This window comes from Durio zibethinus, chromosome 28 (genome assembly GCF_047325235.1).
Source record: "Durio zibethinus cultivar Kanyao isolate XHJ-2024 chromosome 28, ASM4732523v1, whole genome shotgun sequence".
Classification (NCBI taxonomy): Eukaryota; Viridiplantae; Streptophyta; class Magnoliopsida; order Malvales; family Malvaceae; genus Durio; species Durio zibethinus.
The window spans coordinates 14,520,882-14,590,306 of record NC_143189.1 but is presented as its reverse complement, the minus strand read 5'-3'; the positions used below and the strand labels follow the sequence as shown (position 1 = coordinate 14,590,306).

Sequence of the window (69,425 nt, the reverse complement as noted above, 5' to 3'; positions counted from 1 at the left end):
TTTATAAAATCATCACATAATAATAAAATCAAAATCTTGTCATCAAATTTATCTCTAAATTTATTTGGTCAAAATTTTTTTGTGATATTTTTTATTTTGTTACGTTGTAATTTTGTCGACAATTTAAAATTTTATATGTGACAAAATTTTTCTAATAAATTTTAGATGACGTTATTAATTTTTATCACAAATTGAACACTTTAGTTAATTATTAATAACATTGCAATTTTGTCATGTTAATATATGGTGTTATATGACAATAATATAAATTTCTCAAATTTTTACTGCTAAATTTATTTGGTGAACATTTTTTTTAATTTTTTTTATTTTAGGTGATGTTATAATTTTGTCACTAATTTAAAATTTTATTTGTAACAAATTTTTTCTAATAGATTTTGGGTAATGCTATTAATTTTTGTTATAAATTGAATATTTTAGTTAACTATTAATGTTATTACAATTTCGTCACATCAATGTATAGTATTATATGATAATAACATAAATGTTATAAACTTCTATCACCAAATTTATTTGACGAAAAATTTTTTGTGACATTTTTATTTTAGGGGATATTATAATTTTGTCACCAATTTAAAATTTTATCTATGACAAATTTTTTTAATAGATTTTAGGTGATGTTATTAATTTTTATCACAAATTGAACATTTTAGTTAACTATTAATGACGTGGCAATTTTTTCACGTTAATAAATGGTATTATATAACGATAACATAAATGTCATGAATTTTTACCATCAAATTTATTTGGTGAAAAAAATTTTTGTAATGATTTTTTTTAAAATAATATTATAATTTTGTAACCAATTTAAAATGTTATCTGTGACATATGTTTTCTAATAGATTTTAAGTGATGTTATGAATTTTTATCACAAATTAAATACTTTAGTTAACTATTAATGATATTGTAATTTCGTCATGTCAATGCATAATATTATATAACAATAATATAAATTTCACAAACTTTTAAATGATATTATGATGTTATTTATCTGTTACTAATAAGTTCAAATTAATATATAATTTATATGTAATGATTTTACTTACATTATATATATATATATATCTAAATAGAAAAAATTTTAACTACACTTGACTATACTAGTAACTTTTGAGTAAAAAATGAATTTTAAATAGTTATTAATATCTATAAAAAAAATAATTTTAATTGAAGTTTTCCTAAACTACACCCTAAGAAAAAATGATACAAATTGATACATATGCAAAATTATTTGCTCTTTAAAAGCCTAAAATTGCCCTTGTCATTTCGGCACTTTCTCATCTCGTTACCAAGCTCTTAAGAGTACCAGGATGACGTTGATTGCAACTAAAAAATAACTTATAATCTTGCTTCATTATGTAATAACTAATAGAGTACTACTACAAGTAGTAACTATTTTGGTGTATTGGCATTGTCTTACTAGTTTATTCTTTAAATTTGATTAATATTCAAATCCTTAATTCAAAATTTTATAATTTTATTTTTATAATTAAAATAAAAATTTTAATAATTTGTTAACATGGTTAACTAAAAAATTGTAATTTTCATATATGACCCTTAAATATTATTTATTTTAATATAATTTATTGTTAGAAACTATTGAAAACGAAATAAGAAAAATATTGGGTTTGAGTTAACCTAAGTATGTATTCATATTTGTACAAAGGTTCAATTGATTTAAAATAAAAAGTATCAAGACTTGATTAATTGTAATAAAATATTAAGAGTTTCATTATTATTAAATTTTTATTTGAAGGTTTTTTTTTATTTTTATGTCAATTTTTTCAAATAAAAAAAAAAGTTTTGAAGCTCATTAATAGGCCCAAATCCAATAAATTGTGATTCCATTCAATGACTTCTCTAGTTATGAGCCTAAACAAATAAATTGGGCAGGCCGATTCTAATTAGGGTAGAGATATCAAGTGGGTCCCAATTTAAGCCATTTTTTTGCCTCTACGAAAAAAGAAACCTTCAAAATGCACATTTTTTTGGGTGTAGGAAAAATTTTAAAATCTCTAGAACTTTAAACATCAATGGCGAGAAAATGCCTAAGACTGACATGTTCCTCTGATGAAGAGGAAGAAGAACTCGAAAACAACCTCAACAGGGAAACTTAGTGTCATTCACCAAACTATAACCTTATCTCCTCTTAACCTAGCCCTGTAAAACCATTTTTAATCTCTTACGACAATTTTGTCGATGCCTCTAAAAGCTTCATTCCTTCATCTCCTCTTTAAGTAGAGGAAACAACGGCTCTAGTTACATCAATGGAGAGCTATTGTTTTCAAAGTGGAGACTTTCTTTTAAGAATGGGTCATGAATTGAGGAGAGAGTGGCTGGATTCTTGCATTCAGGGCCTGGACAACTGTCATAATATATAGATCCAAAAATCTATAATTAGACTTAACAAATGGAGTCGTCACCAATTTTTTTTTTTTAGGTGTGATTAGCCACCTAAGGAATCTATCTTCTTAAGGAGCTTCTAACCTTGACTAAGGGTCCTTAAAAGAATAAGTTTAGGTCTACTAACTAGAATAGAGTTCAGGAGTTCAGTTACATGTAGGGAATGTTATAGCACCCCTATATGCCCATCCAAAGGATAATACCATATTATTTTAAATTTTGTCCTTAGGTCTTGAGACTAATGGTTTCAAATTTTTATGTTAAATATTGGAAATAATTTTTAAGATTCTTAATCAATCTGGTAGAACTCTTAAAAAATATTTTCTCATTCAAGAGTATACAAGAATCCCATTTGATATCTTGAAGAGGTTCCATCATCGAAAAAAGGTTTATTTATTATTTTTTTGTTGAAAATATATCTAATTATTTCAAAATTTGAGCCAAATTAGAAATATTCTCTTTTGAATTTCTAAATTTTTCATCATTTGGGCCTATTTAGAAATTTTTTTCTTTTTTTTTTTTGGAAAGAAAAGAATATGACAATTATTTTTATTGAAATTTCGTTTAAATTATTCCACCATTTGGGACAAATTTAAAGAAATTTCTCTCCTAGAGATTTCTTAAAAAATTTACAATTTGAAATTTATATGATTCTCATCCTTGGATAATTATCAAATATTTTCAACCAAAATTTTTTATTTTTTATTTTTTTTTGTTCGAAAATAAATATTAATTATTGTTATTAAAACTTTATCTAAATTATTCCACAATTTGAGATAAATTTAGATAAATTTCACTTAAGAATTTTATAAAAATTTACCTTTTGAAATTTTCATAAATTTCATCATTGGATAATTAATATTTATTCCCAAAATTTATTATTTTATTATTTTTTCTAAATTTTATCATATAAAAATACTCCTATAAATAAATAAACACAAAATAAATAAATAAATAAACCAAAAAAATGAAATGGCTCGGCTCGACTCGGGGGAAATCGACTCAACTCGGCTCAACAGTAGGATCTGCAAAGTGAGTTGAAACAGGTCAGCGCCATGGGTCGGGTCGCTTGAATGGAAATGTGTGGATCCTGATAGGTCTCTTAATGCCAAAATGACATCGTTTTGCAATGGTATATAATCCCAAATCTCAGTTTTCATTTCCTCTTCCCTTTCTCTCTCTTTCTCTTTTCTTTCTCTTTCTCTCTCTTTAATCGGATGAACTTCGATTGAATATCAACCAGATTCTGAAAAATACCGTCGAAATTTAGGTTGGTTCATCATACGATCGTCGAAAAATTTAAATATTTTCGAAATCTTCATCGGATTCTGGAAAACTTTGTCAAAAAATTCAACTGGTGCTAGAAAACTCACAAAAAAATTCAATCGACGCAAAAAATTTTGCTAATATCTGGAATTTCCAAAAAAATTCCTAGAAAAATCCTTTTTTCAACCTATTTTTTTTTTTTTTGCTTTCTGCTTTTCTCTTTTTTTTTTGTTTTTATGTTTCTTATGTTTCTGTCATTTCTTCGTGTGTTTTTTTTTTTTTTTTGCTAAACTAAAAAGGATTTTTAGTTGTTTCTAAGTTTTAATTCCAACTTTTAATCCTACCTAAACTCCTAATTTCAATCCCATTTAAACTCCTTCTATTTTTTTGTTTTTTCTAACCTTTTTATTTTTTATTTTTTTATATTAGTAAAAATTAAATGTAGACCCCTGGACAGCTACCCCTCTTTGCACTTTTTCTGTGAAATAGAAATTGTGTAAAAACGTAAACAACCCAATCAACTCGACATAGACTCTTTGGATAACATAAAAACTCTTCTAAACAGAGGCTCAACGATTTTTTTTTAAATAAAGCTCCTCTAAACAGAAGCTTAACAACTTTAGAAAATTATGCTCCTATAAACAGAGGCTTAATAACTCTGAAAAATAAAAGGCTCTTTTAATTAAAGGCTCAACAACTTTGAAAAATAAAAGGCTCATTGACAATCACGTCTAGAGGAGTCATAAATTAGGTATGATTAAATGGAAACTCAAAGATTCACAATTTGAATTCAAAATTCAAAAGTTCAGATTCATAAGAACCTTTCAGCTTTGCAAGAGTTCATTAAAAATTGATTATCAGAATTTTAGTTCCACAAGAATTTGATTCACAAAATTACAGATTGCAAGATTTCATATTTGTAAGATTTTAAGATTCGTATTTGCAAATTGTAAGAATTGCATCTAACATTTAAAGATTCTCATTCGAATTTTGGAGATTCTCATCTAAAAGTTTAAAGCTTCTCATTCGAGTTCAAAAGTTCACCTAAATTTGGGATTCACATCAAAAAAGTTTTAAAGCTTTTCATTTGAATTTTGGAGATTTACATCCAAAAGTTCAAAACTTTTCATTCTAGTCCGAAGATTCACATTTGATGAACTTTAGGATTTCACATCTCAAAGATTCTCATTTGAAACTCAAAGATTCTTATTTGAAACTAAAAAAATTCTCATTTGAAGATTCAAATATTCTTATTTGAAAACTCAAATATTCTCATTTGAAGATTTATTAAAGATTCTCGTTTAAGACTTAAAGATTCTTGTTTGAAACTTAAAGATTTTTATTTGAAGACTCAAAGATTCTCATTTGAAACTCAAAGATTCACATTTGATAATTTCTTAAAGATTCTCATTTAAGATTCAAAGATTCTCATTTAAGGATTTCTTAAAGATTCTCATTTAAGACTCAAAGATTCTCATTTAAAAATTTCTTAAAGATTCTCATTTAAGTCTCAAAGATTTTCATTTGAGGATTTTTTTAAATATTCTTATTTAAGACTCAAAGATTCTCATTTAAGGATTCATAATTTTATCCTAAAATACTTCATTTAAAGATTCAAAAAAAAAATTTTCAGATGACTTTCAAACTTTTACCAAAGTCAAAATTTTGTATGTAATGAATGTCATGATCAATGATGCAAATGCTTTCTTAATGACGCAAATGCAATAATCTAGATTCTCACAATGCCATATTCTTAACCATGATTCAAATGTTTACTGTATAATGCAAATGCATAGCCAAACCAAAGTTTCAAATATTCTTTAAACAACAATGCAAACATAAAGCATGTAATGCCAATGTCCATATCATGAAATCTTAATTAATTGTGGTAATATGGTTTTCATGACTCCACTATCTCTCATCTTTCTTTTTCAACTTCTCAGCACTAATCATTTAGAACAAGTTTCGTCGATTGATACTTAATCATAATTCACAGGCCTTTAGCACTAACAATTTCAAAACAAATTTCATCTATTGGCCCATATTATTTAATCATAACTCATAGGTTTCTCAGCACTAACTATTTCAGAATAAATTCTATCTTCTAATCCATATTATTTTAATCATTCGATCACCATTCACAGGTTTCTCAGCAATAACCATTCTAGAACTAATTTTGTCCTCTAATCCATATTATGTTCATCACTTGATCACTATTGACAGACTTTTCAGCACTAGCCATTCCAAAATAAATCTTGTCCACTGATCCTCATCATTTAATCACAATTCATAAGCTTCTCAGCTCTAGCAATTTTACCATAGATTTCATCCATCAATCCATACTATTTTTATCATTTGACTACAACTCACAAGTTATGTCGATTGATTCATCACTGAATTTATTTCTTGATCATTTTTTTTTTAGATTTTTTGCTTTCTCTTCATTTATTGACTAATCTATCCCCATATTCATCATTTGATCACACGATGTATCTTTTTAAATCATCTTCTCAAGTTTTCGCACTCTTCATTTTTTGCTCTCTATCATCCTAGATTTCTTTTTAAAAGAATGCAAGAAACTTTTAAGCATATATTCATTCATTCATCATAATTTCAAATCATGATAAATATAATGCATTCACATGTTTTCTCGATTCATTCTAGGGATGTAATAATAAGATAGCACAACGTGAATTGGGGAGAATGGTAATCAATGAAGAACAAGTTTGGTACAAAATAAATGGAAAAAGAAACAAGTTGGATGCGTGTCATTGGGATGAATGGTATATCCAAACAATGAATATTCAAACAATTCTGAATATTAGTCTAAGATTCTTTTTTAAAAACTTATTTCATTGATTATCGAAATCATTTTAAACTTATTGAACTTTGCCTCAACTTTGAACGATCTTCAGATGTCTTTGACTTTCATCAATATGAGCTATTTATCCAACTCTCAATTCAGAGATTTTTTTTTTACCCAAATCACTTTTTTGAGTTTTCAATTTGAGTCTTTCTTTTTTTTCCTTTCCATTTTCATCTTTTTTTATTTTTTATTTTTTCCTTCTCATTTTTCATCCATTAGTGATATCTCCCACCCATCAATTTCTAGAACAATATAGCATGATTCTATTGTTTCATACAAGCATGCCTTAGCCTAACATATGATTATTCAATTCGAGCATTTACACTTAATTCAAATAGACTTTTAAAGGTTGTAACGTAAGCCATGGTGAGGGGTCATGAAAAAAATGGATAAAATAGGTTCAAAATATGTGTTTGAAGGGTTTAAAACCAAAAGATCATTTCTCAACATTTAATGGATTTTGGTATTTTGCCCCATTATTTCACTATTTTTTCATTTTTATCTATCTTATTCCTCACAAAAAGATTTTTCTTACTTTGCCCCAAATCATGTGTGGTATTTATTTTTATATATTTTTTTTTTATCTTTGAGATTTTTTGTGATCTTTTGTCTCTTTTCTTTTTCAAAACATTGCTCCCCAATGTGAAGGGTGATCTTTGGTCAAGGCTCTTTAAAAAAAGAAATCATAATAGGCTCAAATGGATAGCAATAAATGGTTTTTCAAATGGTAAAAGAAAGATGATCATTTTCATCTCAAATACAAATGCTTTCTTTAAAGATCATCTATTGAACAAAAATAAGCTTGTGGATCTTTGCACATCTTTGAGATATATCAATTTCACATCTGCCAGCAACTTACTTCTTTTGCTCAAATAATCTTCTTAAATCAATGTGAATGAGTTCTCAAAATTAAATCCCATAATTATTGTTATCATTGTCTAAATATTCACCATCTGAAATTTGAGAATGAAAATAAAAAGTTATGAAAAGTAACAAAGCATAGAACAATGGTTAAATGAAAAAGAGAATGTAATGAAATGCATCAACTTATCTTTTATTAAAATGATAACAATAAAATCCTATTACAAAAAAGAAATCCTAACATTCTCTAAAAAAAATCCTAAAATGACAAGCAACTCTCAACCAGCCTTAACATTCTATTCAAAATTATGCCCCTGTGTAACCAGATGAAAGATTTTATTGACTTCTTATCTCCCTGATTCATCAAAGCTCAATAAGCCTTTCTAGATCAAACTTTGCACTTTGTATTTGAAAGTAAGGTAGGTTTCAATAGAATGACCCACGTTTCTACTATGATAATAACATATTACATTAGCATCGTACCACTTTGGATAAGGTGGCTTCAATGGTTCTAAAATAACTTGAGATACCAAGTTATTCTTGATCAGTTTTGAGAATAACTCAGTGTAAGTCATGAAGATAGGGTCCATATGTGCCATTTCTTTGTCATCCCAAAATCTCTTTAAACTACTTACTTAGTTGTTAGACTTTGAAGCTGACGTAGTGATATGGATAGAATCATATATAGGTACTTGAAGGGTTGATTAGCAAGTTAGTGAGTAAACTGGTTGTGGCTATGGTTGGTAAGGGTAAAGTGAGATATTTCTCATAGTAGGATAATATGGAGAGTAAGCTTATGGTGGATAGGGTTGATATCCCCTAAACTATCTATCAAAGTTCACAGCTTGAGCTTCAGTCTCTTTCTTCTCTGGCACTTTCTTAGTTTTTCCTCTTTTTAACTTGTCATTTTTAATGACATTCTCAATGATTTCACTTGAGATCACCATATTAGCAAAATTTTTTGTTACATTCCCTATCATATTTTCATAATAGAGAGATTTCAAAGTGTTAACAAACAACACTATAGTTTTCGTTTCAGTCAAAGAGGGTTGCACTTGAAAAGCTATATCCCTCAACCTTTGGGCAAATTCTTTGAATGATTCAGTCACTTTCTTTTCCATATTTACAAAGAAAAGCGATCAGGGGCTAAATTTATAATATGTCAGTACTAATTAATGAAGGCATGAGCCATATTGCTTCAAGAATGAATGCAAATCCTGTCCAATTGAATATACACTTAGCAGCAGAGCCCATGAGGTTATCTTGAAAAATATGCATCAATAGCTTCTCATTATTAGCATGGGTTGCCATCTTCCGATGGTACATGGTAGTGTAGATCTTCAGACACTTTGTACCATCATATTTCTCAAAGTCTAACACTTTAAATTTTTTAGGAATAATCATATCTGAGATTAAATAGAGCTCAGCTGCATCTACTGAACCATAAAAACTAACTCTTTCCACTACTCGTAATCTTTCCTCTAATAAGTTTATCTTTTATTCAACTTTTGAAGCTTCTAAAATCTCTTTTTCTTTGGGCCTTAACTTCTTTTTCTCTTATGAATCATCCAAATTAGGGACTGGTATTAGTTTTGCTATCTTATTAGTAAAGATAGGATTTACATAACTTGATACTCCCATAGATTTGACGTTGATAGTATTTCAGGGTATGTGTACCTTATAAGATAGGTAAACTACTATGGTAGTGGATCTTGTGTGGACTGGACTTGCTGTGACCAAAAACCATGAGGGTATAAAGGGTCGATCACCTTTTATGATGGATGGTCTTAGTGGCTAGTACTTTTTTCTATACCTTTTCCCTTGTTCAACTTATTCAAAGCCTCTAGAATCATGTTCAATTCTCCTTGAAGCTTTTTTTGGGTTTTCTCTATCCTCTTGAGATTATTGATATTTTCTTATTCCATCTGTTTAGCTCGAGCTCTTATATTGTATTGGAGAGTTAGGTTCTTACTTGGTGGAGCTATCCTTAAACCTTAAGTGCCACAATTATGTTATTAGAAATGTTATGCTTTATGCATGATATGTTGATGCATGAAATGTACATTCTCATGGATGAAATAAAAATGATGCTACATATGACAATGAAAATGATGTATGATATGGTAATGCAAATGCATAAAGTCAAACAAACAAAATAGTTAGATCACAAACTATTTCTTCTTATGTCTTAACTTTGGGTTACATCTATCAATGGGTAGGAAGGGCTTTATCTTAAGGGTGACTTCTAAAAATAAATAAACACATAATAAATAAATAAATAAAACCAAAAAAATGAATAAATAAATAAAAATAAATACTTTTAAAAATAAATAAACACATAATAAATAAATAAAACCAAAAAAATGAAAAAAAAAAAAAGAACGGCTCAGCTTGACGGTTGCAGAACGGCTTAGCTTAAGGCACAGACAATGACTAGAAACGTGGCTCGAGGGAAATCGGCTAGGCTTAGTAGCAGGGTCTGCAGAGGGGGTTGAAGCGGGTTAGTGTCACAAGTCGGGTCACTCAAATAAAAACATGCGGATTCTAATGGGTCTCTTAATGCCAAAACAATGTCATTTTGCAATGGTATATAAGCTCAAATCTCAGTCTTCACTTAAAAATTCATTTTTCCTATCTCTCTCTTCCCCTTTCTTTTCTCTCTCTCTCTCTCTCTAACCGGATGAACTCTGGTTGAATATTAATCGAATTTTGAAAAATGTAGCCAAAATCTAGGTAGGTTCATCGGACGATCGTAAAAAAATTCAAACGTCGTTGAAATCTTCACTGGATTTTGGAAACCTTGCAGAAAAATTCAACCGATGTTGAAAAATTTTGTCGAAATCTAAAATTTCTAGAAACAATTCTAGAAAAATCCTTTTTTTAACCCAAAAAAACTCTCAAAATTTTTTTTTTGCTTTATGCTTTTCTTTCTATTTTTTTGTTTCTGTGTTTCTTATGTTTCTGTCTTTTTTCTTTTTGTTTTCTTCTACTCAATCTATCTGTGCATTTATAGAATGTAATTCGAGAACCCTAAACTAAAAAGGATTTTTAGTCATTTCTAAGTTTTACTTCCAACTTTTAATCCCACTTAAACTCCTAATTTGAATCTCACTTAAACTCTTCCTATTTTTTTCATTTTTTCCAGCATTTTTATTTTTTATTTTTTTTACATTAACAAAAATAAATGTAGACCTTTAGACAGATTGGAGTGTCTACAACAGCTAGGTCCCAAAGTTTTTTATGCTCGATGTTTTTGAAAAAAATGAAGCTTTGCTTTAAGTAATTCTTGTTCTCTGATATGAATTATTCTGGCAGTGATGTTTTTCCCGAGAATGTCTATTTCATACATCTTATTAATCTTAAAGAACCTTTCATCTTACAAGTTTGCTTTATTTATTTATTTATTTATTTATACATTTGTTGCTTATTTGAATATGTTCTCTACTGAAACTTGTAATTTTAGTTGCATAAATCATGATTTGGTTTGATATTGAACATGCCCTCCCTTGATTCACTTGTCCATTTAATATTGACAAAAACTACAAAAATCATCACCACCCTTTAATTGAATGTCCAAATCTATGATGCTGATGTCTATAATTTATTGGAGAAAAAGTATGATTTATTGGGGGCATTGTAGACAAAGATTGGGATGATTTTATAGGAAATTGTCTTGGTCAACTTGAAAGATTATTATTAGATTTCTTTTTCTTATTTTGATGCATCTACCGGATATGCGAGACATAAAAAATTGTTATGATAACTTATTTTTTATAGTTATAGCAACGGCAAACAACACATTTGGTAAAAATGCTATATGCTATATTATCATATTGATTTTTATGTATTATCGAGTTTTGTCACCTTGGTATTTCTAAATTATTGGCTATGCCAAATACATGTTGTATGGTGCTTTTCAAGCCAAAAGCAACTAGTAGTTTTCAAAGAAACAACTGGTTTATGAAATAAACAATTAGGTTTTTGTCGAAAATGTTTCAATGTCAGTTGTGCATTTGTGACTCCTATTGTGTTTGGGTTTGCTAATGTGGAACCTATATGGGTTTAGAGGTGCATAACATCTCACAAAAGAATTCCTTGTTTATAAATTGGAGCACAATCTAAGGGTCACTTTACTTAAGGTGTTAGACCACAGCAAAATCAAAGAAACTTAAACTTTGTGAAATATTATGTTAAATAAATCTACCTTTGATGAAAATTTTATTTTTAGAATTCTCAAAAGTCATTGCAAAAAATGGGCTCCTGTCTGTAGGAAAAAATAGTGTTACCTATGTTAGAGATCAGTACAGCTCTGATGCCACTTATTAAGAAATCAACACACACACGCAACACTTACGTACAAAATAACAAGCTCAAATCAAGAATAAAAACACATAAATATATTTGTTTTGGCCTAACTCAAAATGGCCTATTCTAAAACCCAATCCATTAACAAATAAATCTTTACAACTGTGAGACTTTTAGAATGAGAAAAACCTCCAAAAACTCCTTAATCAAAACTTAACCCAAAACCCAATTACACCATTTTAATAGCCTACTCACCTAGCTATTCTCTTGGTGTCTAACTATCTGAGACTATTAAAATAAACCAAAACATCTTATTTATAAGGGTGAAACCCCTTATACTTTTACTAAATTCTCGATATGGGATATAAGACAAACTCAAAACTCTTATAACTTTTGATATGGGATTATGAGATTCAAGCCAAATCCCAACAACCTGCTGATGAAGAAAGCCATGGTAGAGTCTTTTACTTAATTAAGTTGCTTGCATTGTTAGATCATTAATAAGCATATATATTGTGTACAATCTAGCCTAGAATTTTAAGAAAAAGTTAACCAAATTATTGAATTAATCATTTCATTTGAAATATTCCTATTTTGTTTAATAAAGCTTCATTTTTCATGTAGCAATTAACTCCTAATTGGTTCAAGTAACATCTTAGACAACTTAAGCAATGTCATTGTCCTATGTTAGTCTCACCTTAACACATTATATTCATGGATATCCCTATTGAACTTGCATGTGCATATATACACTCCTAAGAGAACTTCTACTTGAATAACAACTTTTACCGGGTAATGCATATAATGATATGCCTTATTCCATGTCTTAGGAAGCCTTTAGTTAAAATCATCTCTTACCTTTTTTTTTTAATGTTTGATTTTGCTTGCATAAATACTTATCTTATATTGGCATAATGAAGTTATCAAGTAACTATGTGCATGTTTTAGTATCAATTGTTACCTTTCTTCTTTTCTATTGTGGCTATGATGTTGCAAGTATTATATATTTAGACTTTGTTTGATACTTAATTCAAAAATAAGAATTGGTATTCTTTTTGTCACTTGGTTTTTAAAAATCAATCAATTTTTATTTATTTACTGAGTCTTTATATAGTTTACTTGTCAATTTTTTGACAAGGCTTATTCTTTAATATAGGATAGGTCCTCATTTAAAAATTTGATATGCATAAAATAGATTAGTTTATTTTTTATATTTGTTTTGATTTTATTATGCGTATTATGGTTTGTTCTTATATTTGCTATTACTTATTTATTGCAGCTTCAAATGACACAAATTTAACATCAACACAATCACCATCTACACAAGATTTGGATTGAGAGCTTGAAGATAAAATTTCAATGACTACCTGTTTCATAGCTCTGATACTCTTTGCTTTTTAAATAATATTATTTTTATATGATTTTAGGGTAAATTTTAAAGAATGTACTACATTTAAAAACCAATTCAAATATTTTATCGATTTGTAAGAACATTATATTGGATTATTCTACAAAAATGATTGTGACGATTTTATTTTATATATAGGATTTAACGACATTAATTATGTCATCAAAATTATAACAATTTACCTTTCGTCACTAATATATCATATTTTATCATTTACTTTGTGACGATTTTATATTTCAATGATGTTTTTCTTCATAAAAAGTTTTCGAAAACTAATGTCACAAAAAAAAAGTATAAGGTGACCAAGGATGGCAACGGGTTAGGTCGGGAAGGATTTTTGTTCGCCTCGAACCCGACCTGACCTGAGGAATTTTTTTTTTCACACCCAAATTCAATGACCTGATATTGTATAAACCATATTCGATTCGACCCAACTTAAAATTAATAAAATATTATTTTTTAATATAAATATAAAATTAAATAAATATATAAATATATATAAATAAAAAAATAAAAAATAATTTATATATATCGGGTCGGGTCAGGTTAGGTTTGCCTAAAATTTGACCTCGACCTGACCTCGATTTTTTTCTATAATTACTCGACCTGACTCAAAACCCGATTAAAAAAAAATCGACCTTATGAGATTGACTCTTGTCGAAACTCGCCTGAGGCCGGTTGGGCTGCCAACCCCAAAGGTGATGCTTAATTTTATTGTCATGTTTAACATTATTTTATAATTATTGGTGATGATAACTGTGTCATCAATATTGTGACAATTTATTTTTTATCACTAATATATCAGATTTTATCATTTATTTTATGACGATTATAGCCTTTAATGATATTGTTTTCATAAATAACTGATAAAAACTAACGTCACACAAAATAAAGCATAAGATAATGTTTGATTTTATTATCATGGTAGATATTATCTTACAATCATTAGTGACGATAATTGTGTCACCAATACTATGATAATTTAATTTTTGTCACTAATATATCAAATTTTATCATTTAATTTGTGACGATTATAACATTTAATGACATTTTTTTATACATAGCTGACAAAAGATAACATCACAAAAAAAAATAAAATATAAGGTAACATTTGATTTTATTGTCACTGTAAATTCATAATAAATGATGATATTTTGTTATTGTGACATTAGACTTTTAGTGACAGTGTAAACGTGACGAACATCGTAATATTTAATTTTTTGTCACGAATTATATATGATGATAAAAAAATAAATATTTAATGATATTATTTTACATGTCATTAATGACCAAATTTGTTATAGCAACCCTACTGCAAGAAGTATTATTATAAGGCTAGTTTACCGCAGTCAGTCCTTATATTAGCAAAATAGATAGAAGGAATATACCAACTAATAATTCGGTGTATTTCACTTATAAATTTTTTATTATAATTTTATAATTATTTAATTATAATAAAAATTATATAATATAAGTTTCATCTAAAGCGAAACCAGCTATAGGGAAAAAGAGAAGCCAAATAATAATTTCAATGCGCAAAGGTGGCCAAGCATTGTAATAGGTCGGGCCAGGCACTCTTGTATAAGATTGTTAAAATTTTTGAGGGACCGAGACATCTACCTGCCCTGGCTATACCTCTAAGCTTCATATAAAATTTTGATGAATCTTATATAATTTTGAATTATGATCAGTTAATTTTAGTGTAACAACTGTAAGTGAGATCCTCTCCAACCAAGTGTTGAGAAACAGTTCATCAAATATATATGCGACTCTAAAACCATTGGTGCCCTGAACCAGTGATTCATGTTTCATGGTAAAGAAGCCATCAGGGGACAGCACACTGGAAGTCTGGGACATGTATTTTATTTCGTAATATTTGTCCATGTCCATGAAACACATACACTAACAGGGGAGGTGCTAATTGAGAAGGTGAATGTACAAGACTTCAGTGCAGTACCATACCTTTGATGGAAATATTTACAATAGGGCTCTAACTTCTTTTTTTACAGCTGAAGCACCAGCTCCACCAGAAACAGATCTCCATCAAACCTAAGCCCGGCTCCTTCTGCAGGCTGAGGTAATCCATCCACCATTCCACCATACACATATAAATAACGCCCTGAGTTATCCACGCAAGCTTGGTGAAATGATCTGGACTTGGATTTATAGCCCTTAGCTTTAAGTCTCCTCCACATGTTTGCCAACAATCTCTTTGAGCTCAATCTAGCTGGCTGCACTCTTTCTAACGATATGGCACTAATATCTAATATCCAAAAGTCATCCTTCCGGTGCCTCTGTGAATCTTCTCCTCCATGAATTAGCAGTCGTCCTCCTAAGATGAATGTAGCTGAATGGCCAACTCGTGGGAGGGAAACTCCTGCTGGTATGCTTTGCAATTCATAAAATATTTGTGCCCATTTCGAATAACCTTCAGACATATCCAAGAGCCAGACATCATTCAGCACCTCATAACCCAATCCTCTCCCACCGAATAGAATTGTTTGTGTTTCCGCTATGCGTGTCAATGAATGTCCTGAACGAGCAGGAGGTGAGGGATGAGTCACAATCTCATGCCATGTTCCAAAACGAAGATTTTCTGAGAGTTCTACAACCCATGTATCACCCAACCTGACGCCATCTGGACCAATTCCTCCTTGAATGACCATCTTCCTGTTGCTTATGCAACATGCGGCATGAGCTCCACGAGGAGTTGGTGCTATTGACCCCACATCTAGCAGCCTCCATGACAATGAGATACCAAGGCTCTCGTGGAATGCTACTTGCCCCACCCATGTATCACTGTGACGATCCCCCCGGTCATTGATTCCTCCAAACAGAACAAGATAATTTTCAATGACAACACATGTATGCCCAAATCTCCCACTTGGGATACCTGAATGAATCTTCTGCCACTTCAACATCCTCCGAGAATTATTACCAATGTATGCAGCCCAAGTGTCATCAAGATGGCGTCCTAATATGATGAAAAGAACACTCCAAAAAGTTATGATATCAATGAGATAACTATACAAAGAAGATTTCTAAATTTTAACTAGTTACTAAATACGAAACCAGTTGGATGATAATTGTGTAAATCTTTACTTAATTATTTGCCAAATCACTGGCCATAACTGCGCTTCACTAAAGATTACATTTCCAACATATGAAAGGTTTCTATCTTCCCAAAACAAAGTAAAACAGCGGATTGTTCAAAATGTTTTGTTCACTGAGGGCTCCTCATATTTGTTAACTTTAGCAATCTTATACCATGAATCTTGTATCATTCAAACTTAAGAGTGATGATATTCTTCCAACAACTCCTATGTTGCTCGAATTAGTGTATGCTCCTTGCCATCCATAGATAGAAGCAAGGAAATTGGCAGAAACGATGCCATCTTTGGGAAGTTCACATGCCACCTTACAATTTCATAATAATCAAGAAGACCCTAATTGGTCCATCTAGGAATTTTTAAATTGTCAAAATGACTTCGGGTCTGTCACTCAAATGCCTAGATCTAAAAACAGTGGTTGCTTCTACAACATGAACTCATGCTACTGCACTTGTCAGTCTAAGATTTTTACCATTACAGCAGAAAGTAGCCATCTATAACAGGCCTAAGCAAAGTGGCCATAAGATTTTTACGGTTACAGTAGTTTGTGTTCTCATCATGTATAAAACATCATGTGAAACCACCTCCTATCCAATAAATGAATTAATGCAATTTACACACATACAACACAAAAGAATGTAATTGGTCAATCTCCTCTGGTTTCCTGGGCAAACATTGAATTTGCTTATCATGTAAATAAATGTATCATAGTGATCTTTCTTGCAGTTAGTTTGCTTTGAATTCAGATTCTTACCATATAATACTGGCTACACATTGGTCCATGTTTGTCACCTCAACTACAAAATGTGTGACTGGTGTAAAAATGGATTAGGTATTTTTCTTGACTGTTACCATAAATTTTGGTACAATAATGGGGAATGGCTAGGCTTGCCTAGAACTTATATATATATATATATATATATATATATTTAGTTTTCAACATTAGCTACGCTCTGCTCGTGAAAATTCGTGTTAGTCCTTCAGGATGATATCTTGCCTGTTACACTCGAGCACACATAAACCATTCAGAAAAGAATAGAATCAATTAAAAGTACATTATGGTGAAGTTACATTCATGAGCTGTGGCTAATTTTTAATTCCTGACTAGTGAAGTTTTTGCTCCTGGAAAGCTATTTAAATCACCCAAAACTGCAGGAAAAATTTATCACTAGAAAGTTGGTAGTATATGGTACAATCTTTTGCAAGTACCAGAACCAACTGCAGTGCTCCTGCAGTAATGATGTCCATGTTTTATGAAAAGAAAAATGCTAAGTTACTGTTTGGATAACTTAGTGCATGACTTTACGTAGAATGATATCATATGCAACAATTAGTGTTTCATTTCAGCAATTTATTCATTTCAAACCAATTATAATTTGCACTCTAACATTTGCTTTTACTTTATAGTAACTTTAAGAAAGAAAAAAAATGTGTAACAGAAAGCAAGTAATAACAACTACAGAGCCAGACTTGATGCAGGCATCAATGCTTGGAAGATTCCAATAGAACTGTCCTTTTAGTATTAGTAAGCTTCCTGTTTAGCCTAGTGCCAACAAAATGATAAAAGAGAATGCCTACGAAAGTTAAGACAGATTCTAATCACGGTGTTCGACTTTCTAACTACATAGATCTTTGAATTCAATAATATACTACCAAACTGAAAATTTAACCTGATTACGTAACGGATCCAGTTACTGGTGCTTACAGATTGTCTTTCTCTAAATTCAAAAAGAAATAATACATTAATTACAAATTTCTTTGCTTAAATATCATCTTAATCACTTTCACTAGCCGTTACCTAATATTTCCCTTGCCGATCCATATCTATAGATAGGGTGTCCATGGACAACCCCAAAGATTGGAAATTTAAAACAAGAAAAATTTTCCCTGGACACTCCAAAATTTTTACTTGTACACCATTTCTATTGATAAATTTGATAAATCATGGACAGTTTATATATATATATATATATATTATAAGTGAACATTTAAAAAAAAACAAAAATCATTGATCTGGCACTGCCTGTTTGACATAGATGTACTTAACTATTATCAAATAAGAACTTCATAAGAACCTTAGGCCAGTTGATATTAAAGCACCACATACACATTTTACAACAGAAACCCGTCAAAGAAAACAAGAGATATGTCATAGTAGGAAACATGCACCAAAGCTAAAGCAAAAGCAAAGATAGAGCTATATATTATCTGTACAAGTGACTGACCTCCTTCACAGCCGCCACCAAACAAAACCAGGCAACCAGACACAAAATTGAGAGAGTGAGAGGCTCTGGGACTTGGCAACATCAAATCAGGATCTGGGTCAGAGAGCTTGTAGCAACAAACCAAGTCAAGCTGAGAGACCTGCTTGTATAGCCTAATCCATGGAAGCAGCTGATGATCCTCATCACCATGACAAGAAGACTTGAGGGCATCTACAGCAGTAGTTCCCCAATCTCTCCTGCATATGGACTCCCACAGAGAATTAGAACTTGCCAGAAACCTGAATTTCTTACAAGTCATGGCAAAAGATAGAATTGACTCTATAGGAAGTAAAAGCAAGATTGCAAAAAGATCGTCTGGAGCCAAGTTATCAATAAGTGATCCATTAGTGAAGTTGCTGGTACCGGCAGTGGTGCTGCTTTCTGCCATGGAAAAAAGTGGTGTGATTGCTTGGATTATATGGCTATGGTTAATGGGAGGTGAGTGCGCGTGTGGAGGGCGGAGGCTAAAATGCTCTAAAATTGGTCTGGCTCTTATTGTTATGGTTCATGTGACCGGAAAATGGCAAAATGCGGTGGGATTATAATTTGTTACCAAATGTAAATAAAAACACGCTGCAGTGATCCGCATGAGTGATACTTTATCTAACGGTTTGGGTAGAAGCGAATTTTTACTCGTAGAATTCGATTCGATTTTATAACTATAAAATTTATATTCGTTTTCGATTCAAAGGTTTTTTTAAGTTTTTATATTCGAATTCGACCTAAATTCGTTATTATATAAATCATACTCAATCCAAAATTAATAAAATATTATTTTTTAAAATATAAAATATTATTTTTTAAATATAAATATATATAATTAAAAAATTAAAAAATAATTACTTATATAATATCGAGTCGAATTTATTTAAAATTCGAATTCTATCTGATCTCGATTTTTTCTTAATAATACTCGATCTGATCTGATTCGAAATTCGATTTAAAAAAAAAAATCAATTTTATGAGGTTGAATCATACTGAAATCTGTCGATTTCGAATTAAGCTGTCAACCCTAGTGATATAATACAAAATATACAATATATATATATGATATAATTTAATTAAATAAAAATTATATATAAATTTTATAAAATTAAAAAATTATATTTTATATTTTTATATCAGTTATAATGTATAATTTTTATATTAACAAAAATTATGATTTATAATTTTTATATTAAATATAATATAAATATAAAAATAATTTATACATAAATTATTAATATTTTATTTTATGGAAATACATGAATGAACGGCAAGACAGGGTTGGATTATATTCTCATTTTGTCGGGATCGTTATTGATGTTACAGGACAATGGCAAAATTGATAGGTTTTCTTGACATTTGAACAAGGAAAAACAAAAATTTTGCGCGTTTTTATGGTAAATTCAGAAGCATGGAAAGAGACGGGTGGGGGCCAACGAGGCCTTGGCCATTTGCGTTGTCCTGTTTGTGAAATAATGAGCTACAATCGGACGTGTGGGGTCTTGACATGGCCTTGAGGTATTTGATTTTATTCGATTTTTTTTATTTCATTCGAATTTAATTTAAATATTAAATATATATTAAATTGAGATTAAATTTTAAATTAAAAAATTAAAAAATTAAATTGAATTAAATTATATAATTTTATTACTTTTTATATATTTAAATTTTATAAAATAAAATAATTATTTTGTATCTAAATTTATTTAAAAATATTAAAAATTATATTAAAATAATACATAAAAAATTTTTAAAAACAATAAATTGAATCAATATTCAATTTGAATAGATTTTTTAAATAATTAATTTAAATTAAAATTAAAATTTATAAATTTATAATATTACATATTATTTAATAAATTAAATAAAATTTAATTTAATTTAAATCGTTACCATTCTTACTTAAAAATAAATGAGTCAAGTTATATATTGTTTGAAAAATTAAATCAAATCCAATTTAATTTTGAACTGTTGTGATGCATAATTAAATTTTCATTTAGATTTCATTATATTTTTCATGTAATGTGATTAAGCTCATCTCACTATCAATTAAATTCAAATATTAACTTTAATGATGTTAAACCAACATAAATTTATTATTAATTTTTTTTAATCATAGCTACAATATATTTTTTATCAATTACAATTATAATAATAATAATTATTTTTTTTAATTTTACCACAACTCACCTCACCATTCATCTAAATAAAATCTAATCAACCACCATTTCTAAACTGACTTCATCAATTAAGCTTGACCGATTCTAAATACATTTTATGTTGGAAACTATGATTGAAATAAAAAAAATTGATAATTGCTTATTTGATTGAAGATAATTTTGAGTAATTTAAGTTTTTTTAGTAAATAAATATGCTTGATAAAGAAAAATATTTGTTAAATAAAAATTTTAAGAAAAAATTTTGATGAATAAGTTAGCCTTTATACTATTAGTACTTTTGCTTTTTATTTTTTGTTTTTTTATTTTCAATTCATTTTCATTCTTTTGCTTTTCATTTTTTATTAGACAACAAAAAATAAAATTAGTTTTAATGAGCTTATAAATGAAGAAAATCTCAATAAGGTAAGGTACCAAAACACAAATGGAGTTATATGAAATAAGAGGGAATGGATGTGTAAACATCTTATGAGGCCAAAGTGAAATAATCACAAGGGTAATATATTCTACTTTTAACCACGTGGTGAATTTTGTATTCTACGAATAAAACTAAGATTATTAGGCGTCTTTTTTATTTGATTAAAAAATTAGTAATTAGCAAATATTATGTGTAAATTTCAAATCATATATTATGTGTAAAAATATTGAAGAAAATCATGTGTTATACTAAAACCAAGATAACTTCTTTTTAAAGAATGCTTTTGTTATGTCTAAAATCAAAAGGTATACATATAAAAAAAAAAGTCAAAGATAATTATTCATAGTAGAAAACATGTGGAATATTTACCATGACATTATTCAAAATTTTTTGTGGTATTAGTGATTACAAAAAGTTAAGTCCATAACCATTAAAATTAAAATTACTTTTTCTTTATCAATTATTCATAATTAAAAATATTATTTAACTATTATTTTGCTTTTTCTTTATCGATTTAGTACAAGTGACAATTGAGCCAGTCAAGTTAGACCTAGATTGAATTACTTTGAATCAGATTATTCAAGTCATTTCATGTTTAAGTCATTTTCAATTTTAATAATTTTTCATTCCGATTTTTCAATTTTGACATTCGGGTGGATTTAAGTAATTTTAGGTTCTTGTTTTCAAGTTCAATCAAGGTAGAAAGATCCAAAATTAAAATTAAGTCAAATATATTGGATCAAAGTCCATTACAATTTGCATAAGTAATTAGGGTTTAAAATCCTAAGGCCCAAATTTATTGGGTTTAAAAGCCCAAGATCCAATTTTCATATTTATGGCCTAAAGCTATTTCTCTATAATTAATTAAATTTTAATAACTAAAGAAATGAAAAAATTTGAAAAAATTAAAGAAAAGTCAAAAAAACAAAAAATTAAAAACAAGAAGAGTTTGTGAAACTGACAATAGTTGTCGTTCAAGGCACTACTTACAAGCTGAACAATCGTCGACCAACCACCCTATTGACACCCTTTGTCAGCTCCTTAGAAAAATTAAAAAAAATGAAAAAAGTTTATTTGCATTTGTTTGAAAACAAAGCTCCATATAAGCATTTTTTTAAATGATAAAGAAAAATTAAGATAAAAAAAAAAAAGCAAAGTAATTTTCTTTTTGAAAAAATAGGCTTTTTCAAAAAGAGAAGAGCAATTCATGTTTATGTACAAAAAGCAATAAGGGTCTTAAAGGAATAGGTGATTACTATTAGAAATGAACTGATCTAATACATTCACCTTTTTCAACTCTCATGTCCTAAACCACTCAAATAATTTGACTCATCAACCATAACCCTTTAAGGGGCATGAATTTAAATTTTTGAACCTTATCTTTATTTGATCATATTGTGATATAAAAAGGTGATAATCTTTTATTAAGAAATGAACAATGAGAAAATGAATTTAAAAAAAAAAAAAAGATTTCTTTGGGATTCTAAAAGAGCGGACAAGTATGAAATTTTTTTAAAGAATCTAAATATTGGTAATTTGATGTGTCAAGACTATGCTATAACCTTAAATTTATCAAGACATGAAGGCCCCAATCTTACCCTATCTTGTTCCATATTGAGGCACATGGACCTAAAAAGCAAAGTTAACTCATTGCCCTTACTTGATTAATTTATGCCATAACCCTTCCTTTTGATCCAATGACATAAAAAATTTAAGCCCCCAAGGATGTTCATCAAAGTGATTATCATTATCATATGGGTTTTCATTTGAAATCGCATGTTAAATTGGGACATCTCTTATAAGTTGTTTATGAGTTATGAGAGACATGTGAAAATAAAAAAAAATGGAAAAAAAAAATAAAAGATGGTTTTGATATCATGCATTTAAGAAATTCTAATAAATTTAAACAAAGGCTTGAAAAATCAAAATAAAAATAAAAAGAAGAAAGGAAGCTAAAAATTTTGTGAAAGAAACCAAGAAGCTTAAAATGAAAAAACTAAAAGTGAAAGTTGAGAAAACCTAAAAATCAAAAAAAAAAAAAAAAACTTTCTTTAAATTCATTTTCTTAAAAGAAACTACTCTTCAAATTAAGCGACCGTGCTTGATATGACAAATGGTCATCTTTCATTATCCTTTCGCAAACATTAAAAATTATTCACTTGCTACCCCTTTGGGTTTGATGGATTCTTTCTAAATGAACTTTGCCCAATGATCACTTTCCACATTAGAGGGGCAAAATGGGGCATATTCAAGAATCATGTATGCTGAAGTCCCAAGTCTAAAAAAAAACCCTATATGTTGAGGGACAAGTATCCAAGAAAATGAGTTTCCAAAAAGTTTTGAACTCACATCATTAGAAGTGGAAATGTGCAAATAAAAGTAGAAAAGAAGAAAAAAAGGCAAGGAAAAAAAGCAAAAAAATAAATAAGCAAACAATAAGAAAAAAGAAAGAAATGAATAATATGATGGAATGGCAATAATTAAGAAGAGAATGACAAATGTCCACTAAAAAAAACCCTCTACAAGAAATGGTTTTTGGTTTTATCAACCTTAAAACACATGCTTTAGGCTTATCTATCCTTTGTTTTTTTCAAAACCTCGAATCTGGGCCTATGTTGCAAGCTATGAAAAGTTTATTTTGATCAAACATAGATACTTAAACTGAAGAGTATTTTCCTTGAAAAGTTATCATAACCTACGAAGCTTTTTCCTATCTCTTTATGAAAATTATCCTTTTTGAGTCATTAATCCAATTTGGATGAATTTTGAATAAGTGAATGATGGAACAAGCGAGAAGAAAGAAAAAATAAAAAAATAATGAAGAGTGAATCTCATAGGTGAAAACCCAAAAAGGGGCAGTTCAAAGCAAATTTGAAACTCTGAAGCCAATTTTGATGCCTAATGAAAAAGCCAAAGCTTTTGAAAGATCCAAGAATGTCAACGTCATGAAAGTTTAAAATCCATTTTCAAAATTTGAGCCTTTTTCTTCCATTCCTCAATAACCTTCTAAAATTTTGAGCCTACTATAACTCGCCTTGACATTTACCAAAATGCCAAACTTAGAAACTAAAAGAATGTTAAAGTTTGATTACACCTCAGAATGATTCAAAATTTTTTATTTTTGAGGAATTCATAGATTTAAAAAATTAGTGTTTCATTCATAAGCCTAGATGAAAGATCATTCATTTTTCTTATCAAAGTTGTGAGGCATTCCTTTGTGAACAAAAATTTTGATGTGATAAATCATTCAATTTGTTTGAAAAAGGAAAATATTTGCCTCTTTCATCCATAATAGTAAACACCAGTTGTCGAAAAAAAGCTGATTTAAGGAAAAAGAAACAATCAAACAATTTAAAATTAAAAAGAAAATAATTTTGTGACAAAAAAAGAATGATTTTTTTAAGCATTTGTATCCAAGGTAAGGAATTTTGTACTTGCATTCGCAAAAGGGTACTTGCATCATAAAAAAAAAAACATTTTCGTCATTGGTAAGGATATTTGTGTTTGTATAATTAGGAATGCATCTGCATCATTTTGATTCATGTATTTGTATCATTTTGTAAGCTTTTGCAAACCCCAATATGAATCTCAAAACCCTCAAATGAGAATATTTGATTTCTAGATTAGAATATTTGATTTTTATGTGTGAATCTATAATTTTTCAAATGAAAATATTTGATTTTTAAATGTGAATCTTTGAAGTTTTCAAATATGAATATTTGATTTTTAGATGTGAAATTTTTAAATAAGAATCTTTCATTTTTAGATATGAAAATTTCAAATGAGAATCTTAGATTTTTAAATATGAATCTTTGAATTTTTCAGACACGAATATTTGATTTTTAGATGTGAATCTTTGAATTCTTCAAATGAAAATATTTATTTTTTAGATGTGAATCTCTGAGTTTTTTCAAATTATATATGAATCTCTGAATTTTTTCAAATGAGAATCTTTGATTTTTTATATATGAATATTTGAATTTTTTAAGTGAGAATCTTTTATTTTTATATGTGAATCTTTAAAATTTTCAAATAAGAATATTTGATTTTTGGATGTGAATTTTTTCAAATGAGAATATTTGATTTTAGATAAAAATCTTTAAGTTTTTTTTTTCATCTGTAAATTTTTAAGAAAAGAATTGTTTTCAAAGGAAAATTTAGCATTCACGTGCATCTACATTGCATTTTTGCTTTTATATCTTTGTAAAAGGCATTTGCATAGTTATTTGCATAGGGCATTTGTATCATGGGAAAAACACTTGCATTTGCATTGTTAGTAACCATTTTTGTTGAAGAACTATTACATTTGCACCATTATTTTTAGAAAAAACATTCGCATTATAATGGCATTCCAGGACATGTTGGATATGCAAAATGTTGTGGTGGGACCTCTTGGGTAGACTGGGCCTGAAGTGGGCCAAAACCTGGAGGGTACAAAGGGTCAGCCACTTTTTGCTGGCTTGTACTTCCTTCAACTCCTTTTCTTTTATTCATGTTATTAAGGGCATCCAGAATCTTGCTTAGTTCACTTTCAATCTTCTCCTGAGCTTTTTTTAGCTTTTCAAATCTATGAGAACTTTCTTCTTCCATTTGCCTTGCTCTGGATCTTGTGTTGTATGGATGAGCAGGGTTTTCGCTAGATGGAGCTATCCTCGGACCTTGAGTACCATACTTATGATTAGAAATGTTATGCTGTGCCTTATGTATGATGCTTTGATACACAGATGAAATGTACATTTTTCTGAATAAAATCTAATATGAAATGGATGTAAATGATTGTGTTAAAACATGATCATGAAAGTAATGTAGATGCATACAATCAGACAAACAATACAGTTAGTTTCATGGATGAAATGACAATGATGCTGATGCGTAATGTTACATATGATAATGAAAATGATGCACAAAGTCAGACAATCAAAATGATTAGATAAACACCCTCTTGTGCCCTAATTTCAGGATATATCTATCATTGGGTAGAAAGGGCTCTATCTTAGATTTAGGCACTTCTAAGGTTCACTATATGTGGTTCAAGGTTAAAATCTAAAGGTTTTCAAATTGTTCCTTACATCATTGTCCATCACAGACTAGTAAGGCACCCTAATCCTCACCCATTATAGGCTACAAGCGAAAAAGGTTCAATTTGAGTGAGAGTATTTCGCTAGCCACTGCGGAGGCATTAGACCTCACGAAAGCAATAGGTACTTTACTCCCTCCTAGAAGGACAGAGCTCGGGTATAGAGCTCATGTTATGCACATGCACATGAATGACATAATTAACAAAGTGAATAAACATGAATGAATAATAACACATATATACAAAATGGTTCTATTTTATTTGGCTTTTGGATAACACAAATTATTTGCTGGCCTGACTCTCGAACGTCCCCAGTGGAGTCACCAAACTGTCATAACGTCTAGATCCGGGGATCTATCGTTAGACATTGACTTTTAGGAGTCGCCACCAATCTTTTTTATCTAGGTGCGATTGGCCACCTAAATAATCTGTCCTTTCAGGGAACACCTAAGTTTAAGGGTCCCTAAAAGAATAGGTTCAGGTCTACAAACCAGAACAGGGTTCGGGAGTTCGGTTACGTGTGAGGAAGGTTATAGCACCCTCACAACGCCAATCAAAAGATGGTACCAGCTTAAATTTGTGTTATCCAAAAGCCTTAAAATTTTACCAAGTAATTAATTATTGGAAATTTTTCTCAATTGACTCTAATACTTTTAGCAAAAAATTGAGAAAATTTTCTCACCTCAAAAGTATGCAAGAAAAACTACTGTTTCACTTGCAGAGGCTCCGTCGTCGGATTAATTAAAGAAAAATCAAAATCAAAATAGAAAGGAAGGAGAGGATGATTGTTCTTGTGTAGGGAAAATTGATACTTTCAACTTTTCTCCAAAAATATTTTTTTGAAAATTTACTTTTAAGGAAAATTGATACTTTCAACTTTTCCCTAAAAATATTTTTTTTGGAAATTTTGATTTTCAAGGAAAATTGATACTTTCAACTTTTCTCCAAAAATCTTTTTTTTTTGAAATTTTATTTTTTAGGAAAATTGATACTTTTAACTTTTCCCTAAAAATATTTTTTTGGAAATTTTGATTTTCAAGAAAAATTGATACTTTCAACTTTTCCTCAAAAATCCTTTTTTTTTTGAAACTTTGTTTTTAAGGAAAATTGATACTTTCAACTTTTCCTCAAAAATCTTTTTTTTTTTTGAAAATTTATTTTTAAGGAAAATTGATACTTTCAACTTTTCCCTAAAAATATTTTTTTGGAAATTTTGATTTTTCTTTAAAAAAAATAGATAATAAAAAAAAGTGAAAATAAATAAAAATAAAAAAATTAAAGAAAAGTAAAACAAAAATAAAAATAAGATAAAGAAAAAATATTAAATAAATCTAATCTAATAAATAAAAATAAATAAAGATAAAACAAATAAATAAAAAATTAAAAAAAAAAAAAACCTGAAGCGGCTCGGATCGCGGCTCGGCTCGGCTCAGCTCAAGGAAGAGAAACGACTCGGGGGAGTGGCTTGGGAAGCTCGACTCGGCTCGGCTTGGCTCGGAGGGAGGCAGGCATGCGCGGGTCAGAAGCGGGTATACGCTCAGGTCGGGTTTCGGCAAAACGCGCGGATCCTCTGGTTACTTAAGACCAAAATGACCTCGTTTTAAGCGGGTATAAAAGGTATTTTCCTCTGTTTTTCGGCAGAACCCTTCTCCTCTCTCTCTCTCTTCTTCTTTTTTCCTCTCCCTTCTCTCTAAAAACTGAAGAACATCGGTGGAATTTTCGTCAGATTTTGGAAAAAGTCACCGAAATCTGGAAATTCACCGAAAGTTGGTCGAAAGATCACCGGTTTCTGAGATTCTTCGCCGAAAACTGGGTTGGTCGCCGGAAACTTCAAGGTTGGCTGAAATTTTGGCCAAAAAATTCAAACTTCGCCGGAATTTTCATTGGAATCTGGAAATTTCTCAAAAATTTCCAAAAAAATTTTTCGCCAAAAATTTCTAAAAAATTATTTCCAATCCCTACAGCTATCCTAACTCTTCTTAACCTTCTTTAGCCTTCGAAAACTCTTCTATACACCTCTTTTCTCTCAAATTCAGTAGCTTTACTCACTGTTTTCTTTTGTCTTTTCCATCTATTCTAGGAGGGTGCCTTTTATAGGGGTTGATGAGGAGTTCCTGATCAATCCTAATTCCTTCTTGGACGGGGATTCAATCTTTGAATCCAATTGGACTCTTTTGATTGAATCCCCACTCCTAGTAGGATTCTTCAACATTTAATCTTAGCCATCAAAAAAGAAAAAAAAGAAAAAAAAATAATAATACTATCAGATAATCAAACAAAATCAGATGGATGAATAAAATAAAATTAACAGATAATTAAAATATAAAATAAGATAAATCCAAAAATATTTACCAAAAAAAATGATAATGATAATAATAATATAATAATAATGATAACATAATAATAACAAATATAACTATATAAATAAAATACATATAAATATTAACAGAAAAAATAAATAAATATATATATATATATATTAATACACAATAATAATAATAATAAATAATAAAATACATAAAATACAAAAGAAAGAAAAAAAATAATAAAAATAATACCATATAGAAATTGAATTGGGCTTACCCTTTTGGGCCAGGCCCAATTGATCTGGGCTTGGACCCAATTGGGTGTCTACATTAGAAAAGGAAAAATGTTGAAAATCTTTTGAGAATTTCAAGATGACAATTCAAGCCCATGGCACCAACTAAGAATTCAAGACCATGGCATCAATTAGAATTGTTAAGACCAATCTAGCTGGCACAAAGTTTTAAACCTAGTTAAGTCGGCATAAAATGAGATTTTTAAAATTTTAATGTCTCTAATTAGATTAGATTTTTTCCCATGAGATTTTTACAATGTTATTGCCTCTAATTATATGAGCTTTTTTCATATAAGATTTTTAAAGTTTCAATGCCTCTAATTAGAGGAATATTTTCTAAATGAGATTTTTAAAGTTTCTTGGCCTATGTTTAAAGGAGCATTTATTAGTATTGAGACTTGTAAGACCTCCAAGCATAGTCTCTAGGTTTCCAAGCAAGATTCGTAAATCTTTCGAGCTGAATCTATTCAAGTGTTATGATTTATAAAACTTTGGAGCATAATCTTCATGTAATTTCAATTTAATTTTTGTAAGTGGTTGAGCTTCTAATAAGAAAAGCCTTTCAGTTTGATTTTTAAAGTAATCGAGTCTTTAATGAAAGGAGCATTTTATTTTGATTTTTAAAGTTATCATGCATATAATGAAAAGAGCCTTTTAATTTAATTCTTAAAGTTATCGAACCTCTAATGAAGGGAACCTTTCAATTTGATTTTTAAAGTTATCAAACCTTTACTGAGAAAAGCCTTTTAGTTCAATGTTTAAATTTGTCGAGCCTCTAATGAGAGAAGCACAAAAAAAAAAAAAAAAACAAAACAAAACAAAATAGAACAAAGATAAAACAATGAAAAAAATTTAAAAAAAAAATGTTTGGATCAATGGGCCCAGATAAAATTATTGCCTATATCTTTGTCTTATTCTTAATTCTTAACAATTTGCAAAGAAGGGTAACTGTAAACACTAATTTTGTCTAGGTTAATAATTTCATGTTCCAAATTAATTTTACTTTCGAACTTATATTACAATTTTCACTAGGTCGATTTAACATTGATTTTTGAGTTATGAATTATTGATAAAGACTTCAAGATTGACTTCGAAATGCAATCAAGTTAAAAAGGTCTGAAATTAAAATTAAGCCCAAGATATTGGGCCAAAGCCCATCATAATTTGCATAAGTAATAGGGGCTTAAAATCCTAAGGCCTAAATCAGTTAGGTTTAAAAGTTGAAGGTCTATTTTTCATATTTAAAGCCCAAAGTTGTTTCTTTATAATTAATTAAATTTTAAAAATTAACGAAATAAAAAATATGAAAAATTAAAGAAAAAAATCAAAAAATAAATAAAAGAAAGGTCTATGAAACTAGCAATAGGTGACACGCAAGGCACCTCTTACAAGCTACACAACCATCAGCCAGCCACCCTACCAATTATCCTCTATCAACCCCTAGCCTCCTTTATCCATTTATCCAACCACCCTACTACTGCCCAACCTCTTCTAGTTATGGTAATCAATCCTTTCCTATCAAGCAATTTTGCCAAAACCTAAAATGGGTATGCTAAAACTTCAGAAAATCGATAATAGGACTGGAATTGTTTTAAAAACCTAATGACAACAACCAAATCCTATAAAGTCATCCCTTATAGCAGAAAATTTGACAAACTTTCCTGCCACTTGTGATACCTTGAAACCTCCACAAGCCCTGAAAATCTAGGATTTGAAATCCCAATTGGTTATAATGGTTAAAACCAAAAACAGAGCTGAGGGGGCTAATTTTAACAAGTAGAACCTTTGGCTGCTTCCAACCAAACAATCGACTTTACCCACAAAAACTCATCAATGCCTTTAATCCCATTGCCAAAAAAAAAAAAAAACCCAAAACCCCTATTAAACTACATTCCTTTAGACTCTAAAACATAGTCCCTCAATCAAGTGGATCACCCCTCTAAAGCCCCATCGTAGGTCGAACCATAACACCAAACACCAAACAGACCTTTAAACCGTCGACCTTCACTATCTAAAACTAATTCAAATCGAGATCTATCCTACATCCGTAGAAACCCAAAAAAAATATATAAAACATAAACTAGCTGGACCAACAACCCTCCAAGAGGCCAAAAATAGCAAAACATAAAAATATCATTACATATCATCTGGTAGGAAACATCAGCACAAAAAAAAAAAAAAGTATCAAAGCACAAAAGGGGAAGTTTCGGCTTAAAGGAGTTGTGGGTGGTTTTAAGGGTAATTTTTGTTGAGGAATAAGGTATTGGGTAATAGAAAGACATACTAGGAGGAAGATTGGCTTGGAGTGATGGTGGCCAATCTTTTAAGACTTGACAGCCACGACTTACAACTTATATCTAGAAGAATTCAGAAAGTTTCTGAAAATCCAAGTTACAAAAAGGAAAGATGATGAAAAAAAAAAAGAGCTGGTGGATGCATTTTGAAAGTATTCTAGCATTGTCACTGGCAGCGAACGACGACCAACGTTGTGGCTAGTGATCAAAATCTGGATTCAAAAGCAACAGTTGGATTGTATTTTTTAAGTGTAGAGAGAAAGTTTGGATTTTTTTCATGAGAAATTGAAATGAACTTGAAAAAAAAAATTGTTGGTTTTATAAGAAAATTAAGTTAGATCCGAACCAGTAAATTGAACTAGATCTGATCCACACGACTGACTTGATTGAAACCAGCTAGGCTCTTACTCGAGTCAAACCCACTTGGACTAGTCCGAGCCAGTTCGAACTACCCAAACTATCATTAAACTGGCAAAGAATTGCTCAAGACTACAGAAAACAATCTTGAACCGTGCTGAATTGGCCAAACCGACTGAATCGCTCCTTGGACTATTGACCGATATTGACCAATCTTTTTGGTTTTTTTTTTTATTTTTTTTATATATATTTTTTGTGTTAAGTCATTTATTTGCTTATCTATACATATTTAATTTTAAAAATTTTTAAATATAGATATACGTTTTAAAAGAAAAAGCATGTTGATTTTTTTTAAAGAAAAGAAAATTCTTTTTAAATGGGAATTTTTTCAATAATGAGATTTTAAGGATATCTATGTAGTGATTCCTTTGAAATCTTTAAATGAGAATATTTTTTTTAAATACTACTAGTATATTAGAATATTTATAAAAAAATCTGTTTTCTTTCATTAAAAAATGCATAAAATGTGGGAAAAAATTAAAAAAATTTAAGAAAAAGGGAAAAATTAATAAACACATTTTTTTAAAAAATGAACAAATAGTTTTTTTAAGTAAATAAAATGAAACAAAACAAAATAAAATAAAATAAAATAAAGAGTACATATGTATGCATAAATATTATCTGATGCAAATCTTTGATGAGATTTTAAGAAAATCTACGTAATAATTCTTACAAAATCTCTAAATGAGAAAAAAATTTTCAATGTTACCAGTGTACTGAAATATTTTAAGATGTTTTTCAATAATAAGGTTTTAATTTATTTTTTAAATAAAATGGAATAATCATAATTTAAAAGAATAAAAAAAAGAGAGAAAATTTTGTAAAAAAATGAAATAATAAAAAGTCATAATAAAAACAAAAAAAAAGCCAAAATTTTGATAATAAAAAGAGATTTAGGGAAATTAATTTTAAATATCAAAATTAAGATATTTTTTACAAGATTAAATAATAACTCATAATTAATTGATATCTTTTTAAAACGGATGTTGCGGGGTTTCTAATCACATTCTTCACACTTAATCATACTCTTAAACCTAAATTATTTTTATAAATTCAAAAATTATTTTTTTAATAAATTTTGATTCATTGTGTTTTTAAAATTCGACTATAGATTCACAAAACTATTATAACATAAATTATTGAGTTTTAAAATCTAATCAATTTAATTGTAAATCATTTTGGATTAATCTCTCATGTTGACCATTTGATGATTCGGATTAATTTGAATTTAAGTTAAACAAATTTAAATAATTAATTTTTTCAATCAAATTAAATTAGATTGAGTTTAAATTAAAAATAACTTATATTAAAAAATATCAAATTCGAATCGATTATATTTTTTTTCAAATTCGGGTTGACTTTATCATCTATCCATTTAGCAAAATTCACTGATAGCAACCTACATTTCCTAATGCTTGATAAAGTAATATTTAAACGAAATGTGTAACCGCGGCAAAATGTCAGCGTGATAGCATGCAATTTTGTAGTGTTCCATAAGAGAAAAGGATTTGAAACTTGCCGATGTACAGAAAAAGATTGCACAGAAATAATTTCTCCAGTGACTCATATCAGCTTTATCTGGACCTGACAACAATTCACGTAATATACAGATACTTTTATCAGTTTTGCATTAAATATATATAAAATATTAAAATTATCATATTATAATTTATATTTACATACCAAATATAAAACATATTTTCTTTTATTTTTATTAAATTAATATAAAATTTTTATCAAAAATTTAAATAGTATCAATTTTATATATTTTTTATATTATTTTTATATTAATTTTATAATGTATCTAAAATTATTATATCTAACTTTATCCTTTACTTCACCCATCTTATTTTCTTTGTTTACCTTTGAAATCAAGTATCTCATATTGAGAGTTATTCTATTTCCCATCTTATAAATCCTACTTAAGAGAATAATTAAAGCTTTCGATGAATTATTTATAAATATATTTGGTTTTGTTCATTTTCATTTATTAAACTTAATAAATAATTTTGAATGATATATTAATATTTACTTAATAAATGAATTGAACACAAACAAAAATATGTTTCATTTATTTATGTTTATAAATAAATTCATTTGACGTTTGTGAATAGATTTAATAAATACTTATTTATATTTTATTTTTATTTTTTGTAATATGATTATTTTATAATTAAATATCTTTTAATAAAATTTTAATCATATTTTAATATTAATATATTGAAAAATACACATAACACATTAAAAATCTTTCATAATATTTTTAAAATATTATTAAAAATATAATTTTCGATGGCTTAAAATGGACGATAAACAAGTTATAGAAAATACTTTGTTTATAATTTTTCTATCCTACATAGCCTCAAAAATCAATACGGAGAAAGAAATTCTTTATAAGTAAACATGTCCCTTTCACTCCTTATAGCTTAAGTTATTAGTTTGCAAGATCAATTTTTTAGTTATTAATTTATATTTATTTATGTATTTTTAAATATATTTATTTACTATTTATGAATAAGTTCATTAAATTTAAATGATTCGATTCTAAACCGAATTTAAACATTTTAATATCTAAATAAATCAAACATGAATATAATATAAAATTTTTTTATTAAACACGAACAACTTTAAAAATCAACGATCATAGTATTCATATGCAATTAGTTTATAGTTTACACCCCTACATAATTCCTCCCTCTCCCTTCTTGGGAACCCCGGAACTTTCACTTTGGAACCTCTAATTTTAAATGACTCAATCACAAGCATTGACCATAACAGTACCGCCAGGAAATCCTCCCAAAATTTCTGGAAAACCAGCATGGAAGAAATGTGGCTTTGCATTAAGTTCCAAGTCATACTCTTACTTTTATTCTAACAAAAACATATGCTGGAACAAAAATGTGGGGAACAATCCTTTTAGAAATTACAACCAAAAGGAATTACAAACTTTATGTATAATAACAACGTCCTCTATAATATCACATTCAGTGATGGCCGAGATGTCCTTCGTTTCGCATTATGCTCCTATATAAAGGCCAAAAATGTGACTTCTATCGCTTCAGATTGTGCACTTGGCCTCTCTTTATTACTTTCCGCAGAGCAGCTTTGGCTTCCTCTAATTTTTCAACAGCCTGCCCTTCTTCGAACGATAACCTCTGTATGTTAAACTGTAAAGATTTGAACATAATTATATAAAACTAGCATAAACCACGACACCTTGGGGTGAGAAAAAAACCAAAAAAACTAACAACTGATTTGAAACTGTAATATTTGGATCGATTTTTCTCTTATTCTGTTTGATTTCAGTTTGGCTATTTTATGTTTTAATTTGGCTCGATACAATTCAATTTTTTAAGGAAATAGGTTCGGATTCAAATCGAATTTTGAAAATTCATTATATTATACATTAACCAAAATAACCAAACCTTTATCACCCCTACCCACACCTTCCACATGTCAATTGTCATCATACGGAATAAATGATACCTGTGCACCTTGACGGACCCTAATGTCAATTCCCTTGCTGTCTATTGATATGATGGCCGCATCATCAACCTCAGCTTCTGCTGATAACAGCTCTTTGAGGGGCTTTGAAAAGGTTGCATTGAGTTCCTATAGTAAAAGCAAATTAAAATCCAAATTATCCCAAAAATGGGCATATTTACAAATTGCATTGGAGCACATGTATAAGAAATGGATTAGTAGATTGAGAACTTCGATGGGAAAGAACAAAGAACCACTTTTGGTGGCAGCAGCAGCCACACTGGCACAGTTAAGAGAAAAGAAACACAAAAAAATATAGCATAGAATACCATGCAACAGGAAAACTGAGATTTTGAGAATTTAGAAGGTTCACCTTCAGATTTTGTTCACCTCCATCAACTGCAATCTTATCGGGTTTAAGTGCCTCATATTCCTTGACATCAACCCACGCAACAGTGCCAAATCCTCCAATGAAATATACGTCACTGAAAATAAATTTTGATAAATAAACATGTCCATTGTGTGCATCGCGTGACATATTATATAAGTACAAAATATTAGAAAATATTAATATAATTACTAGTAGGAAAGAAATGAGAAAAAATGGGAAATAGTTTATTAACTGGTTATTTTTTATCCCACCGCTAATCAGACTTCTAAATCTGAAACCATCACATTATTTTACATGGTTATATATGTTATATAGAAACCCAGAGTCCTAAGGTAGATAATACAAGACAAGGAAAATAACAATCAAAACACACACCACAACAGGATTTTCTTTGTTTCTCCATGTCCAGCCAATTTATGTTATCAAAGAGGGAATAAAGAAAAATAGAATAGAATAGAACTATATCCTTGAACAAAACACTGATTTGACATCCCTAGAACAAGAAAATTTAGATGGCTGCATGGCAAACAGGACCAAACTGGATCATGATGCCACAAGCATACCTCACACAAAGAATTCCTTGAAAGCCAAGACTAGGCGTTATGAACAATGTTTTTAAAACTGGACTGCTCAAAGAACCGGTAAGGTGACCAATTCAGGTTGAACCAAGCAGTTCAAACACCATTTTTTTTTTTTTATTTCTTTTTTTTCAGGTGTTTTCTTCTTTCATTTTTTTAGTTTTGTAAGGCTTTTGAAATTTTTTATTTTCTTTGGTAATCTAGTCAGGGGTAACTGCAAGCTTTGCTTAGGAATAATCTCCTCCTCAGGCAATCTTAAGGGTGCACTCCCCACAATCGCATCATTACTTCTTTCAGTATCTTGCATTATTTCTAAGTCCATTAACTTTCAAAAGCTTTACAAAACTAAAAAATGAAAGAAGAAAACACTTAAAACAAAAGGAATAAATTAATGAAGAAGCATTTAAACCACCTGTTTCAACTAGAAATTGTCACCTTACCAGTTCTTTAACAGGTCCAGTTTTTAAAATGTTGATATTTTCGCTAATAGGACAACCAGAAAGATTTTTTAAGTTTTAGATGTATGGATGAGAGGTACACTTGACATTATAGATTTGTGCAAGAGTTTTCTTAGGATTTGACGGATGAAGTGGAAACAAGAATCAACTTTCCATATGGAGAAGAAAAAGAGAATCTTACCAACCCGCATGAGTGATTTAAACAGAAAACAGTCTTTTAAGGCAAACAAGGAAGAAAAAAACTAGTTGCAACTCTCTCAAGTGTCATCTCTAGTTAAACCAAAGCTTGTGGTAGTAAAACACAAACTAAATATACAAGCATGACAAGCATTGATTCTAAAAATTCAGTGAAACAACATCAAAAGCTGTTTTCTACTTACAGTAAAATATTATTAAGGGAAAAAATGCAGTTATATATGAAAAACCTCTATCTCAGTTCACACGTAAACCAACTTATTCAGCTTGACCAGGGCAAGGTAAAATCACTAGTAGCTTGGAAACTATCGTCACATTTTGTAAGCAAGGACACCAACAATAAGGCAGCAGAGGACAGCCAAACTATGGACACCACCTTCCCTCCCCCCCCCCCCCAAAAAAAAAAAAAAAAAACACATGAATTTCTAATTGGTGCTTTTGAGACATTAACCTCTACTAAATATTATAAGATGTGCATGAATCCAAAACAGATATTAAAATTTTCCAGTCAAAACTATCACCAAGAAAAAAAGGTCATAGATAGATGCAATGCCTAAAGAATTAGCCCACAGTCTCTCTAAGCAGGAAATATTAGCTGGCATCAGAAATGAGAAAAACTATAGACCAAAGCAAACCTTATGTTCTGCATCCTGTAGTAGTAGAAATTCCCCCACTGCTGTGATTGCCCTTGTTGATGTTTTGCTATGTACTGTTTATGAGCCCATTCCTAGCATAATAACCAGCTTGTTGAGGCATAATTTAGGCAGAAATTATATAGATATGCATAATACAAATCATGGCAGACATTTAGTGGAGCCTAGAGATAAAGGATAACCTCTAAACATGCAATCAAAGAGAAGAAGGGGAAAAACAAGTGGAAAAATTATCCAAATTATGTATTCTTTAAAAGGTCAGGAAATGGATTTTCCTCCGAATAGAAATCTTCTGAAAGCTAATCGACAAGGAGATTCCAAGGCAACAGAACTACAGCCATTTGTAAAGCCATAAAGCCATGATCCCATCAAGGAAAAAGAAGAAGTCTCAACCTTTTTTTAGTAAGCATCCCAACCCTATATTTACTTATCCCTCTTCCCACCCCTCCCCCTCCCACCACCAAAAAGAAAGACCTAGGTGACCACCTGTTCATGTTCGGGAAGTGGGTAGACATCGCCAAATATCGTTACCCTTGCATTTGATAAGCCACTCCATCCAGGTATCTGTAAACCAAACTGTCAATAAATTCCATAAATGGAGCATAACTAAGCCAGATATTCCATCAGAGTTAAAGGATCACAAGAATTAACCTGCACGACAAGGGTGCACTTGGGGTCTGCTAATAGATTCCTTGTGTGGATGGCTAGAGGCGAAAATGAAAATATTGGATCTGCAATTGGAAAAAAAAAAAAAAAAAGAGATGCACAAAATCAGCTTCTGTTTACACAGCTGTCCAATTTTTAGGCAAAGAAAGTATGCTGCTTTTTTAAAGGATAAGCACACAGTTACAAAGGCTCTCTCGCTTCAAAATAAAACGTTAACAGAAGAAAAAAAAAAGTTTAAATAAATGTTCATGTAAAACATTTACGTTGGAACCAAAAGTAACCAAATAACAGAACTTCAGAAGTCAACTACTTACGACCCATTGAATCTGGCGCAAAATCTACCAAGGAGCCAAAAGGATACCCTTCTCGTCGGTGGTGCATCCGAGACATTACAGTGCATAAATGAGCAAATCTGGCCTTAAATTACAGAGGTCAATAAATTCAGGACTATTAAATTAAAATAAAACTGCAAAGGAAACACAGGGAAAGAGAATAGATAGAATCTTCTATTTCTTTTTTCCACTTTTCAAGATATGACAGTATTTAGAACTCAAATAATAGCCTTTACTTGTTCCATCAGATTACGGACTGCTAAGGCCGGTGGAGGTAACCCGTGCGCTGAAGTTGCACTCTGCACTCCACCAGATATTGGGGTTCTGAAAAGCCCAGCTCTTGTACCCCCACTTGCTCCACTTCCAGGTTGGACAGTACCAGGGGTTTCAACCTTTATAAATTTTTCTACATCCTTTTCGCCACTTTTATTGTGATTTGAATCACCCTTTAAAACATGAGAGATACTATTAATACTGAGTCAAAGTAGACACTTGATATAACCAACAAGTGCTATTGTCAACCAGGAGAGAAGAAAAAAAGAAGGGTTCCAAAGATCATGCTAGAGCTACGAACTCATAAAACATAGTCTCATCCACACCCCACACCCTTATCAAACCATTTAAAGAAAAATTTAGGCACTTTAGATTTGAAAATTTTTTAACCTCTTAAGTTTCATCTGGTTTTCCTTTGGCTATTTGCTTTTGCTTTCTCAAGAGTCGCTAAAAAAGCAAATTCATTTTTCATTAAAGGTGAGGAAACAGTTCAAATCTAACATACATTCAAACATAAAATGAAAATTAAAACCAAGCATTCTGCTATCCACAAAAAATGAATTTTTAATCATTCATACACAGTTGCATTAACCGAAAGTTAATGAGGATTCTCATGTAATCTTTTTCTTAATGTTCTCAGACAAGAATAGACAAAAAAAAAAGCAAATATTACATAAATATAAGATAAGTAAATAAAAGAGAAACAGAATTAATTTAAAGTACCTTAGATACAGAGCGACTATCTTGAGAAACTAAGCCAAACCCATTATTGAGGAAAAGAGGCGGCGGCTGGTCTTCGCCTTCACCGGGAACCTCACGAGACAGAGCTCGGAGACGAAACCCATGGAAATAAGAGATTTCAGAGTTGAATTTCAGAGACCCGAGCCGTTTATTTGGCGATTTGATCAAACAAGAAGAAGGTAAGTGGGTGTTGAGAAATGGGTATGTCTCAGGTAGATTAGAGATGAACACTGAATTTGAAAGAGATTCCATAGGATAAACACAGAATTAGGATTGACAAAGAAAGGATCTTCAGTGTTTTTGTTTATAAAAAGAAAAAAAAAAACCGTTAATAGTTTATGCGGGGGAGGGTTGGCTGGGTTTTGCGCTGAAAAAGAAAACGTGAAAGAGATGTTGATTTGAGTCAGCACACAGAATCTTAGAAAGAGATTGTGTTAATTATTTTTTGAAAAATTCTATTTACACTAAAAGACAAACTCTTTACATTTTAGTACTAAATACGTCTTATATTTACAATATAATTTTTTTTTTAAAGTTCTTAATTTATTCGTAAACCTCTACTATCTAATTATATACTTAATTAAAAAAATATTATGTATTTAAATTTTTTTAAATTTATAAATTTTAAATATCAACTCTAATAATATATTAATTTATTTAATAAATAATTAATTAAAATAAAATATAATTTTTTATTTCTTCTAAATGCACTCTATCCTAATAATATCACATTTCTCTTCTTAATCTTTTCACTATCTTCTTTGTTCTTTCACTCTTACTCTAAATTCAATCTAAATTTAATCCAAACTTAACCCTAAAATCATCAAATTAATTCCTAAATCATAAGTTCTTTTAATAAAATTTCAAGATTTTTTTTATTAATTTGATTGAAATGTACGCAAATTATGGTTTTTACAAAAGTTCTTTCTTTGTGCTTCTTATAAATAAATTTTCTAGAGCCTTAAACATTGAATGAATTGTGAATAGGTGTAAAAATTTTTTTGTCAAAATCATACTTCTCAAAAATAAATTTTCAAAAACCTTAAAGATAAATATAAATAAAGTAAAATTATAATTTATTTGAAAAATAAAATTGATATTTTATATATGGATATTTTTAAAAGAAATAAGTTGGAGTGTGCAGAAATTGAGTGGCATATTTAGAGCCACTCATTCTTTTCTAGTGTACTTTTTTTTATGATTATTTTGGTCAAAAAATATTTTTTTTTTATGTTTAGTATACATTTTTAAAGTAAATAAAAAATTAAAAACAATACTTGTACTATACTTGTACGTAATTTTTGTCATAAAATATTATAAAAATATATTATGAAAAAAAAATATATTTTATTTTTTTATAATTTAAACAAAAATCACATTTTTTTCTTAAAAATATGATTTTTATTAAAAATATAACATAGATCACATTTTTATCTTAATTTAAAATATATTAAGAGAAAATTTTATTTTTTAAACTCTATAGTTTCAACAAAAACATCTTTTAAAAATTAAAAACATGATTTTTATTGAAAATATAATATGAAAAAATTTAGATTAAAAATTTATTTGCCCTTAACAAATAAAAACAATACTTTTTGAGAAAAAAATTATGTTTTATTGCAAAAACAATCGTCTTTTTTAATACTTACTATGTTTTCTTATTTCAAAATGTCAATTAGAAAAATAGCCATCTTCTTAACTTTTATGATTATTGTCTGACATCAATGTTAATTTATTTAATTGTAAACACCTTATTTTATACAAAATTTTATAAAAATTATTTTCAAGATCCGAAAGACTTACAAAAATTATTTTCAAGCTCTAAATGACTTATTTATGGTTCGTTGGCAGAATGTAAGGCTTTAATTGAGTTCCAGGTGAGTCCAGCTGGGTTTATATTGTTATTTGGTGTCAAGTTATTTTATTTTAAGTCTAAAAGAAGGGTATAGTCTTGAATAAAAAACTCATATCTCCCTAAGATTTTTCAAAATTTTTAATGGAATGTAAAATTTGTCCTATTTTCTACCTTAATGATAACTTTTACATCTATTTTACTATTAAAAATCAATATAATTGCATGATAAATCGAAATCCATTATGACACATAAAATTGTATTCTTAACCACACAATTTATCAAAATTATATTTCTAGTCATACGATTGGACACCTGGTAATGATCATGTGCATTTGAATTTTTATAAATTTAAATATTTGTTTTTAATTGATAAAGTTTAAAAAATACAAACATTTTTTAAATTATAAACATAGTTGAAGGATGTATAAAAATTTAATAAATCAAAAATTTTTATGTACACGATATTATTATGTCAAAAATATAGTCATATGTTATAATATATTATGAAAAAATAAATTATAATAAAAGTAATGTTTTTAAAAGAAAATTTTAATAGATTGTTTTAAAATTAGGATTCTGAAATTTTTTTATAGTTTCAGAAGCACTATGTTTTTAACATATGAAACATAGCTATAGCTAATCGTAGAAAATAATAATAAAATAAATTTTATATTTTCAATATCAACAACGTTTCTTAATATAGAAACGTAGTAATTAATAAAACATAATGTTTTTTTATATAAAAATGTAGCTATTGGTAGAGTCAATATAATATAATATTTATTTTGTTTTTAACTAGGTTTTGTATATTAAAAATGCAGTAATTGATAAAACTAAATTTTGGTTTATATTTCTCTATATCAATGACTATGTTTCTTGTTATAGAAACGTAGTTATTGGTTAACCATAATAATCGATTGTTTAGAATTGATAATGTTTTTCACATATAAAATGTAGTTAAAACCAAAGTAAATAATATATTTCTTTATATCAATAACATTTTTTGTTATAAAAACGTAATTATTAGTAAAACGTAATAATTGTTTAGTTATCACTAGTAATGATCATTTTTTTACATATAAAATGTAGTTGATAATAAAAAATAAAAAATAATAAAATAAATAAATATTTATGTGATATCAACAACGTTTTTTTATTTTAGAAACGTAGCAATTGACATATTTATTTTTGTTCTCCTATTTTAATGTTGCATAGCTATTCAGTTTTGACAAACCTAAAGCTCTATTCAAACCCTAAATCGTAGCCTTTTTTTTTTTTTCACACAACATCATCTTTCAGCTTTGTAATTTCAACTTCATTCGTTTCAATTTCACTTATCTTTATCATTATTTGGCCAATCTACTCTCGATTTGTATGATCGATTTATGTTTTTGAGTTTTGTATTATTTGTTTGCGTCAGATATCTTCTTACTATATTGCTAGATCTAGGTTAGATTTTGACTTAAAAGTTATTGATTTATCATATGTATTCTTACTATTTGTTATTTGTTCGATTTGGCTTAGATTTTGATCTACTCAAATGTTTTTTTGCTAGTTGTTATTTGTTAGATGTGACTTAGATCTTGATCTACCAAACGCACATTAATAAAAATCTTTTTTGTAAGTAGTTATAGATCATTTATTAATAAAAAAAGAAAATGCAATTGGTAATAGTGCTTCTTTTGTGAATAAATCAAATGAAGAGTATGTTTCAACCGTTGTTTATTATTACTGTGACATTAGTTGCTATGAAACTTAGAAAAAGACGTAGGATCTCTTATGTTGATGAAACTCTTGAAGCTATAGATTAAATCATTAAACTTAAACAAAAATGGTCTTTGAAAGTGATATACAAAGTGTGGATAATTGTAAAATGGATAAGAGAGCTTTTGCAAAATTATATTAGTTGCTTTAAACATAAGAAAGATTAAAGATATATAAAAATATGTCAATAGAAGAAATAGTTATTAATTTTTTTTACGTCATTGCCCATCATACAAAAAAAAGGTTATATAGTGTCAAGTATTTAGATCTGAAAAGATAATTAGTAAATAATTTCATGCTGTGTGAAAATCCTTTTTGAGATTGTATTTCCTATTGTTTAAGAAACTAAAACTAATAGCGAAAAATTCAATAGATAATAGATGAAAATGGCTCAAGGTAATGCATTAATCATTATTGGCTCTAAATAAATATTAATAAATCTCAATTTTGTATAATATATGAATATATTAATAAGAGTTTTTAGGTTTAAGATTATTTAGATACCTTAGATAAAACTTACATAAGGGTGAATGTAGATTCAATTAACAGACTTAGCTACAAGTCTATGAAAAATGAAATTGTTACAAGCATTCTTAGTCTTTGCACACCAAACATGCAATTCATTTGTTCTATCGGGATAGAAAGATTCTGCAATAGATAATAGAGTGTTAAGGGATGTCGTTAAATGTAAAAATTATTTGAGAATGGCACAAGGAATTAGCTTTTATATTTTGATTTTATTTATGCCATGGAATGCATTTTAAATGTATATTAATACATTGTTACATTGGATTAGATTTTTACTATTTGAGTGATGTTGGATACATAAATAGGAAAGATTTTTTGATACCTTATAAATGTGAGAGATATCATTTGAATGATTAGAGGCCAGGATAGCAATTTACCACACCTTAGGAATATTTCAATATAAAACACTCTTAAGAAAAAATTATATTGAAAAATGTTTTCATATATTGAAAGTTAGATAAAGCGATTTTAAAGGAGAAATCATTTTGTCGAATTAAAACTTAGTATAGAATTATTTCTATTTATTACCTTTTCTAAAATTTTGTTAGGTTTGGGATGTTAATTGACCTAATTGAAGGTAATGTTGATGAAATAAATAGTAACCAAGCTGAAGGTGATAATCATTAAGATTTGATTAGACACATTAAGCCAAATAATGCTTGGATTAAGTTTAGAGATAAGTTGATAGAGAAGATGTTCACGAATTAGTTACAATCCAATGGTTAAGGATAATTTGTTTAATTTTTTTCTATTGGATTGCTAATATTTTTTGAGTGTACGATATGTTGAGTGTACTACTTGCTTTCTATATTTGTTTTATATTTGTTTTCCTATTTGTTTTATTATTGAGTATACAATGTAGTTGACTATTGTTTACAATAATATTTATTTAGTTATCATGTCTATTAGTTTTCTTCCATCTTTATATTGGTTTATCTTCATTGATTTTTGATGTGATGTGCATTTGTTAAATGATGTATAACTAAATTATCAGGATATTAATATGTTGTCATCCATTATGAATGTAAAAAGTAGAAATAAAAAAAGAAAATAAACTTTTGTCGGTAATCACACATGGACAAAGGTTGAGGATACCACATTTATCTAATGCTTACATATACTAGCAAAAGATTCTAGATAGAAAGCTGATAATGAAATATTCATAGTTAGGTATCTAGAACAATTTGAAATGATGTTAAAGGCTAAAATTTTTGAATCACAATTAAAGGCAAATCCACATATTGAGTCAAGGGTTAAATTATTAAAAAAATAATATAATGCTATTTGTGATATGATAGCCACCACAAGTAAATTTTAACAAATGTATTTTGATTTTATTTATGCTAAATAGTTAACATGTAAATAAAATTTATTTTAACTGTTTATTTCTTGTCAAAATATTTTATACATATAATTAAATCTCTTTAATTTAACTTTGTTTAGATTCACCCCTATGACAATGGTTTGAAGAACAAATATTTTTTTTACTTTAATGATTTTACAAAGATATTTAATCAATATAGAACAACTGGAGCTAGAACTTAAACCGTAGCTAATGTTGTTGATTCACTTTATGGTGATGATGATATTGATTTTCAATATAACGAGAATAAGCTTGACACTAATTGTAATGATGAGAGAATTGAGATAATAAAGTTGAAGGTTTAGCATGTGCCATAATCCCTGCCTCAAGTAAAATGTTGTTAAACAATATATGTTCTAAGAGCTTCGATGGCTTAATTGAATTAGTGAAGCAAATAGGCAATATTGGACTACATATTGTAAAGCAATACAAGAAATTAAAGGTATTTTATCTTTCTTCTAGAAAGAAGCTAAGGGAAGTTATAGATGAATATCGCACTTTAATGAAATTATGTAGTTAGCAAAATTCTTCCGAGATGAAATACCATTTGCTGAAGACTATATCTTGAGGGATACACACAGTTAATATTTTCTTTGCTTTATCAAATGAATTTAGAAAGTATTACATATGGAAGCAATTGAATAAATATAATATTTATGGATCATCATTTGACTTTTCTCTTTCAAGATATATGTAGTTATTTTAAATTATGGATATCGTATTTTATTTGTAATGTTGAAATGTTATAATTATTTTTTTTAATTATGGACATTGTATTTTATTTGTAATGTTAAATGTTTCAATTTATAGTCATATGTAACTGAAAAACTAAATTGGAATGATATAATTACTTCTTTAAATTTATATAATTATTTTTTTTCAATTTAAAAAATATTAAACAAATATTGGTTTATTAAGACAAAAAAAAAAAAAAAACATTGTGGTTAACATAATTAACCTTTTTAAATTTGAAAAAGTTTTTACAAACATTGTGTTTTTTTTTTTAACATAAAAAATGTTGTATTTATCAAATTAACATAAAATTTGATAAAATTCAATTTTAAATTTGATAAAATGATAAAGACTATTTTTTTAACATCAAAATGTCAACTTTGTTAAGTAAAGACGACATTTTTTAACATAAAAATGTAATTTTTATCAAGTTAATATAAATTTTGACAATTACAATTTTAAATTTGATAAACAAACAAAAATTACGTTTTATTAACATCAAAATGTTATCTTTGTGAAGCAAACACTGCGTTCTTTAATATAAAAACGTCATATTTATTAAGTTAACATAAAATTTGACAAATACAATTTTAAATATAATAAACTAATAAAGACTGTATTTTTTAACATCAAATCATTATCTTTGTCAAGCAAAGATTGTGTTTTTTAACATAAAAACATCAACTTTATCAAGTTATCATAAAATTTGACAATTTTAAAATTTTAAATCTGATAAAATGTCAAAAATTGTGTTTTAAATATAAAAATGTCACCTTTGTCAAGCAAAAATCATGTTTTTAACATCAAAACGTCATCTTTATCAAGTTATATTTCATAGCTTATACGTAATAGATGTTTCATTACATTTAACGATTTACACAATTTAGACAAAAACACATGATCCACATAAAAGTAACGAAAAATATTTAGACTTGTTTAAACATCAATATATGGTAAATTTACACATGATCCGCAGAAAAGCAAGAGAAAATATTTGGACTTGTATAATATTTATATGTTGAATTTGGACTTAGATAAAAATTATATGTTTAATTTACATCAATATAGAAAAGAGATTGTATAACATAATGCAAATTCCTTATCCTTACTATATAATCTGGATATATAGTTACACTATTCATGCTGCACCTTATTAATTTTCTTTTTGTGAAATGTTTCTTTTTAACCCACTAAAAGTAACTAAGTGAGAAAATGAAATCACTATGCAACTCATAATTATCTATATACTAACAATATTTTTGTAATTAAAAATAATAATTAATCTTATTTGATGTACTCAAAATATCGTTATTTATTATTTTTTTCATAAAATGGAAGACATAATACCCACATTCTTAGTTTCTAGTAGATAAAAAACTTATAAATAATTATTGGGTTGTCAAGTATTTTTCACATTGGTGTTAAAAATTGATAAAATAAAATAAATAAACATACCAAAAGTGTAACTCACATTATTTTTTTCTTTTTATTACGGATAGTAAATCCTTTATAACAACAACATAATAACTGCATATTATACTCAAATAAACTGTAAATATAACAACTTTAATTTCTCATAATAAAAGATAAGAATTTCTTTATTATTTCTTTGAATTCTTGTGATGGTTTAAAGTTACATTTTCCCGAGTCAAAAAAGTAAACTATATAATTTACATATTTAATTACAACCAACTGTCTATAACCCCTAAATAAATAGTATGGATTACAATGTTAAATTTTAAAGCTTTTAACTATTTTCAAATTCATATAAAAATAATATAAAATAATTAATGGTTAAAGTCTATCATGAAAACACACAGATTATAAACTGCGATAAAGTGTTAGGACTCTTTCCATTGCAAATGCCAACATAACTAAATGATCATATATAGAGTCTCATCCACTGGATATACAACTTGGGTCAATGAAATTATAGGCACTCGTCATCTATCTCTCGTTCACACGTTTACACTATATATAATAAATATATATTATCTATATTTTAATGAATATATAAGCTAACCTCATTTACACTAAGATTTTTGTAACTAATATTTTCATCATTAAACAAAGTTTTATTATTTCCTTTTGCTCAATCCATAAAACTGTTGGATAATAAAATAATACATCTTTAGTTAACATGTCTATTAGTCTTCTATCTACTAATTGATATTTTGTATAATGAAAAACCACATGCATGCTATTAAGAGGTGAAACTTGGTTAATTTAGTATCTAAACCTGTTACATACAAAATTCATGTGTATTTATATAAAATCAAATCGAAATTACTTTAAAACCCAATTAATTAAGTCAAAACGTGTATTATCAGATGAGATGATTGATTAAAAGATTTATCATTAAATACATTTCCTACATTTTCAATACCTGATCGACCAATTGTGTTAGTTTTCATAACTACTAATTATGTTTTCAATTCAGCAATACGTTAATTTTATTGAAATGCTATAAAAGTCAATTCAGCAGTCTTAGATGTAGGAAGCTTAACTTTTATTTTTAAATAAGTTGTTGGACAAACAAAGCTCCCAACACCCTTAATACGGTCAGGTTTTTCTTTATTATCAAAAGTCAAGGTTAGCACATCAATGTCGTCACCAGTTTTAATTTTATCGAATATGCATCTCAAAGCTAAGTTATCTCAAAATATAAAATGCTTACAAAAGTTAATATAATATATAAACATAGATAACTTACCATTCTTTTAGCCATTTTCTTTAGTTGCTTCATAAAAAAATCAAAACACGTTCTAGTTTTTAATGATTATGCTTTTTTTAAACATCTCATCTTAACATTTCATTACTTGATCTAGATGTTTCTTGCAACCATATTAAAATATAAGTTCACTTTGTAATATAAATAAATTTCAAATAAATTAAACCAAGTGTATACTACATAATAAGAAAAAACTTACAAGTTCATACTTTAAATTTGCATAGCTTTTTCTTGATAATTTATGGTAATACTTTTTTTTGGGCCTTATTTTCTCATGGCTTTTTATTTATTTTTTATAATAAAAAGGACAAGAATTACTACATATTAAAAATCTACGAAACAAACAATTTCAATAACCATTGCTCTCCAATAGTTTTTTATAAAAAAGATTGCATGCATATACTGAATTCATTTGATGACTGAGTTAAAACAAAATTTTTTCATTCTACATTACTAATTATTTCTAAATATATGGCTAGGAGATGAGCCAAAAGTTTGAAGTTATCAACATTAGGTAATATATTTTTGAGTTAATATGCCTTTAAAGTCTTTGAATTTCAGGCTAGTAGATTGCAATACAACCTTTTCATGCATACCAAATACATTCAAACATTCTTATAAAGAATGAAATAATACATTAGAACAAGATAGTGTAATTGCATTCCATAAGTAATAGACATAAAAGAAGTAATAACTTAAATTTAATTAATATAACTTACCACAATTGATTATCAAATTTGGTCTTTTTTCTCTACTAAAATGTTCCTCCAACTGTTGTAGTTAATGCATATCGTCTCTCAGACGAGACATCCAATATGACTAACCATTTTCGACTAGCACTTAAGGCAGGCTAGTTATCAGCATTAAACTAAACATTTTTTTTCTTTCTAGTTGCTTCAAGTAACTTAGATCATTTCCTGGCTTTTCTTTTTCTTTTTTCGAAGATGATGTGTCAACCAAATGGGTTAATTACATATGTCCTTCTTATGTTTAGTTAGGAAAGTCATGTTTTTCAGAATCCATTATGTTTCTAAGAAATTTAAATCTTTAGAAATAAATAAGGAATGGAAATAAAAAAACATAAACTTTGAAAACCCTATTTTTTTTTCTTTATTTCATATTGTAAACCAACGAGAAATGGTTTATTACCTAAAATAATAATTCATATGGGCGATAATGCGATTCAACGATGACAACATAGGGGGTGTTTAGATGTATGTGGAGAGAGGATATATTGATGTGACATGAGAATATATATAAATTTAGGGAAAGATAAGCATATAATGAATTGTTAAACACTACGTTTATAATAACCAAAACATCATGTTTAACATTATGGCATTTATAAAACCAAAAACATAGTGATTTTTAAATATAAGGTTTTGTTGATTTATTAAATACTACATTTATAATGACTAAACGTCATGCTTGTTTAATATTATGACATTTATAAAACCAAAACGTCATGCTTTTTAAAGATAAAGTTTTGATGATATGTCAAAGATTACATTTATAATTATCAAAATGTTGTGCTTGTTTAATATTAAGACGTTTATAAAACCAAAACATCATACTTGTTAAATATAACGTTTTGATGATTTGTTAAACAAAGGCTGCATTTATAATTAGCAAAACATCGTGCCTATTTAATATTACAACATTTATAAAATGAAAAACACCGTGCTTGTTAAATATAATATTTTGATTATTTGTCAACAACTGCATTTCTAATGACCAAAACGTCATATTTGTTCAATATTAATTTATTTAATTGATTTAAGGAATATTCAAACATTACGTTAGTAATGACCAAAATATTGTGCTTGTCCAATATTACGTCATTTTTTTACTTAATAAATAGTGTTCTTGTATCGTCTTTATTATCTTTTTTATTTTTTTCTTCATAATATACACCTTTCTCACATAATGAAAAAAATTAAAACTTTATTTTTTTGCTTAAAATTATTTAATAAAAAATTATACTAAATATGTAACTACATATATGACAAATTAACATTTGGGACTTATAATGTTTGTCACGTGTTATTCACATGTAATGAAAAATATTATAGTAAAAAGACTTTATTACATCATTTGATATTTCACAAACCAACTATAGGAATTTAATATTCCCATGACAACAAGAATCACCCATTCTCATGAATCGATAGTTCCTCAAGGATCATTTTCCTTATGGGAATCATAGATTTTGTGAACTAAATGCTTCCTTAAAAGTTTCTAAAGATGCATTTTTGAAAACTTCAAACATTTATAGATATATATTTTTGAAATTTTTTATAGATTTCCAAACATACATTTTTCAAAAATCTAAAAGGAATCCAAACATGAATTTCTAGAAACCTTTATAAGTTTTCAGATATGCATATCAAGAAATCTTTAAAAATTTTTAAAAATTTATATCTAAAAACTTTTAAAAGTTTTTGAAAATGTATTTTCAAAAGTTCTTCTAATATTTTGAAAATACATTTTCAAATATTAAGAAGAATTTCCTAAAATTCATTTTTAGAAGCTATGAATTATAGTACTGATTTTGCCCAAAATTTTTAAAAATTCAATGACAAAATCAAATGGAATTAAAATAAAAACAAAATAATTACCTATCGTTAGAAGTTTTATAACTTGATTTTCTTTAATTTCATTTGAATTTAAGTTAGATTTTAGGTTTTTATTTCTGAAAAATTAGGTTTGAATAAAAAGAGAATCAAGAGAGAAGTCAGGGAAAAGAAGATGGAAAGTACAGGGTGTAAGCATGTTTATGGAAATTTGAATTTAAGGTTTGGGGTGTAGTGAGTAAAAATTGACTGTTTTAAGAAATGAGGTGTTAAAAGAAAATTTTAGGGTTTATTTATAATTCCTTTTCATTTTTTTTCTCTACCTTTAAATGCATGATAATTTAATGGCTAAATTATACCAGAAGTTTTTATATTTTACGAAAATTTGGAATTTAATCCATATATTGTAATTTATAAAAATTTAGTCCTCATTTTATTTTGATTTGATAATATTAGACTAGCCACTAATTCTAGCAATTTTTTGCTGTTAAAAATGCTAACGTGATCATTGACTTGATAATGTGGGCGTTAATTTTGCTAACATTATGTTGACTTGTTGACGTGGCTATTTGGATAAATGAAATTAGTTGTTAAATTAAGTAAATGGCTCTGTACTTACATGAAATTTGAAATTTAGCCCATAAACTCACACAAAATTTGAAATTTAGTTTCTTTAATATAAAAAATATTTTGAATATTTTAGAAATTTTTTATTATTTTAAAAATATTAAATTTAGTTTCTTAATATATTTTTTTTAATTTCATTTTTCAAAGTTTTTATTTTTTAAAAAATATTTTTAATAATTAGAAATTTAGAAATTTTCTAGAAATTTTCAATATTTTGATTTTTTTAGAAAATTTCTAGTTTTCAAAAACATTAAATTTACATTTTTCAATATTTTAAATTTTTAAATAAAAATCATTTTTTGAATTTTTTATGTTTCCAAATTTTAACATTTTATTTAATTAAAAATTTTAATCTTTTACTTTTTAGATTTTTTTTTTAAATTTTGTATTTTTTAAATTTTTAATTTTTTTAAAAATATTTTATTTTTAATATTGAGATGCAAGTTTTTAGATAAATAAATAAATAAATATTTCTTTGGTATACTTGAAATGGAATTAGCATAAAAATCTAGCAAAAATAGAGAAATAATAGATTATGAAAACCTTATAATGTCGATTTATTCTTTACTTAAATATGGTAAAAAAACATATAAAATTTTTTGAAATTTATAAACTTTTTTTTAAAACATAAAACATAATAAAATTTTTGTAAAAAGCATAAAAATGAAAAAAATATGAAAAATTTTATAAAAATTCCAAAACATAAAAAATAATAAAATTAACTATTTTTTTAAATAAAATGTTAAAATTTGAAAATACACAAAAACTTTCAAAAAAAAAATAAAAAAATTGATGAAAATAAATCTAATATTTTTAGAAAACTAGAAAATTTATAAAAAAAAATTCAAAATAGTTTTTATATTAGAAAAATTAAATTTCAAATTTCGTGTGAGTACAAGAACCATTTACGTAATTTAATAATTGATTTTATCCACCCAAGTTACCATATTAGCAAGCCAACATCATGTCAACAAAGTCAACAAATATGTGATCAAAGCAATTGCCACATCAACATTTTAACGGTACAAAGTTAGCGAAATTTGTGATTGATTTAAGATTATCAAATCAAAATAGTATGAAAAAGAAATTTATATGAATTATTGTACATGGAATAAATTTTAAATTTTCAAATAGTATAAGAACCTTTAACATAATTTGACCTTTATTTAAATGATATTGTTAGATGCCATTATAACTAATTGGATAGTCAAAATTGTAAAGGTTATTTGTTAGAACTTGTATTAATCTAATCAAACAAATTGTGTTGCATTTTTGTTAATCTAATTAGACAAATTATGTAGGTATGAATAGAAAGACCCTTGAAAAAAAAAAAACTATCAATATATTATATATTTTTTAAATAAAAAGAAAGAGGAGAAATTTTCTTTCAAAAATATTGATATTAACAATCTAGTACTAGTCTTACAAAAAACAATCTAATGGTAGTTCTGGCCTAAAAGATATGAAGCTACTTGACAATACATTAAAGATCAATATAAAAGAAATGCTAATCTCCCTCACGTGATGGCAAAAAAAAAAAATCTAGCATTTTCTCACCTTTTTAAATCTTTTTTTTTCATTCTCATCTTTTCGTTCTCTAATCATCTCCATCTTTCTCTAACTCTTTTTCATTCTTCTAAACACAAACTAACAGCCTCCTACAATCTAGATTTTGGTGTTCATCGATGTCAGATTACCTCTAAAAATACATTACCAAACTCTTCTTTTCTTCCTATTTACTTTTATGAACTTTCTTTCTTAAAAACCACTGACTTTTCATAGATCTAATCTCAAATCCGTCAATTTTAATACAAGAAATACCCTTTTTTTCGGTTAAATACCTTCATCTCTAGTATGTTTATCTCCTCCCTAAAATATCTCTCTCATTTAAAAATTAAATTTTAAAACCCCAATAACATCTTAACTCTAAAAATCTCTCTCTTTTTTTAAATTTTTTTCTTTTTGTGTTGTTTTTATTTTGGATTGTGGTTATTGCTTTCTATTTAACATGGGATTTTCCAAAAGTTTGTAGTATTTGGGTTTTAAAAAAACAAAAGATGAATTTTTTTTTTGTAATTTTTGATTGTTAGTTATGGTGGTTTGCTAGTTTTTTTAGTAGATTTCTATTGAAGGTTTTGGTTGATTTGTGTTGTAGATTTTGGTTGTGTTAATAATGAGTTCAAGGTATGGAAAAGTATGAATTAGGTTGGGTGGTGGCAACGGATTGCAAAGGCTAGTAAAGGATTGTTTCGGTTGAATTAGGTTAAAGAGGTAGAGTTTTATTATTGAATGAGTTAATTCAGTGGGTTAATGAATCAGAGTTAACTCAATGTAAAAACCTATCAATCAAAATCTAACAAATGGTATATAATTGTTAGCCTTGATGAACAGTATCTGAATAGTGAAACTACTTTTAATCATATGTAAAGGAACTTTTAAACATATCACTAAAAATCCTCTTTATATCCCATCTTTTTTTTTTTCAAAAATACCTATATAAAAATACTAATTTTATCCATTAATAAATTATAATTTTACCTTCCTTACACTTCATTTACTCACATTTCTTTTCTTTTTTTTTTCTTCCTTTTTTCTCAAATACAAAACCTAAATTACTGAAATTAAAATAAAAAATTTGAAATCTTTGTTAAATCTTATAAATTGTGTAAAAATAGATTTAAAAAATGAGAAACAATAATGAGGAAGACGAGCTTAACGAGGTAATGATATCTCAATCTAGTTGAGCTTATAATTTTTATGTTTTCGAAAATTCATTTTCGAAAATATAGCATATTTTTTGAAAATTCTATTTTTGAAAAATATGTTATATTTTCAAAATTGGATTTTAAAAAGTACAACATAATTTTCAAAAATTCATTTTCAAGCAATTTTCGAAAATTATGTTGTACTCTAAAAAATTCATTTTTGAAAAATACATCAAAATTTTTTTTAAAATTGTATACTTCTTTTAATTATAATTTTTTAACATATTGTGAAATGTAGATCAATTTGAAAATTGCACTAATAGATTGGGATCAATCATAAAAAAATTTAAATACTAAATATGATTGCATGAATTCATTTATTACAGAAAAGGTAAAATTATGTTTTTGAGATTTAGTGTTATTGGAATGCATAGAATATTAGTTTGTATAGACATAATAAGTTAAATATGTTATGCAATTGTTTTATAGAAGAAAAATTTTGATTTCATGGGCTAAGCATGTTAGAAAAGATTAAGATATTGTAATTATGACAAAAAACTCAGAGATGGAAGGCTTGAGGAAACATAAAAAAAAGGTTGACATGTAAAAAAAGTGAAAAGTACAAATAACAAAAGAATAAAGGCAATGTAAAAAAAAATGTAACGTAAGAGAATGTGAATAAAAAATTACGATTACCCATCTAAGTTACTTGAGATTAAGTTAGTAATGGATGATGAGTGAGGCATGAAAGTAGTCTATGGATTTCACAATCATCTACCAACAAAACAAATAAAGGGACATTCATTTGTAGGTTGATTAACTAAAAAAAAATAGTTACTTATATGTCAAATAGTATGGTTAGATCTAGGAACATACTATTGACCATAAAACAACATAATAAGAAGAATGTTTACACTATGAAAATAATATATAATGAATATCAAAGACACAAATATGTTGAGATGCTAATAGATAACAAATGTAACAAATCATAAAAATACTTAGAGTGGCATAAAATTAACAAGTCAAATAACTATGTGAAAGACCTATTATAGGCTTATCCTACTAGTGTAAAGTTATTGCAAGCCTTTTCAAATGTCTTAATTATGGATTGCACTTATAAAATGAACAAGTACAGTATGTTATTGCTTGAAATTATTGGTGTAATTTTTACTAAGATGACATTTTCTATTGTATTTGTGTACATGAAGGCCAAGCATTTTAAAAATTACATTCGAGCACTAGACAAGTTAAAAATTTTGATACCTATGGTAAATTTCCTACTGTCATTGTTACTAATAGTTAGTTGACATTGATGAATGTTATAAAAGTAGTGTTTTCCAATATGATCAATTTTCTGTGTAGATTGCATATCTTAAAAAATGTGTTTATGAATTGTAAAAAAAGTTTGAGTGAAAAGAAAAATATGAGGCATTTATATTTATTTAGTGTACTTATGTATTCATCTATCGATGATGGATATGAAAAGCATTTAAGTTTATTAGAAATTGATTTTCAAACTTATCTAATTGCAATAAAGTATGTGAAAAATCAATGGTGGACAAAATATAAAGATAGATTTATTATTGTTTGGATGGATAAAGTAATGCATTTTAGCAATATTATAACAAATAGGTATAATTTATGTTGCATTGTAAAGATTATTTATGGTTTTTAGGGTTTCATAATAAATCATTAGTATACCTTTATTAATTCGCTTAGGATTGAGAGCGCATATGCGAAATTAAAGAGGCATCTTGGATCATCTAAAGAGGATTTTAAATCATCATGAAAAATAATCAACACATTTATTGAGCTCTAACATACAAAGATCAAGACTTCATTTGAGCGAAATCTTATGGTTATCGAACATAATTTCAAGCTTTTATTATTTAAAGAGTTAGGAGGTTTGGTATTTAAGAGCGCACCAAATATGATATTGATGGAGGTTAAGCAAGCTAATCATGTTGAGATTGATACAAATGCTTATAATTGTGTGATCAGAAGCATGTATAGATTATCTTGTGCTCATAAAATTACAAAGCATATAAGCTTAGGAAGTCCAATTTCTTTATCTAAAGTACATTTCCATTAGAAAAAGGTGAATTTAATAAAGTTGACTATCCAATCCGAGATTGATTGAATTATAAAACGCTTCAAAAATGTGATAAGTTCGGTAAATTAGTTACAAAAAAAAAAGTTATGAGAGCTTGGTGATCTATCAACAACTACCTTGATTCCACCATTAGAGAGAACTAAGCCAAAAAAGTTGTAGAGCTATGAAAATAAGTACCTTTACACGATATGACCCGTTATACTAGGAGATTGTGTTATAAGCTCAAGATAGTACATCATCACCAACCATTACAAACTAGTGAAATTGACAACACAGATTGCTAAACTTCCTGTTCACCATCTTTATGATACACGAACAATGCGATATTTAGATAGTTTATCAGTGGAGTTACATCCATATATACAAAGCATCGTTGATGTTGAGACGTATGGATATTGTGATTTTCATTCTATTATTGGGTTGCTTGGATGGAGATTAAATGATTGGGTATAGGTACAATAAGATTTAATTGAAGAGCTTAATCGATGTTAAGGCAATTATGTGACTTTGTATGGATTCATGAAGCATGTTGAGGAATTGTTACAAATATTATCATGTTTCGACACTTCTACTTCATACGACACTTCTACCTTACCTGATATGGGTTATTTGATTGCCTTTAATTCACATCAGTTTGAGATAATGCCTAACATATCTTTCTACTAGATTTATATCACCTACACCATTGGAGCATAGAGTAATTACGATTAGATTTGTTAATAATTGTCATTTTATGTAGGTACTGTTAATTAGTGTTGTCATTTATTATTTATATTTATTGTTTTTATTTTATGCCAATGTTAATGATATTATATAAATAACAGTCATATTTTATGCAGGTGTTAATAAAACCATTCTCACCAATACCTTCTATTGCAAGCAATTGGCATATGATTCGATATAATTGTGCTTAAGGGTTGGAGATTTTATTTGTACCTTGCATTAAAGATTTCAAATTATTATTTAGTACAAGTTTTGATATGGCAATTCAAGAAATAATACACGTTGATTGATTATTTCTTACAGTACTTGTTTATCATATTAATGTATATGTTAACTGTTTATATTACTGGTTAAGGTTTATGTATTAAACACGTTGTCTAATGGATGATTGGTGTATTAAACATGTTATCTAATTGGATGTGTTATATTGAACAAGTAATCTAATGGATATTTTAGAAATATAACATACTATAATGGATGATACAAACATACTAAACTAAATAAAAATAATATGACATAAAGCATTAGTACATAGTATCAATACATCAATCTTTATTCCTATGCCTTTTGATTCAAAGATATACAAGTGGGCTCTGCTGTTTATGTAAAACTCTTTGGCAAGGTTGATATTGTCATCTTAGAGGGAGAAAGGAGAGCTTATAGGCAAATATGATGCTGTAGTCACTATTGCTAGAGGTGGGGAGGATGCAAGCATAAGCAAGTTGAAGTTGCTAATGTCAATGGGACTAGGGATGGAGTAGGCATGAACAAGTTGGAAAGTGTCAGTGTCGATAAGATTGGGGATGGATTGGGCACTAATGGCCTAGACAATCTAAGCAGTCTAAATACATGAAATGATGGTGCAAGAGTCGATGTCTAATATAATACTGCTAGTCTAGATAGACTGCTACTGCTTGCTACAATTGATGACCTAGATAATAAAACATTTATTTTGATAACTATATCTCTCTATACATAAATACTTTAATCTAATCCGCTAAACAATACATGCTCAATAACAGATAATATGGTCGAGCTTGGTATAAAATATTAATGAGGTTATTTGTATTGATAACCTATAATTAAAATTCACAAATTAATCAAAAACCATAAAATGATAAAATTTATAACTTATTGAATACTAATATGTGTAGCATCTACTTGTTGAGCCTAGAATCTAGATCTATACTCTAGATTTTGAAATTGAAGGTGTGAAATTACTGCAAACCAGGCATCATAATTCGATGAACACTCTTCTGGTCTTCGACATCTCTAGCCTCGACATTTAGCTAGTACAACATGGATATCCCATCTTTTTCAATATTGATGTAGAAAGTTATATACAACATCGCACAGGTTAGACGATATTCCTCAATCAGCATAGGACAGGGCCAACAAGGTCAGAGGAATAGTTTATATGAATTCTAACTATCGTAAAACCCTTTTTGGATGATATGACTTTATGATTGTCCTGCACTTGATACATCTAGTAAAAAATATAATATCACGTAATGGATGTTCTTTCGGTCGATTGAAATATGATTCTTAGCACACGTAAGATACTATCAACACATCCAAGTGCTCTTATAAAGCTTGCAACATATTAACATAAGTACAAGCCTTTCATCATCAAGTACATGGTAGATCGTTTATGTATGTCAATATCTCTATTGGGCTTAATGATAGAAAGTGGTTATAAATTCATACCTACATGAAATACTTGAGTAATATTTAATCATATAATAACATATATGAGTAATAATAAGTAAAACAAATAATTACAATATGTTTTTGACTAATTACAAATACATATCTGAAGAAGTATCAGATAACTAACGATCTGATGAACATTTACCCTACTCACAATGCCAAGCTGCTTATACAAGTAAGTGAGGCAAGCTGTCCCCTAAGCATATCTACCCATAGCAGTAATGTCGGTTAGTAGGGTTAAGTATGCTACTGACATTCCTGTTATGGTCTTTGTTAACAAATATCGTATACTCTAACAAATGGAGTGAAAAGCTCGAGATGCATAAATTATCACCTCATCCTCTGATGCACCTATAACAACTTTAAAAGTCCCTGAACTTATTAGTCTCTACTACTGCTATAGATAAAAACTTTAAGTAACTTCACCAATAGTGTGTTTACCTTATCAATTGACAAATAATTCACTAAAACTATGGTTCCAATGATCGATATGTGTAAAATGATAAATATATCATCTAGTGTGATGGTCATCTTTCCGAATGACATATGAAACATGTTTATCTAAGGCTGCCACCTCACAACAAAAGTCGACACTATCTGTTATTGATCATATGATAGGTGTAGTCGATGAGTGAATCTAACCCCGACTAGACAACATTGGACTGCATATATTGTCTTGATTCCATTATTGTAAATTTGGCTTATGATTAATCAATTTCAATATATCTCACTCTTGTAACAATAACAACAACAAAAAAAGATCAACAACATAAACAATAACATCAACAACAACAATTAGCCAATTCATTCTAAAGATATAAACTAAATGATTCAAATTATATGATTCAAGTGATTACCTGGCCATTCTATATTTGTAATATAACATGATATCCAAAAGCTCAAAATAATAGATGTATCAATCAGACCTCTAGGAAATGATTCCACACGATTTACATGAGCATCGTGATACTATCATCTGCATCCCTATCATTAGGTTTGTGTGTGGCATGTTCGATAACTTCATTGTAATGGGTGGAAGGCTTAGCCTGAAGAATGTCATATATTACACGATCCTCTAGCTCACCATCCCTTACTCGACATCTCTTTTCGAAGGCAGTCGAACACCTTCAACTAGGATTGAGATCAGTTTCAGTACCTTTACGTCTGTTAGGAACACCTGTACCCTATGTATAAGCTATATTTGTAACAAAAAACAGCTTAGTAAGCTTACAGAATATATTTAGTAAACCTTAAACTCAGATAACCTTAAAAGCTTCTTGAAAATGTATATCCAAAAATGGACCCTACCGTAGAAGAATCAAAAAATTGTTTTCACCTTTAAGCATAAACCAAACTTAAAAAAAAAAAAAACACCAATCCATTTTGGATAAATAAGATTCATGCTATACTTCTTACTACTGATTATCACGAATTTGAATAGACAATAGATACGTTTAATATAAATCATTACTAACAAAAAAATAACTTTCTTTATTGATAGATAGGGAAATATCAATTTCGAAAATCAAATAAAAATTTTGAAATTTTTATTCAATATAGTTTGGGTTTATCAAAAATGCATATCTGAGAGCCTTGAAAACTTTTCGAAAATATATTTTTGAAAAACTCAAATATTAAACCCAATTTGTAAATCCTATATTATTTTCGTATGATTTAAACCAAATCAATTGAAATAAATCTTGAAACCTTACCTATAATCAATGGAAAACTAAAAAAATTTGTGATTTTAGGGTTAGTTTGATGGATATAGGGTTAATTTTGAATTGAGAGTGACAGTGAAAGAATGAAGAATGGTTTAAGGGTATGAAAAGAAATATGAATTTGTTAGATGGAGTGTATTTAAAAGAAGTAAGAACTTTAATTTTGAACATGAAATGTATTTAGTAATAAGATGTAAAACGTAATTTTCGGGGTATAAATAAAATTTCTCTACATGTAAAGCAGAAAGATTTTTTGCTAAATTACCTAAGTCATTTTTAAGGACATATATGATCTGGTTCGATTTTTAGTTGGGGATAATTTTAATTGTATTTATAAATTATAAATGTATGTATATAAATTTCAATAGTTGTACCTCTATATGTAACCACATATATGTTTAATATATAACTATTGTTTAAATATAAATAAAAATATTTACGTACAATATATGTGACAATAAAAATAAAAGTACAATTCTTGAAAAACATTTCAACCGACAAAAAATCCTTTTAATTGCCATTTTAAATATTTTATATTATATATATGGGATAAGGTTTAAATTTACAAGGACAAAATTTACCCTTCAATTTTAGACACGTGCAATTTTACTATTATATTTTCTAATTTATTAAATATTATTAAAAATTAATATATTATGTAAAAGATTCCTTTATTTTTACTATTATTTATTTTAATTTGGTTAAAATTTTATCAAAAGTCAGAACATCGTGTGAAATATTCCTTTATTTTTTCAGGAAATATTTTTTATTGTTAACTTTTAATCATCTTTGAATCAAATTAAAAAGTATAATCGTAAAAGGTAAATTTGATTCATCACTATAATTAAGTATACTAAATTTAAACTTTATCCTTATAAATCTTAATAATACCTACTTAATTTATAAATTAAAATTTTAGTTCCAAAAAGATTTTCATCAAATGAGTTTTATTTCGTTAATAAAATTTATTTTATCGAGTGATAAGGAGTTCGATTTTTCTTAAGTAAGATTTCGATTTTAAATTTTATAAATAAATAAAATAAACTTGAAAGAATTTATCTTTTTTATAAGATTCGATTTCACTCAACTCCGAATTAGTTGAAATAAAAAGTGATTACCCGTGTCTTAGACCAAAAAAAATTCTCCTTAAGTTTACAAAAAAAAAAAAAATTCATATATGGTTACTACATAATTAAGCTACAGCTCAGCCTATCATATTCTCATCTTTTTCTGAAGGCAACAAGCAGAGAAGAAAAGAAATAACTTACTGACCATTGGCCATGAAAACCCCACAAATAAAATTATGCAAAGTTAAAAAATGTGGTAGGAACGAGGAAGAACACAAGTCAACCGGATAAAAATAAAAAATAAAAAAAGGTCTCCTGGCCTCTCTGTCTCTAGTAACCATTAGCCACTCTCACTTTCAAAAAGGCTGGCTGTCATTAGGGCGGATTCATCTTTTGAAAAAAGGTGTCTATGGACACTTCAAATATTAAAAAATAAGTAAATTTTTTTAAAAAATTTTACTTTATACACCCCAAAATTTTTTTGATATTTTTTTATTGATAAATTTAGTGATTGTTTTTTAAAAATATTATAAGTTGATGCTCCTAAAAAGAATCCTAAATCTGTCTCTTGCTGTCATTTATGGATAACTTTCTTTGCTTGTTTTGAAAGGATTCTAATCTACCAACTTGCTTTCTTTCACTTTAAGTTTTTCAGGTGTTGGGTTTGGCAGGTGACGTCTTTTATCATTGCAATGACATTTACATGTTCCCATCATCAATGGTTTCTTCTTTTCTTGATTATATGCAATTATTATATCAACCCTCTTTAACATTTTTTTTTTAACTCAAAGTAACATGTTTCAAGGATCTCTTGTTATTCTGAATAGTGTCTAATGATGTTCTAGCAGACTAGCACAAACTTTTAACGTGCACTGATAAGCCTTTGTATTGAAGTTCTGTATTCATTTCTATTAGTTTGAAGATGGTATCAGTGGCGCTTTCGCTGTGCAGTTCTATTCGGATTTAACGAGTCTTCAGGCTATAGATGCTGATATTGCAAAACACTCCACATTGTTCAAGCCAAAGCTGTCCAAATGAGGATGTCCAAAATGTCTTCCTGGCTTTCAGGTTATCGTCCTTGGATGGTTGTTTGTGCAACGACTTTAGTATTGCTCGGTGGCTTATCAAGATCAAACCATCAAGATAAAATTTCTGTTACCACTTTTAAGTTTCAGAAACCAGTGACACTGAGACTCCCATATAAAGGGTATGGCTATCCTCCTGTTCTTGCTTATTGGATTTGTGGTACTAATGGAGATAGTAAGAAATTGATAAGGTTACTAAAGGCAATATATCATCCAAGAAACCAGTACTTGTTGCAACTTGATGCTGGTTCATCTGAGTACGAAAGGGCTGAGTTGGCTCTTTCTGTTCAATCACAAACTGTGTTCCAAGCATTTGGAAATGTTATCGTTGAAGGTGAAAGCTATGCAGTTAACAGGATGGGATCTTCAGCTCTTGCTGCAACACTTCATGCTGCTGCCTTGTTTCTCAAGATTAATACAGATTGGGATTGGTTCATTCCTTTAAGTGCCTCTGATTATCCCCTAATGACTCAAGATGGTAAGTGCTACTGCTGCTAATTTTCATCAATCTAACATATTAATATGGTATATATCCTTTCAACTATAGTTTTTCTGGTGGCTTTAACATTGCCGGTTTGTTGTCATGGTGTTTTAGGAGTACCAATCAGAATTATCTGATTCCTGGTAAACTTTGCCTGCAAAGTGTAGAACTTGAACCTGGAGATTAGTTCAATTAGTTCAGCAGATCTACAATTCAAATTCAAATACCTGCAACCTCTTCTTTTATTTCCAGGCTACGGCCTCCTAGAAAAACGCAGAACTTGAAATTTTCATGTTTTCCAAAGTTGGATGACCTTTTAATCTAAAAGAATCATGTATACCTACATATTTTGAAAAGTTACTCGACCGTTTAAGTTGGTGCTTTCATTTCACTACTGTAAAGTGCTTACATGCAGTTTTCCTGCTTATATTCTGCATTAATAGAGTATTTAGTTTTTCCTTACAGCCTTTTTCAGCATGTCTCAATTACCCAATTTAGTTCAGTCAGTGTTGTTATAAGCTATCAGCTGACTTATTGCATTTAAATAAGAGTTTTACTGCTCCTCAGTCTAACCATATTTATCATGTCAATCCCATTTTTTTTTCTGATAATGCCAATCTCATCTTTGAAAAACATGTTTCCACTTGGAATAGGTTCTATAGTAGACTGCTTTCGGATTAGCTAAACACTATTTCTGTTTTATTCTCTGTTATTTTGGGCATCATAAATCTATATAGGGATGAGCATAAGTCGGTTCAAACTGATTTAATTGATCGAAATTGATTGATTTTGGTTAAATGGTTTGGTTAGTTTGGTTTTGGACCGAAATTATTTTTTAAAATTGATGGAAAAATGGTGAAAAAATGCAGTTTTTTTACAAATGGACCGACCTTTTGTTGGTTCAGTTATTTTCGACTATTAAATATAAGTCAGTCAGTTCAATTATTCTTTTAAAGGAGATCGATTTTTGGTTTTACAACCAACTAGTTGAACTGATTAATTGCTCACCCCTAAATCTATCACCATTCTCTGGTTAATATATACATTGCTAAGACATACCTATGGAACAAACAATGTAGCACAGTCCAGAACATGCTGAGAAACGATTTTTGCATAAAGTCCACACCATTAATCAGATAATAATTCAATGGAGATGACTACTATCCTCTAGTTTGAGATTTTTCAAGCAACTAGCAGGATAATAGTAGCTCACCTTGTGGGCATACATTTAACCAATTCCTGATAATGCTCTTGATGCAGATCTGCTCCATGCTTTCACTTTCTTGCCAAGGGATCTCAACTTTATTGATTATACTAGTAATCCAGGCTGGAAGGAGTAAGCCTAAACCACTATGGTGCTCTAATTTTCCTACCTTTGGGACGTCAAGCGAAAACTTTTCCTTCAAATTTTTTTTGTTTTCAATTGTTGAGTTTGGATCCTCCTCTGTTTTGCAGTGCAATCTCTTTATGTATATGCTATCTATTTGCTTCTTCTTTGATGGAAATCTTGTTTTGTGCAGGAGGGAAGAGATGAACCGAATTGTTTTGGACCCCAACTTATATTATCAGAGGAATAGTCCAATTTACTATGCTGTAGAAACTAGAAAACCAGATGCTTTCAAGATTTTTGGAGGTCAGTTTTAGATGAGAATGATTTCACAGAGCACAATATACACCAGTTTTGAGGACAGGAAAAATTTTGGAGTATCTAAAAATTTTTCTTCAAATTTTTTTATTTTCCAATCTTTTGGGGTTATCCATGGATGCCCTACTTCTACACATGGATCCGCCTCTATTTGGATATACATCTAGCTAACACAAAATTTCTGATGACTTATTGGTGAATTTGCTTGTTCTTGTATGTTTCCTAATATGCAGGCTCACCTTGGGTGATTCTTTCAAGATTCTTTATGGAGTTTTGTGTCGATGGATGGGATAACATTCCAAGAAAGTTATTAATGTACTTCACCAACGTAGCTTACCCTCTTGAAACCTACTTCCACACGGTAATATGCAGCTCACCTGAGTTCCAAAACACAACATTGGACAATGATCTAAGGTACATTATTTGGAATACCCCCAAGCAAGGAGAACCCAAAAACCTTGACACTTTACACTATAATCAAATGGTTGGTAGTGACGCAGTTTTTGCACAACCAATACAAGAAGGTGATCCACTGCTGAACAAGATTGATGAAGATGTCCTATTCCGCCTGCCTGAAAAAATAGTGCCCGGAAGCTGGTCCTCTTGTCAAGGTAAGAATGAGAGCATGGCAAGCAGCGGCGAATTGAGGATTTCTTTTCAGAAGTGTCCTAACGACCGATTAGTTATCAATTTTATCGATGAAAAGGATGTCTAGAGAAAATTTTGGGATGTCCAAAAACAATTTTCTTTCAAAATTTCTTGTTTTTTAATTTTTAGGGATGTTCATGGATAACCTAACAAAACATTTGGATCCGTTTTTGACAGGTGAGGAGGAGTTATGCTCTACTTGGGGAGACATTGATGCTGTCAAGCCAGGTCCCAAAGGTATCAAACTTGGTGTTCTTCTAACCAAGCTTGCTGCAGAAAGAGGAGTTAGACCTAGTCAGTGCCATCAGCAACAATAAAGTAGAAAAAAGAAACATGGCGTATAGGCCCCATACCATTTTGAAGTCAATCTGGGCCATGATATAACATCATGGAGTGTTACTTTGCTAATTCCACAAGTTTATGATATTGTTCCTTTCCACATTGGCAGCTCTTGATATCCAAATATCTGTAATTACACCTCTTCAAAATGTTCTCAGCAAAATGTCACATCAACATGATGAAATCCATCTGTTAGATGCTCGATGGGCTTGGATATAGTTATATATTGGCTTTTTGACACCCAGGTCAGTCAATCTGTAAGTTTTTCATACTATTTTTCTTGCTATCCTACTGTTGTTAAGTGAAACACATTATGAGCTCATTTATATGGAAAAAAGGAGGGATTTGAAATTCAGGTTAAGACTTGAAAGAAAATCAAATTATTAATTGGGTTTAAAACTAAAAGTGTTTGCAACATCATCATGATTTTAAAGTATCTTTCATCATATATTTTCAATTTGGAATGATTTATTTGTGAAAAAGTATGGAAAATAATAATCTTTTTATTTTCTTTTCTCTCGATGTTCTTTCTTACCAAACATACAATCAAAATTTATTTTCTTTTACTAATACTTATTGATTCAAGTGATAAAAAATTTAATTTTTTTTAAGTAAAATTTTAATTTTAAGTTTTATGAAAGAAAAAAATAAATTTAAAAATATTTGCTTTATAAGATCCAATTCAACTCAATTTTAAATTAATTAAAGTTTAAATTGATTATCAAAAATAAAAAAATTTAAATAAAAAATAATTAAATCCAAATCATGTTAAACCAATGAAATGAACTACCACCATTATTAGTTGCATTTATTGGAGCCACTGGCTTTTTGCACAATTGGAGCATCAAATTGTAGTGTACAATTAGGGCAATAGGAGTTTTTAAAATTTTAATTGATAAGCAAGGGTTTATTTTAGACCTATTCCGTACCGTAGGAAATGGGTTCCGTTGAGAACACAAGGCGCTGTACAGATCCCTCGGAATTATTTGAATATAATTATAATTTTTTAGTATTTATAATTTCTTAAAAAATAAATAAAAACCAACGGAAAGTACATTAGTACTATTGTATTGGCACATCATATAATTCATGGTCATCATTCAGCTCCCCCACTTCTTTGTTTTCCCTTTTTTTCTTCCATCAAAACAGCTCCACAAATTTCTTGTGTGGGCAAATTTCAATGCTACTAAGATAAGTAGTAAATTATATCTGAACAGTAATCAGTTTGACTCAAATAATTAAAATTTATTTTTAATAAAAAATTTTAAATTTAAATTTTATTTATAATTATTTGTTAAAATTATTTTAAATATATAATTTATAATAATTTATTTTAAATTATTAAATATGATATATTTTATTTTTATCTGAAAGATTAAATAATTATTTACCTCGATTTTTTTTTAAATTATATTTGAGCAGTAGAATTAATTTCAAACCAAAAAAAAAGGGAAAAAATTTTAGTACAGAAAAAGGGTTTAGCTGGAACCCACCTCATATCTTTTTTTTTTTTTAATTTCAACAATAAAAAAATAGATATAATGGTACAACAACAAAAAAATTCCAGAATCATCTGCAACCATGATTTATGAATCATTGAGTAATAATTAATAATAAAAGAAAAAAGAAAGTAATGGCTAAAATGAATCCATTTGAAGCAGGCCACCTAATTTATTAAATCAGCCAATGGACCAAATCTCCCTAGCACTATTGTTTCCAACATCTGCCAAACTATAGCCATGACCCCCATTCCCCACTCACCTAAAGCCCTCAATTCTTCATATTTGTTGTACTACTTATTATTTTATTATTTATATAACCTAAAGTTTGATATACATATAATATAATAAATATGAAACATGATCACAATACAATGGATTATAATTTTTGGACATAAAAGAAAAAGATTGTGATGAACTAAAAAAATTTAACACTAATAAAGAATTAAGTATTAAATTTTTTTATTGATATGCTATTAAAAATTAAATATCGAAAAAATTAAAGGTCCGATCAACCTTTTGGATCCAGTGCAGTTAAAAATGTCCCAATCAGGTTCGACTCTTAATAAATAATAAATTATTTATTTATGAATTAATTTATATATTCATTAGATGATAAATCTTTAATTTTGTAATAAATAATTGAAGCAAATAACTGAGAAAAACTTTTTTAAAATTATTTTTATTTTTTATATATAATTATTTATATTATAATAAGAATATAATTATTTATCTTTTTTATTTTTTTAAAAAACTAAAGACTAAATTAAAACTATTATGTGAAATATGATGCAAAAACACAACAATACTGCAGGCATTGGATGAATTGTTGTGGACCTGTGGTGGGTTGATACGACATTGCCAAAATGCACCATCCCAAAAGAGGGAAAACTCAAAACTCGGTAGGTGGGATCGTGGGAGAAGCTTGAAAAGCTAAAGTTGGAATGTTCATTGCTTTTTGTGTGTGGTTGATATGTCGTAGGCTTACTAGCTTATTTCTTTTTTGCAAAGAAATTAGGCTTAATTGGGGGATTAGGATTTTGTTATTGACAAAATTGTTTGAGGCAATTAGATGCCTACTTTTTCATAATAACTCATGAATGAATTCCTTTATATATGACTAATTAAATTACAATTTATCTTTATTTTTTATATAAAAATAAAATGGATGGGGATTTTGTTGGTAGAGGCATTGATTGGGATGCAATACCTTCCATGATTGTGATAGAAGACTTTAATTGTTTATCTCATATGCTATCATGAATGAAGATGATATTAACGAGGAATTGATAGATAACGTGTTAGAGGAAGATGAAGAAGACTTATTTGACATTAATGGAAATTCAACCCTTGCTACTCAGTTGAGGATGCCTTCACAAGATACAACAATAGAGCATAATTATCAAACAAGACCTAGTTCACATGGTGAGGCTTCGTATAAGGCACCTAATTTGAGTTTTACTAACTTGGAAGGGGGGAGATGATGCAATGGTGAGCAGTTTATCACTTCAACCAAATGGAAATCATTACACTCTAGATCAAAAATTATGCTAAGGATGATTTTCAAGGACAAAGAAGAGATTAGCAATGAGCTTATATTCTATAAGAAGGAATCAATAATATGAAGTGGAACAAAGCTGTTAAGGTGCAAAAAATATTTGGAGTCTGGATGTGGGTGGAAACAATGTGCATGTAAGCGTACTACTCACAAACTATTTGAAATCACTCAATACAGTGATCCACATAGTTGTTTTCAGTCTGAGCTTAGTGAAGATCATCCCTATATAGCTGCAAGCTTGATTGCTGATGAAGTGTAGCATCTTGTTAAAGAACAAACATTCATCACAGTATCAGCTTTGAGAGCAGAAACAATAAAAATATTGAACCATCCATCACAATATCAGCTTTATTAATCTTATTTGATTAAGTTATTTTTCTTGAGAAATTAGAAATAAAAGAGCATTAATTTGGATATAAATGTAAATAAGTAGCAATTTTAAGAATCATTAAAAAGTAAAAATATAATTTTACTTTAAATGAATAAATTATGTATTGCATTTATTTTCTCATTTTTTAACCAAATAACTTATTCTTTTTATTTTTAACCAAGAGAAAGTAAAAATGTAAATAACAATCAAATGTATCATAATTACAAAAATAACACAATTTCTAGTTAAGCTAAATATATACCAATCATTGGATGATTGACACATGGCATTTGATGGGATTATTAAAGGCCAGAGATCTAATAAGTGTCCAAATTTTAATTTTCAA

At 28.3% G+C, this 69,425-nt stretch overlaps 3 protein-coding genes across 5 annotated transcripts; 1 reads left to right on the top strand and 2 right to left on the bottom strand.

The window, feature by feature from the left end:
* Positions 1–14,889: 14,889 nt before the first annotated feature.
* Positions 14,890–19,021, bottom strand: LOC111281200 (F-box/kelch-repeat protein At1g51550-like). Its single transcript, XM_022868856.2, has 2 exons — positions 18,463–19,021; positions 14,890–16,101 (listed from the first exon to the last, which is right to left on the bottom strand). The coding sequence occupies exons 1-2, from the start codon at positions 18,887–18,889 to the stop codon at positions 15,131–15,133; spliced, it is 1,398 nt and encodes a 465-aa protein (XP_022724591.2). The 5' UTR covers positions 18,890–19,021; the 3' UTR covers positions 14,890–15,130.
* A 15,212-nt stretch (positions 19,022–34,233) lies between these two features.
* Positions 34,234–39,669, bottom strand: LOC111281112 (uncharacterized). 2 transcript variants are annotated; one of them, XM_022868731.2, is made up of 9 exons: positions 39,221–39,669; positions 38,461–38,670; positions 38,207–38,309; positions 37,878–37,957; positions 37,713–37,790; positions 37,209–37,300; positions 35,325–35,436; positions 34,955–35,080; positions 34,234–34,635 (listed from the first exon to the last, which is right to left on the bottom strand). In XM_022868731.2, the coding sequence occupies exons 1-9, from the start codon at positions 39,488–39,490 to the stop codon at positions 34,519–34,521; spliced, it is 1,188 nt and encodes a 395-aa protein (XP_022724466.1). In that variant the 5' UTR covers positions 39,491–39,669; the 3' UTR covers positions 34,234–34,518. The 2 variants fall into 2 exon arrangements, with proteins under 2 accessions (XP_022724466.1, XP_022724467.1); XM_022868732.2 differs by having other exon boundaries at positions 34,288–34,623; positions 39,221–39,625.
* Positions 39,670–62,349: 22,680 nt separating this feature from the next.
* Positions 62,350–66,006, top strand: LOC111280916 (beta-glucuronosyltransferase GlcAT14B-like). 2 transcript variants are annotated; one of them, XM_089757493.1, is made up of 6 exons: positions 62,350–63,017; positions 64,281–64,356; positions 64,541–64,653; positions 64,899–65,079; positions 65,158–65,276; positions 65,491–65,777. In XM_089757493.1, exons 1-6 carry the CDS (start codon positions 62,489–62,491, stop codon positions 65,628–65,630), a joined length of 1,158 nt encoding a protein of 385 aa, XP_089613619.1. In that variant the 5' UTR covers positions 62,350–62,488; the 3' UTR covers positions 65,631–65,777. The 2 variants fall into 2 exon arrangements, with proteins under 2 accessions (XP_089613619.1, XP_022724192.2); XM_022868457.2 differs by having other exon boundaries at positions 64,899–65,276; positions 65,491–66,006.
* The last annotated feature ends 3,419 nt before the right edge of the window (positions 66,007–69,425 follow it).

Excerpts from the sequence above, each read along its gene's own strand:
- LOC111281200 (XM_022868856.2), bottom strand. The coding sequence starts at position 18,889 with ATGGCAGAAAGCAGCACCACTGCCGGTACCAGCAACTTCACTAATGGA. Across the intron at positions 16,102-18,462 it reads TGGTGGCGGCTGTGAAGGAG|GACGCCATCTTGATGACACT; the intron begins GTCAGTCACTTG and ends TCATCATATTAG.
- LOC111281112 (XM_022868731.2), bottom strand. The coding sequence starts at position 39,490 with ATGGAATCTCTTTCAAATTCAGTGTTCATCTCTAATCTACCTGAGACA. Across the intron at positions 38,310-38,460 it reads TCCGTAATCTGATGGAACAA|GCCAGATTTGCTCATTTATG; the intron begins GTAAAGGCTATT and ends CTGTAATTTAAG. Across the intron at positions 35,081-35,324 it reads GAGGTGAACAAAATCTGAAG|GAACTCAATGCAACCTTTTC; the intron begins GTGAACCTTCTA and ends CTTTTACTATAG.
- LOC111280916 (XM_022868457.2), top strand. The coding sequence starts at position 62,489 with ATGAGGATGTCCAAAATGTCTTCCTGGCTTTCAGGTTATCGTCCTTGG. Across the intron at positions 64,654-64,898 it reads TGCTTTCAAGATTTTTGGAG|GCTCACCTTGGGTGATTCTT; the intron begins GTCAGTTTTAGA and ends CCTAATATGCAG. Across the intron at positions 65,277-65,490 it reads AAGCTGGTCCTCTTGTCAAG|GTGAGGAGGAGTTATGCTCT; the intron begins GTAAGAATGAGA and ends CGTTTTTGACAG.